Raw genomic sequence first — 72,089 nt, 5'->3', positions numbered from 1 at the left:
TCATGTGGAAGCTGTTGAGTTTCCTTTCGTGCCTTGCGTAGGTGGTCCACGTCTCGCTGCCATAGAGGAGAGTGCTGAGTACGCAGGCTTGGTAGATGCGCAGTCTGGTTTTCTCAGTGAGACTGGAATTGTTCCACGCTCGCCGGTTCAGTCTGGCCATAACTGTGGCTGCCCTGGCGATTCTCCGGTTGACCTCCAAGTTGACTGACAGAGAGCTCGAGATGGTGGACCCGAGGTAAGTGAAGTCGTTGACAACCTCCAGGGTGTACCCGTCGATGGTGATGCATGGGGGAGTCCCCGTGCCTTGAGCCATAACATTCGTCTTCGTCAGGCTGATGGCTAGTCCGAACTCCTTGCATGCGTGGGAAAGGCAAGTGACTAGCTGCTGGAGTCCCTCTTCGGAGTGTGATGTCAAAGCTGCGTCGTCGGCGAAGAGCATCTCACGGATGAGCACCTCTTTGACTTTGTTCTTGGCTCGTAGACGGGCCAGGTTGTAGAGCTTGCCATCGGATCTGGTGTGAATGAAGACACCCTCGCTGCAGTCCTTAAAGGCGTATTGGAGGAGCATGGAGAAGATTCCGAACAGCGTAGGCGCGAGGACGCAGCCCTGCTTTACTCCGCTGCTGACTGGGAAGGCCTCAGAGGTTGCGCCGTTGTAGGACACCGTGCTGTGCATGTTGTCGTGAAAGGACATGACCACAGCAAGCAGATGTGGTGGACAGCCAATCTTCCGTAGCAAGCTGAAGAGACCGCTTCGACTGACCAGATCAAACGCCTTCGTGAGGTCGATAAAGGCGAGGTAGAGTGGTTTATGCTGCTCGTGACACTTCTCCTGCAGCTGGCGTAGGGAGAAGATCATGTCCACTGTTGAATGGCCAGCTCTGAAGCCACACTGGGACTCTGGGTAGACGCGGGAAGCAAGGGTCTGCAGGCGGGCAAGAGCGACCCGGGCGAATACTTTGCCGAGGACGCTGAGGAGAGAGATGCCCCGATAGTTGTTGCAGTCGCTGCGGTCTCCTTTGTTCTTGTACATGGTGATAATGTTGGCATCTCTCATATCCTGGGGGATGTAATCCTCCTTCCAGCAGCGACAGAGTAGATGGTGGAGCGGCTGTAGCAGGACTGGTTTCCCGCTCTTTAGGATTTCTGGAGGGATTCCGTCGCTTCCTGGTGCTTTCCCGCAAGCGAGGCGGTCGATGGCTTTGCTGAGCTCTGCTGCAGTAGGTGGGGTGTCTAGCTCCTCCATGACTGGTAGGTCTGGGATGGCATTAAGAGCAGTGTCTGTTACGGTGTTCTTCGTTGCGTACAGCTCGAGGTAGTGCTCGGTCCACCGCCGCATTTGCTGTTCCTGGTCAGTGATGACCTCACCTGTCTTGGACTTAAGGGGGGCGATCTTGGAGGGGATTGGGCCTGTTGCCTTCTTGATACCCTCATACATTCCTCGTGCGTTGCCTATATCGGCGGCTTCCTGAATGCTTCTGCACAGGTTTAGCCAATAGGTGTTGGCACAGTGATGGGCGGTCTTCTGGACTTTGTTCCTGGCAGCCCGTAGAGCTTGAAGTGTACTGGGAGTGGGCGTGACCTTGTAAGCCAGTAGGGCCTTCCTCTTAGCCTCGATCACGGGTTCCATTTCTTCCCAGTGAGCCTCGTACCAGTCAGCGTTCTTCCGCTCTTTCTTCCCATAAGCAATAATGGCGGAGTTGTATATGGCGTCGCGGAGACGTGGCCAATTGGATTCGATAATGTCATCTGCCGCCACTCCCTCGCCAAGTGCATCTTCCATCTTGTTGATGAATTGCTGGGTCTGTAGCTTCAGTTAAAACCAGTAATAGCATAAGTTTCATTACAATAATATACAGGATGGAGCAAAAGTAGGTTTACAGTTTTGAGTACCTGAAACGCAGATTTTACTCTTGTATTACTTATTTATTAATTATTGTATTACTTTCTGTACAGAAAACTGTAAAGCTACTTTTGCCCCACCTGTATTTAAATTTAAAAGAAATAATTAACACACTATACAAATTCAATACATTAAAAACATATGTATTCACAATTATGTTATATTGTATATGTCAGATCTGATGTGATTTCATGAAGATGGACTAATGACTAACTAGAATAAATTTTTGGTGGAAGTTGTGTATCATCATGAGGCATCTGACTCTATTTTAGTGGGTAGTCACAGAAGCCCTGTTGCATACAACTTTAGTCTTGTTCTCACATTCCTGGTGATAGAGTACTAGCACTTACAATACTATATTCTGTTCCTTGACATTCTATGACATTCCCTTTTGTCATACTAAGATAACCTGGATGATTTGAGAACTATTTCCAGGTTTTAACTCTTCATCTGGAAAGCCTAAATAATTGGTATAAATTACAGGTATGTCTCACTTTACACAGTTCCATGATAACTGAGATCAATGTGAACACATGATTCCTATACACATGGGCTTAGTGGGTTGAATTATGGCTCCAAAAAAATATGTCCATGTCCTAATCCCTGGAACCTGTGATTGTAAATTAAAGATCTTGAGGTGAGATCACCCTGAATTATCCAAGCGGGCTCCCAAGTCCTGTGATAAAGGTCTTTATAATAGAAAGAGTTATATTTGAGACAGAACAGAAAACAGAGAGAAGAGGAGGGGGCACTGTGATCATGGAGTTAGAGATTGGGATGATGTGCTCATAAGACTATTAATGTCAGTAACTACCAGAAACTGGAATAGGCCAAGAACAGATTCTCCCTAGAGCCAGAGGGAGCACAGCCCTGCAGGCAGCTTGATTTTAGACTTTTGGCCTCTAGAACTATGAAAGAATACATTTCTATTATTTAAGCCCCCAGTGTGTGATAATTTCTTTTGGCAGACATGAGAAATTAATGCAATGTGTCATTTACAAGGTACCATGCAAAACTGGAGGACTGCCTATTTTGGTTATTATGTAGTTTAGTCTCCTACTCTTTAAATCCAGACCTCTATATTACATTCATATACTCCACATAATATTGAATTTATAATATTTGTCTAAATCATCTCAGTCTATGTAAGAAATTCCACAATTCACTGAATAGGTATGTTGGTATTGGGAAAGCCTTACAAATATTTTTTTGAGGCAGTTTACATTTTGCTTGCTTGTTTGTTTGTTTAGATGGAAGACATAAAGGAAACAAGTCACAACATCTGAGTCTTAAATCATCCCTCACTGTGAGCTTATCACCTCTAGGCTAAATGCTCCCAATTACTTTAAGTCTTTCTAATTGGAATTTTTTCCCCAAATATTTAATCATTATTCTGTTTTTCTTTGGCCAATTGATTGGCTCTTTTGAGAGAGCACTTTAAATCCATGTTCAGAGAAGACAAGCATTTCACGACCTATTCTAATTGCTATCTTTGGTATGACTTCAGCTAATCTTAGTTTTTGCATACTGTATAAATATACAATATATCATCTAAAATATATTGTATCGATCACATGTTTCTCTTTTAGTTATCCTAATGCTCACTAAAATATAATTATGGAAAAGAAAATCCACACAGATAAAAATTATAGAGACTTGTAGATAAGACACTTGATAAACTTTTGTGCAAATAAATGCATGTAGAGAGAGAAGGAAGGTATAGAATATTCTCACACTGATGTATATGAGAAGAAAGTGAATTAGGCTCACTGAGTCACAGAGATGTTTCCTGTCTCAAAAATGCTGCTTAAAACAGATATCAGGGACAAGTTAAGTGACTTCATATGCAGATTGCTTGGAAGTCAATATTTGAAGGAGTCAAAGTTTTCTCTTTTTTAATTGCACTCATAGAGTGTGACATGACTCAAATGCCTACAGCCCCATTCTGATAAAAATAAAGAAGGAGGTTCTTAAATCTGAGATGCCAAATAGAGACTGAGGGTGGAATTTGACATATGGAGGTGAAAATAAAGAATGTAGTGAAAGTGTCTACATCATATAGTTAATTTCTAAGATCCATATTCTCAACCCTCAAACAAAGTACCAGTAGCCTGATACCTACTCTTTCCAATTTCTGCAAAAACTGACACCTGGAATTTCCCCAATAAAAAACAAAACTCTTTTCCGAAACACACTTAATATAGACCTTCTTTCTTTCCCAGAACTTTTAATCAGTTTTTAACTTTCTCATTATTAAATATAATGAATAAATCAATGAATACCAGACATTTGAATAACAAACAAAGAGAAAAATGCAAGCCTGGAATAAATATTGTTCTGTTACAGAACAAAAGAAAACTTCCATCCTCTTTACCCTACAAAAGGTTAAAAAGATCCAATTGTCACACAACTTTGAGGAATACGAAATAATTGCATACATAGAAAATAATACAATATTATTTAAATTACAAGAAAGAGCACTTGGCAGTTTCAAATATGATGGCTTAAATGAAAACAAAACCTAACAGAAAGATTAGATTAAAATAAAAGAAATCTCTTAGAAAATAGAACAGAAAGCAACTATGAGAGAAAATGAAATAAAAAGGGAGACTGAGATTTTATGAGATTCAATATCAGAAGGACAGAAGAGAAAAAAATGAAACAAATATGATTAAGAAATATAATAAAAAATTACTCAAAACTGAATCCTGTTAATCATTTGAATGAATGGACCCATTGAGAATTTAGTGAAATTAGAGACATAAACTCACCAATAAGCACATCTTGTAAAATTTTAAGGCAAAAATTCTAGGTGAGGAGCTGCACAAAAGAAGAAGTATGGGTATATATCATTATTTTGTTCATGAGAGTTCACAGGCTAATTAATAATTTCAATAAAATGAATAATTTAACAATATTGGACAGATAGGAGAAATCTGGAGTTGAATATGAGCCAAATAATTATCTTTAAAAATGAAGTGTTAATATATAATGTCTAAACTTTATAAACCAACAAATATTATAAGTATATTTTGCAGAAAGTATTAGGAAAATAAGCAAAAAAGTAGAAAGGTATTTCTTCTGAGTAGCTAAATTATTACTTTGTACAATTAGTACAAATTATTTTTTACATTATAGACAATTATTGTCATTGCATTTTTAAGTTTTTCTGTGCTATTTGATTTATCTAAAATGCTTGCCATTTTAATTAAATTTTTAATTTAAGTAATATGGTTGTACAGAGGCATAAGGAACAAAAAGATGATAAAATGAGTTATATATAAAGAAAACATAATCATTTAAGATTATAACTACTTTTTGAATGGAAATATATTTTTAGATTTTTTTATTCCAACAGTGCTTACCCTGATTTCTCATTTATTCAAACATAAAACTTGAGTATAAATTAGACAGCAATGTTATTCAGTAGCAAAAATCAGAAAATTAGTAAAATAATTACATTTTTCTAATATAACAATAATTCTAGAAGGAGGAAATACAGATATGGTACAGAAACTCAGTGATTCTATTAGGAAATCAACCTTTTTAATATGTCTCTATTCCACCCTTTTCAGTATGTTAGCTTATTGCTCAGTGATTGAAAGATAGCTATTTATTACCACATACCAAGCACATCCATGTTTCAGTTCAGATTGGAAGAAGAACGAAAGAAAAAAGATATAGATAGACTTCTACATTTATTTCATTAGCCATAACTGTGTTACATGATTTTTCTTTACTGCATGAGGAGTTAGAAAAATTGAATTTTTAGCCTTTTTGGCTTCTAACAAAAAATTATACACAAGGGAAGGGGTTTAGAAATGAAAGTAGGCTCAATTAACTATTTTTTATTATAAATATATTTTATTGATTATATTGTTACAATAATTCCCATTTTTCCCCTTTGCTCCCCTCTGCCCAGCACCCCCCTCCCCCAATAATCCCCCCTCCCCAAGTCCATGCCCATGGGTCGTACATACAAGCTCTCCTGCCTCACCCTTTCATATATTCTTCTTCTTCTTCTTTTTAAAAATAATTAATTAATTAATTTAACAATAAAAAATAACAATCCCTCCCTCTCAGACTTAAGACCCTTTATAATCTTATAAAGGACAATGGGCAAAGGTCTCGAGCTCCTCTAGCTGCTTCAAGCTGGACATGGTCGGCGTCCTACCTACCCTTGGCTCCAGAAATCCCTAATAAGAATGGGGGTGTGGAGGTGGGGGTGGTCTTCCCACATGGGGAAGGATCATGCAGACTCCAGGTCAGTTGACTGTCCCCGGGCAATGGCATGCTTGATTTAACAGGTTGGCATCCTTGTTGTATTCTGGAGGCAACAGATTTGGCAACAGGGTTAAAAGACATCATTCAATCCAAAACCACTAGATGACAAAAGGCAGGTATTAATTTTTCAATGTCCCACATTAGGGAAAAGAAAGGCTTCTTTGGAGGAAGGTGTGCCAGGTATATCTCACCTGTCCAAAACCCTTTTGCCCATTATACTTAGTTTCGGTTGAGGAAAATAGTTTAGGTTTCTCCCCTCTCAGACCTCTGGGCTCTCTCTGTCCAAGCTATTAGGACAGAAAAGAGAAACCAGTTTTAAAGTGAAGCCCACAGACTACACCATTCTTCACCAACCCAGCCATTTAGTTTAGCCAAACCATTGAGTCTCAGGAGGCAGCTATGCAGACAGGATTAAGTGAGGCCTATACATACAGACAATCACTCAGGAAATGAGATCGTAGGCTTATGCCCTTTGAAAACAGAAAACACATCTCAATTTATGTAACATAACCCACATACAAGTCTCTAAATCTGTAGGACTGTCTTATCGGAAAGACATCCAGTTGCAAGGCATTTGACATTCTTCTTGCCTATAAATTAAACATCTTTGATAATACCACAGACATAGTTTAATTTTCAAATCAAAACAAACTTAAATGAAGATAAACTTTAAAGACAGTTAGCTGCACTACTTTATAGTCTACCACTGAGCATTGTGATTTTCCTTGAATCACAATTTTTCTCCCTAAGATTACCTTCCTTGTCATTAAAGGGACTGCATTAAGTCCATTTTTAATTTATCCTGTTTATTTGCATAAACACAACAAGAGCAGCAAACGATCACTTATGATTTTTAGTTCTGCTTTGCTGGAACTTATGCAAGGAACATTTAGGGTGACCTTTAGTCTGCCCTTCAGGGCACAGAAGCAGAACCACATACCTGGCATTCAGCCTTGCCTGTAAACACCTGTCTTTTCTAAGTCCTTCTGGTTTTCCATTGTGCCTTAAGGTCCCTTCTAGCCATCTTTCAGGAAAACAACTTTCATTCCTTCCCTGAAAAGATTGCCATGCATCGCACATCCAACCAAGGTACCAGGCCTTTTATCTCGTGGGCTTTTATTACCTTTGAAAGTCAATCCCAGTACCTCAGTGCTTTTTGGTAACAACCAGAGCCCAAGCATGTCTCCTTTAGGCATGACATTCCAGTCAAAGTCTTAGTCAAAAAAATCGTTATTAACAACTGGTCTTATTAGTTTTATGCAAAGAAACTTATGTCATTACTTACTTGTTTAGAATGCCAAACTCTGGAGGAATCGGATAGGGAGAAAAATATACAGTGTGAAGGAAAATCCTTGTCCTTCTAATATTCACTGAACTTGCATTTCCATTCTTTATATTTTTATTTTTTCCCCCACTAAAACTTTTTTTCTATTACAGTTGCCCCACTTTTTTCCCCCTCTTGCTTCCCTGCACTCTGCCCCCCCTTCTGCCACATTCAGTCCCCACTCAGTTGTCCATGTCCATGGTCATTTATACATGTTCTTTGACTAGACCCTTTCTCTTCTTACCCCCTTCTCTCCCTCCCATCTCCCCCTTTGTTACTGTTACTTTATTCCTGTTTACATACCTCTGGTTCAATTTTGCTCATTTGTTTGTGTTGTTCATTAGTTTCCCTTAATAGGTGACAGCATAAGGTACTTTTCTTTCATTACCTGGCTTATTTCGCTAAGGACAATTCTCTCTAGTTCCATCCATGTTGTTGCAAATGGTAGAAGTTCCTTCTTTCTTTCAGTACTTATTCATTGTCATTTTCCCCCTTTGTACTCGTGTTCCTCTCTGTCTCTTCCTGTTTCTTCATCTTCTTAAAGCAGACCCTTTAGCATCTCTTGCAATGCTAATTTGGTGGAGATGTATTCTTTTAGCCTTCTTTTGTCTTGGAAACTCCTTATTTCACCTTCCATTTTGAATGAGAGTCTTGCTGGGTAGAGTATTGTTGGTTGTAGGCCTTTGTTTTTCATTGCTTGGAATATTTTTTGCCATTCCCTTCTGGCTTGTAGTGTTTCTGCTGAGAAATCTGATGATAGCCTTATTGGAGCTCCCTTGTATGTTATTAGTTGTTTCTCTCTTGCTGCTTTTAGGATTCTCTCTTTGTCTTTGAATGTTGGCATTTTAATTATGATGTGTCTTGAAGTGGGCCTGTTTGGGTTCATCTTCATTGGGACCCTCTGTGCTTCCTGGACTTGCGTGACTCTTTCTCTCCTTGCTCTTCTTCTTCTCCTTCTCGAATTCCTATGATACGGATATTATTACGTTTCATGTTGTCCTGCAGCTGTCTTAGAGCCTCTTCAGTCTTGTTCAGTCTTTTTTCATTTTGTTGCACTGTCTGTGAGTTTTTGTCTACATTGTCCTCCAGCTCGCTGATCTGATCTTCTGCTTCCTCTAGCCTGCTTTTAATTCCTTCTACTGTGTTCTTCAATTCAGAGGTCGTATTTTTCATTTCCCCCTGGCTCTTATTAATAGCTTCTATGTCCTTTTTCACGCTGGTATAATTCTCAGTAAGTTCCTTGTAGTTTTTCTGGAGTTCCTTGTAGTTTCCCTGGAGTTCTTTGTAGTTTCCGCTGAGCTCATTGAGCTTCTCCATAATCCATGATTTCAATTCCATATCTGATAGTTGGTTCCCCTCTATTTCATTTAGCACTCTTTCTGGGGATTCTACCTTTCCTTTCGATGGGGGGTTGTTTCTCTATCTCCCCATTTTTGTAACTCCTATTGTTTGTTGGTGCTTCTTAGAATGATCTGCACTTCCTGGATCTGTCTCTGGTGGTGTCAGATTCTGTACCAGTCTGGGCCTAGGCTGCCTGTTGGAGACTTCCAGGGATCTACTGCCTTTGTCTGACTTCTTTAGTTGTTAATCTATTCAATCTGTGATTAGCCATCAGGCTTAAGGACCATGGATGTGGCAGCTTAATTCCTGTAGTCTGGGCTTTTGCTTCCCCTCAGGCTGACGCCACTTGAAGGGAGGTGGGGGGATGGTCTGCCTGCAGTACTGGAGATGAGTCAGCACTGGGACCCTGTCGGCTGCTCCCCTAGTTCTCCCCTCAAAGCCACCACACCAAACTCTCCCCAAGGGTCTCTAGTCCTCTCTGCCTTCCCTCCGCTTGAGCCCAGGGTAAGTGGGGGCCAAAATATTTTCATATGTGATCTGCTTAAGAGCTCTTTTTCTCCAGCTGTTTCTCTATGGCTAGCAAGAAACCCTGTGGCTTTTCGCTTTTCACAGCTGGATACTATTTTACTTTCCACTCTGTTGCTGTAGGCTGGGAAGCTCAGCTGGAGGGTTAGACCCTGCCCTTCTCAGGGGGGACCCCCGGTTGCTGAGCTGTTTCTCAGTCCCTTCAGCTGCCACCCGTGTCAGCTGAGCCAGCCCTTCCACGTCTCCGCACTCCCTATTGGTCATGTTGTGATGTAGCGGCCTTTTCTGTCTCTCCGTGGTTATAAGACTTCTCTCCAGCTAGTGTTCAGTTGGTTATTCCAGATGATTTCTCCAAAATTAAGTTGTAAATCCAGACTAGTTCTGGGAGGAGGTCAGTGTAGCTTCCACTTACTCTTCTGCCATCTTGTTTCTCCTTCAACTAACTATTTGTTATAGATTTCATGGTTTTGTGATTTAAGGTGGATGATGAAGATGATAAAGAATAACTTTAAAAAATTATTATAGTATTGAGGTTAGTTAATTCTTTTGATGGTTTCCCATTGGAACTTAAAAATAGACCTGTTAAAAAATAGGAGAAAAGACAAAGTAAAATTTGTATTAGTAGCATATTAGACAATTTGGTAACAAATTATATATATAACACCTCATTTAATCTTCACAATTATCTTACAACATATTCTTTCTTAATTTTAGAGATGAAAAATGAGTGTCAAATATATTAAACAATGTATTTTAAGTCACATTGTGACTTCTGCTCAAGATGGAGGTATAGGAAGACACACTTGTCCTCCTCACACAACCATAGAAAGAATTACAATCAGGTCTCAAATTCAAATAGCAACCAGAGTCATCAGAATATTGAGCTATATGGAAGTCCAAACAACCAAGGATTTAAAGAAGTCACATTCATTTAAACAGGTAGGAGGGGCGTAGTCACCGAGATGGGGCAGAGAGGCAATGTGGCTTGGACAAGCAGCGATGGTAGTGACAGTGGAACAGACAGCCCCACATTCACATATAATGGATAAAAGTCAGAAGGGATACCCCGAGAGGAAGCAATCCCAGCCCTAGGTCAGACTGCACAGCCCAGGGTTCCAACACCAGGAAGATAAACCCCATTACCTTTGGCTGTAAAAACCAGTGGTGGTTGGGGCGGCAGAAGAAAAGGCCTGATTTTTGCTCCTTAAAGAGCCTGCATTGGGTGGCAGATGAAATAGCTAGATTTTTATCACGTAAACAGATTACATGATCTTAGAACATACACAAACACCAGGGCAGCAACTGGAAGGGCGCCAGTCGTATACAGGAAGTGGGTGAAGTGACTGGATGGGGTGAGTGCCAGGCAAATGGCCAGATGTCAGGCAGCAGCATTGTTTTCTCTCCAAGCCCCCCACTACAAATAAGCTACAAAGTGGTGAAGTAGGTGGCTCCATCCTGGTATTTACTTAAGGCTCTGCCCCACACAATTTACAGGTGCCTTTGCTATTTAGACCATGCTGCTAATACAGGGAGTCAAATCAGCTCTACTTAATACACACACACACACACACACAAACACGGAGGCTGCCAAATTGAGGAGGAAAAGAAATATGGCCCAAATGGAAGAACAGAACAAATCCCCCCACAAAAGAACTAAACAAAACAGATATAGCCAACCTATCAGATATACAATTCAAAACACTAGTAATAAGGATGCTCAGAGAACTCATAGAGTATGGCAAAAAGGAGTTAAAAAAAAAAGAAATGAAGGTTACACAAAGTGAAAAAAAGAAAAATATACAGGGAACCAACAGATAAAGGAAGGAAGCCAGGATTCAAATCAATGATTTGGAACAAAAGGAACAAAATAAATGTTCAACCAGATCAGAAAGAAGAAACAAGAATGCAAAACAACAACAACAACAAAACAAGAATTAAAAAAATGAGAGGCTTAGGAACCTCTAGAACAACTTTAAATATACCAACATCTGAATCATAGCTATGCCAGAAGGAGAAGAGGAAGAGCAAGAAATGGGAAACTTATTTGAAAAAATAACAAAAGAAAACTTCCTTAATTTGGCAAAGGAAATAGACATACAAGTCCAGGAAGCACAGAGAGTCCCAAACAAGTTGGACCCAAAGAGGACCATACCCAAGGCACATCATAATTAAAATGCCAAACTTTGAATGTAAAGAGAGAATCTTAAAAGCAGCAAGAGAAAGGCAGAGAGTTATCTACAAAGGAGTTACCATAAGACTATCAGTTGATTTCTCAAAAGAAACTTGGCAGGCAAGAAGGGACTGGCAAGAAGTATTCAAAGTGATAAAAAGTGGGGACTTACAACCTGGATTACTGTGTCCAGCAAAACTATCATTTAAAATCAAAGGGTGGATGTGCTCTCAGGCAAGGCAAAGCTAAAGGAATTCATCAGCACCAAGCTATTATTACATGAAATGTTAAAGGGACTTGTTTAAGTGAAATAAGATAAAAACTATGAACATTAAAATGACAACACATTTACAACCATCAACAACTGAATCTAAAATACAAAACCAAAAACAAACTAAGCAAAAAACCAGAACAGGAACAGAATCATAGATATGGAGATGATCTGGAAGGTTATCAGCTGGGAGAGGGAAGGGGGAGAATGTGGGAAATGGTGTAGAAATTAAGAAGAATAATTGGAGGAACAAAATAGGAGGATGTTAAGGAAAGTATAGGAAAGAGAGGATCCAAAGAACTTACATACATGACCCATGGACATGAATTAAGGGGGAGGAGCTCGCTAGAGGAGAGGGAGGTATCAGGCCAAGGAGAGCAAAAGGGGAAAATTGGGACAACTGTAAGAGCATAATCAATAAAATACACTTTAAAAAAAGAAAGTCACACTGGAAGTCCTATAGTCAATAAGGGAAAACAAGGCTGTCTTTCTTCAATATCCAAGCTTTTACAACTATAGTAACAAATAGCTTATATTCCAAGAGTTACAGGGAACATTTTCCTTGTGGGTGTGTAGACTTCAATTTTTTATTCTATAAAGCAGAAATGTAACACTTGCTGACTAAGTGGTGAAGTATATCTCACATGGCAATTCATCATTGCCTGTTCTTTCAGGTCACATTTATAAAGTATTTGGAAAGTGTCACTTGAAACATCAAAAACTCCAACTCCCACCAATCTTCTGACATATGGTGGATGAAAACTGGTAATCAAAGAAAATGTGAATATAATTCCAGTAGATTTAAAAGCTAGAGTATAAATTGAAGAATTTAAGTTAAAGGTGTTATTCTTATCTTTTTCTAGCTGAAGCTCATAATTTTCATTAAAGGATGGTTCATAAGATAAGGAATGTTATAAATATATAATAATAAAAATAGTTAATATTTAGTGGATAGTTAACTATGACTTAAGACTTTTCTATTTATTTTTCTGAATTATTGCTATTATTTTGTGGTGGTACAGTTATCTACATTTTATATGATAGAGTGCAAGTTCTTAAAGGATAAGTGATTTGTTTGCTAAAGTGGTGATATTTGACCATAGACTCAATGTCAAAGCCAATGCCTTTAACATTGTGTGATTTTAATGTTGAAAGCTTTCACTTTACTAGACCACAGTGGAAAGTTTGGTAATTTATTGTTGGGATATGAAGAGACGTTCAATAATAATATGATAGAGAATGAAGAATAAAGAACAAAATTAGCAGTTTCTGCATGCTTTTTTTCCTTTGGAATTGTGTACCATTTCTTATCACCCAGAAGAATACAGTCTGAAAACTTTAGTAAACTTTTTTCTTTTTTTTTTAATTTTATTTTTTCATTTTTCAATTACAGTTGTCCCATTTTTCCCCATTGCTCCCCCCAACCCAGCCCACCCCTTCTCCCACAATCATATCCCTCCCCATTGTCCATGTCCATGAGTCATTTATACATGTTTCTTGACTAAACCCTTCCCTTATTTATCCCCCTTCTCTTCCTCTCCCCTATCCCCTATTGACTGTTATTCTGCTCCTTGTTCTATTTAGTTCATTTGTTTATGTTGTTCTTTAGTTTCCTGTATCAGGTGATATCATATGGTATTTTAATTTCTTTGCCTGGCTTATTTCACTAAGCATAATTCTCTCTAGTTCCATCCATGTTGTCACAAATGGCAAGAGTTCCTTCTTTCTTTCTGCTGCATAGTATTCCATTGTGTAAATGTGCCACAGTTTTTTGATCCACTCATCTACAGATGGGCACTTAGGCTGTTTCCAGCACTTAGCTATTATAAACAGTGCTGTTATGAACACAGGGGTGCATAAGTTCTTTTGAATTAGAGTTTTAAGATTTTGGGGGTATAATCCTAGCAGTGGAACCGCTGGTTCAAAAGGCAGTTCCATTTTTAGTTGTTTGAGGTAATTCCATACTGTTTTCCATAGTGGCTGCACCAGTCTGCATTCCCACCAACAGTGCAGTAGGGTTCCCGTTTCTCCACATCCTCGCCTGCACTTGTTGTTTGTTGGTTTGTTGATGATGGCCATTCTGACTGGTATAAAGTGGTATCTCACTGTGGTTTTTATTTTCATCTTTCTGATGGCTAGTGATGTTGAGCATTTTTTCATGTGTCTATGGACTTTCTGTATGTCCTCTTTGGAGAAATGTTTGTTCAGGTCCTTTGCCCATTTTTTTAATTGGGTTATTTGTTTTCTTGATGTTGAGTCATATAAGCTCTTTATATATTTTGGAGGTCAGTCCCCTGTCTGAGATATCATTAGCAAATATGTTTTCTCATATGGTTGGTTTCCTTTTCATCTTGATGATGTTTTCTTTTGCTGAGCAGAAACTCTTTACTTTGATAGTAAACTTTTTAATTAAAGATAAGCATCTCTGTCCGACTTATGGGACCAAAACTTAATGTGATGAAGAGAGGCCTAAAGCTGAAGAATGCTCTTGCTCCTCCTGCTGATGGAAAATGCTAGTAGAAATGTTCACAGAAAGTAGAGGAGCAGAAGCAAGCCCCATGGGTAGAAAGCAAAGGCTGATTGAGATTTCATTGTTTGTGAAAGATAAAAAAATCACCTTGTAAATATTATTGGGTTACAGCTTATTTTAATCCCCGTCCTTAAGGGATAGGAGGAAGCTCAATGGTCAGGATCTGGGCCAAACATCCATGACTGGAGGTGTTAGGTAAATTTAAAGTTACTAGACAACAAAGGATAAACACTGGGAAAAAAAAGCAACAAACTCTCATGTCAACCTACAAAGTCACATTTTGATATATATGAAGAAAATATTCATAACAATAGACACCAACATTAAAAGTCAGGAGAAGATTTAATGAAATAAAAAAACAGTCTGAAAATGACAAAAATAAATTTGCCAAGAACAGTCTAAGAAGAAATAATATGAAATCAAACAAAAATGATAAGAAATAGAATAAAAAGAGAAGCTGAAGGAAAATCAATTACGATTACTGGAAATAAATTTAAAAGTCCTTTAAATCAAAGGTCCCCAACCTTTTTGACACCAGGGATGGGTTTCTGGGAGATGGGGGTGTGGGACAAAACGGTGGTCAGAGCTTGGAACTCAGGTGAGCTTGCTCTGCCTCACCCACTTTGGAAGGGGCTGGGAGGAGACAAGAGGTGGAGCTCTAGGAGCTTCGCTAGCCTCTTGGTTCCTAAGAAGAGTGCTGCTACCCATTTGCGGCCCGGAGGTTGGGGATCCCTGCTTTAAATGAAGGGATACAATTTGAGGACATAGAAAACATAATTCAAATCTATCATCACTATAGTGAAAAAAAATCAAGACTCACATTTTTGTATGTTTTGATTATTTAGCATATAAACATAAGGAAGAAGCATTTTGTTACAAAATCAAAATAAACAGCAACAATCAATGCCTTTGTTCATGCAGAATAAAGTTAACTAAAATTTTAACTGCCAAATTTTTGCCTTATTTCGATTCTTTATTAAACAAGAAGAAGGTTGATGAAATGACTTAGTGGTACTTGAAACTTTGTATGGGTAATTGATAGTCAAGATTTCTTTATAAACCATTTGAAAACACCACTTTTTATGAGACACTATAGTAAAAAATGTTTTTGCTACAATTAAAAACAAAATAGCCTATTCCCCATGTCTAGATGGTTTTGTTCTCTCTATTCCAACATATTTTCTGGCTTTTACGAAGATAGGATCTTAGTCAGAAATTCAAACAATGACAATGGAAAAGAAGGAAGTCTTTTGATAATGGTTATATTGTAGCTATTTTCTTCACCTTTTTTTTCTTGCCTTGTGAGTGTCTAAGTAGTAAACCCCAGGGAATCTGTCAATATATTTCTTGGAATACTTGAAACTGTTGTTATTCTCTATCCCTGAATTAAATATATTTTGTTTGCAATATAAAACATTTTAATTACAATACAAATTATATGGTACAACCATGTGTCAGTAAACAAAGAACTAATTTGTGTTCTTTCTGTACTTATCATTTGTTGACTAATTAATCTCTCTGTGAGACAGCAAGTGACTCTTATAAATATAAACCTCCTGAGACTATAAAGGTTAATTTTGAAGTGATTACAAATATCCTAGTAACATAATAATTAATAATTACATTTGTGGTGCAGAAGTCTTTTAAAACACCAATATGTTACCTTTGTAAATTAGTACAGATGGTTGGCATCATTTAGGAAGACTCTGTATTATTCCTTTCAGTCAATTGAGTTTTGGTGTGAAGCAGGATCAAATATTAAAACCATAATTATTCTAAAACCGTGGCCCTAGATACAGCTCTGTGTGTGTGCATGCATGTGTGAGACACCCACATACATACACACACACATACTGTTTCTGTGCATGTTATAAATTCATACTGTCAGCCTGAACCTGAGACATGTGTTGGAATAATTCACTAAGTCATGGCAAAGAAGTTTATTTATATGAGGGGCACAGATGACTTTTGGGAGAGAATTTAACCTATGGAATAGGAGAATCACACAGACTTTTTCACAAATATTAATGGGAGAACGATTCTGAAAACAGGTATCTACCATTTGGCTATAAATCTGATCCCAGTTTACATGCATTTATAAACAGGTCTTAGGAAGGTTAAAATCGGAGTGTCTTTTTTTTTTTTTTTCCTTTTATAAGACCTCAGAATTTTAAAGTATCACTGATTGGATTTCACTTTATATTTTCAGTTATTAACTTGTGGCAACTGTTAAAGGTGTCACATGAAATATTTTTCTAATACTAGGTAAACTACCGAATTTGGTACTGATTCAAGTCTTGACTACGTATTTCAAACTATTTTCAAACTTTATATATCAGTAGACTGCTGAGTGGGAAAGGAGTAGGTCAACAAAGGTCATCAGAAATTTGGCATGATTTTTACCCCATTTTAACACTACCATAGCCTATATAGATATAGCATTAATAGAAGCAATGGTTATGTAATATTGTTGGGTTTCCCAGGAGGGATTCTAGTGTTATTTCTCTTCCTTTATAAGGTTTATCAGTGTGTATATCATAAATAAGAGGAAGAAAAGGTTGATTATAAATCCATGACTTAATTAAATCTCTCCAAGGCTGTCCTACTGGCACCTCAAATATAATAAATCTAAACTGAGTTTATGATACTCTTCACCAAACCTGCTTCTCCTGCAACCTTCCCCATTTCAGTTGTTGTCAACTTCATCCTTCCAGATGTTCAGGTCAAAATATTGAGACTAATCGGTTCCTCTCTGTTTCAACCCCATTTCTGATATGTCAGCTCTAACTTAAAAATATATCTAAGACTGCACCCTTTGATCAAACTTCCATCACTTTTACTAAGATTATGACAATAACCCCTAATGGTGCTCCTGATTTGCATCTTTGCCCTCCTCCAATCAACACTCAATCCAACAGCTTGACTGACCATTTAAAATTTAAATTTAATTGTATTTCTTTGCTCATAATCCTGTCTTTCAAATTCATTTAACAATAAAAGCCAAAGCCCTTTACTTTGACCTACAAAGCACTACATAATCTTGCTCCTTATCACTTCTTCCTTTTTTTAATGCATGCCAAAGATTTTATTTATTAATTAATAAGTTAACCAATAAGATGTTACAACTGTTTCAAAGGCAATGACAAAAAGTAATATGGGCATTTGGGAATACTGAAATAGATTTTTTAATTAAAGTTATTGGGATGACACTGGTTAACAAAAGTATATCAGTTTCAGGTACACAAATTCTAAAACACATTATCCGTACATTGTATTGTGTGTTCATTACCCCAAGTCAAGTCTCCTTTCATCACCATTTATCCCCCCATATCTTCCTCCACACCCTCAATGCCTCCCCCAGCAATCCCCTTATTACTTTTTTGAACTCTTTTCTCTCTCCCTCATCTGCTTCAAACACACTAATCTCTTTGCTGTTTTAAAAACCACACATCCATTTTACTGTGTGAAGTTACATTTTTTAATTGACTACCTGTTTATTTTATTTTTCAGTTACAGTTTATATTTAGTATTATTTTATATTAATTTCATGTGTACAATATAGTGGTTAGATAATCATATACTTTACAAGTGTTCTTCCTGATATTTCAAGTACCCACCTGGCACAATACATGGTTATTACAATATTATTGACTACGTTTCCTATGCTGTAATTTACATTCCCATGACTGTATTGTAACTACCAATCATGCCTCTTAATCCTGTCACCTTTTTTATCCAGTCCCCTGGTCCCCCAATTCTCTGGCAACCACAAGTCTGTTCTCTGTGTCTATAGGTTTGTGTAAATTTCGTTTGTTTATTCTGTTCTTTAGAGTCAACATATAAATGAAATTATGGTATTTGTCTTTCGCTGACTGACTTATTTCACTTAGCATAATACTCTCCATGTTCATCCATACTGTTGCAAATGGTAAGATATAATTTTTTTTTTTATAGCTGAGTAGTATTCTGTTATGTAAATGTACCACCATCTTTTTATCCACTCATCTACTGGTGGGCACTTGGGTTAATTCCATCCATAGCTTAGCTATTGTAAATAATGCTGCAGTGAACACAGGGGTGCGTATATTATTTCAAATTAGTGTTTTGAGTTTCTTCAGGTATATTCCCAGAAGTGGAATCCCTGGGTCAAAAGGCAGTTCCATTTTTAAATTTTTAAGGAAACTCCATACTGTTTTCCAAAGTGGCTGGATCAATCTGCATTCCCACCAGCAGTGCACAAGGTTTCCCTCTTTTTTATATCCTCCCCAGGACTTGTTGTTTGTTGATTTATTGGTGATAACCATTCTAATAGGTGTGGAGTGAAGTCTCATTGTTGTTTTAATTTGCATTTTACTGATGATTAGTGATGATGAATATCTTTTCATATGCTTATTTGCCATCTGTATGTCCTCTTTGGAGATGTGTCTATTCAGGTCCTCTGTCCATTTTTTAATTTTTTTTCTTTTTGATTTTTAATGTTGAGTTGTGTGAGTTCTTTATAAATTTTGGATAATAATCACTTATCAGATGTATCATTGGCAAATATCTTCTCCCACTAAATAGGTTGTCTTTTTGTTTTATTGATGGTTTCCTTTGCTATGCAAAATACTTTTTAGTTTGATGTGGTCCCATTTATTTATTTATTATTTTGTTTCCCTTGCGTAAAGAGATATACTAGAAAAAATATTGCTAAGAGAAATGTCAGAGATTTACTGCCTGTGTTTTCCTCTAGGAGTTTATGTTTTAAAGTCTTACATCTAAGTCTTTAGTTCATTTTGAATTCATTCTTGTATATGGTGTAAGAAGGAAGTGACCACCTACTTAATATTGTATTTTTCCCCCCTTTAATCCAATAATTTATATTCACATTCTCAGCTTTAATTATGTTCCCTTTATCCCAAATAGGCTATATATATAATTTTATCTTTTCTTCTGTCACCTCCCATAAACCACAGATATCTGAGGGTAAAACTTTTATTTTTCTTCTTTCAGTGTAAACAGTGCCTACCTAGCAGTAAATGTTCAATAAAAGTTTTGAATGAAAAATAGTGTCTACCTTACACTTAGGTAAGAATGATGTTAAACCGATTTCCTTAAATGAATAAACAATAGTTAAATTGGGTAAATAAAAACCATCAAATTCATGATAGAGCTTTAAAATAGCAATGATACTATCTGCTATGGCTTAAAAAATCAATGAAAACATATATTGTAATTTTGGATAATAGTGTGTTTTTAAATGTTTATTCCTTGTCCATACCTAGTCACTTTATTGGTATTATATATAGTATCTTGAAAATATTAAAACTTCTTAAAATAAAATTTATACTATATAAGTGAGATTAGCCACACACTTATTTTTATTCACAGAATACCAATTTTTAATCTATCTAAATCTTTCATTGATTTTCAAACTTATAAAGTTAATTTTATAAGTAAGGGCCCAATAGATAGATCTTTTTTATTTACTTTCTCACAGAAATTGTTTTCTTCTTTGATCAAAATATGGATATGTCCATGAGAATATGTCATGTATTTGAATATGATCTGCCATTTGTGCCTCATGAACAAATATTACACAGACTTTTCTCCCCACCCCCCCACCACAATTGGAGAATATAAAATTATTCCATTGTTATCTTTAGCAATGAAGAGAGACAGGCAGTATTCTTATCTGCAAAGTACAGCTACCTTGACCTCTCTGAGCTCTACCCTCTGTCTGCTCAACTCAGTAAGATCATTGAGTTCTGTGTGGATTTCCCCTCTATTTCCAGACAGTTAACTGTTATAATTGTTGTCTTCACTTTGGCTGTTTTCTTTCTCATATGGAACAGAGTGTAGCACTGCTATGGTTTAATGTCTAAAAACTATTCTTCCTTATGTTTCATACTGTTTACGGTGAGAGAGGTTAAATTCCTAATACTCCTTTTTGGTTGGAGGTGAAAGTCAATCATTGTTATTAAAATACAAGTGACTGTTATCTATATATAGACACAGTACACCTGTGAATCAAAAAACATGAGATTTATAAGAAGCCCAGGGTCAAGAGATACACTTTAGTGCTAGAAAATCCAGAGATCTTTTTAAAAGAGGCAAATCCAAGAATTACATATGGGTTTTCCAAGCATGAATATTTATGTACTTCCTTTTGTCTTACACATGTCTTGGTTTCCCTTTAAGTAATTACCTTTTCTTTTTTGTGTAATAGGAAATAAACACTAGGCTATGACATGAATGGAAATATAATTAAATGTCACTTTGTTATCTACATAATATGAAAATTACTTGTTTTTCTTTTGGTTTTTCCTTTCATACATGTAAAATGGAGTCCTACTTTCTTTTTCTCATTCCCTTTTATTATCAGACTGAACACAGTTGTAATGAGGCTTAAGTAACATTTATAGCATTTTGAAAATCCTAAAATCATACACAGATCATTCTGGTTTAACTGGGGCTTTATTATTTCCTCCCAGCAAGACAACTATGGAAAATGCAATTCTTGCATCAGAAAAGCAATTCTTATATATTTTAGGCAATCCAAACTCTTATTCTGAGATGCACCCTAACCCCTTCCTCCTAGAAAAGCAATTCCAGCTTGTCAGAATCCCCTATGCATCTGATGGTCTGTCAAGTGAAAGGAATACCTAGTGATGCTTAGTTTTAGAGTCCCTCACAGGAAAGCAGGCTGCAGAAGTGTCCAGTTTGCATCTCTTTTGTTAAGAGCAGTCATGTATGCTTTCTGTTGATAACTTCAATATTTAATTCTGGTAAAAATGCTCTTATATATATAGCTGGCAAAATGCTCCATTTATTGTTTGATGTCATGATTTTGCTAACAAGGCAACTCTCATTTCAGGTACGTAAGTGAATGTGGTTTTTGAAGAGTGTCCCCCAATGTAAGTGAGGAATGTGGTGAAAGAAAGAATAGAAAAGTTTTATTTTATGAGAATAGATTATACCATCTCTTTCTACTTACAGGCCAGTTGGAAGTAGTGATTGTCTCCATTATGTTATGTAACAACCGAGAAGTAAAGTTAATCCTAAATGCAAGGGGGCATGAGACAGTTTAACACACAATCCTGGTGAGATTGAAAGTAAAAATAGGTTTTTTCTCAAAGTGGCTGCCAGGGGTCATTTACTAGGCGGACGCAGTAAACAAGCATATAGTACAAGAATTTCTTGTAATAAAGGAGTGTTTTTCTTGTAGCTCTCAGGCTTTAAATCATTTCCTTTTGTTAAATACAGAGAATTTTACAACACTGCGCAGACTTCAGTATCTCAGAGAAACAGGCTTTAGCAGAGCTTGTCCACCACAGAGGGGAGCAAACCTCCAACATTTTATTATCGCTCAGTGTTGATATTTTGTTTGCTTTTGTGTGTTTGTTCATTTGTTTGTTTTGGTGACTACTAAGGGTAGATACTACTAAAGCCATAGAAATTATATGAACATAATCTATAATTTAATGCCCCCAAACTGAGCCATTATAAATAATTATCTTATATGTAAAAAAGTCAAATCTATATAAAAATTTTAATTTTGTTGGCTTTTAGCCACTACAGTTATAACTTCCAAAAGTCAAACCCATAAAAACTTTTTATGGAAAACTATTATGTTCTTTCTCTATAATATTTCACAAGTACTTAAAATTAGGTTCACTCAGGTTCTTCAACTCAGACCACTCCTGGTGAAACTCATGATGGCACTGTGGCTGCTTCCCACAAAGGGACTGCTGTCCTGACATGCCAGCAAGGTGGTCCTGCCTCAGAGTATTTCTCCCCTTGAGCCACCCTGATCCCTCAGTACACCACAGCTTAGATCCGACAGGAGATGGTCTTCTCCCAGTTCTGGGTTTTTCTTGGTCTCTTGGACCCCAAAGCAATAATGGGTGTTAAACCAGCTCCCTGAACTTCTCCTCCAGCTGGAATATGGTGGGTAGAATTATAACATGACTCCAAAGATTCCTGCTGCCTGCTGTGCACACCCTGTATGACCCCTCTCCTTGAGTGTGGGTGGGATATGGGAATCGGACAGAATCGTCACTCCCATGGCAAAGATGAAGGGATTTTTGCAGAGGTAATTAGAGTCCCAAATCAGTTAATTTTGAGTTAATCAAAAGGGAGATTATGCTGAGTGGACCTGACCTAATCAGATAAGTCATTTAAGAAATTCTAGAAGTCATAGATTCTCCTGGTGGCCTACAGAAACTGTGAAATAATTAATGGCTGTTTAAGCTTCTAAATTTGTAGTAATGTATTCTGCAGCAATGGAAACCAAATATGACTTTCTTCATTCATAGCACCTTAGAAAAACCTATCCAATGGACGATGCCTTCTTAATTTCCCAATTCTTTTCAGGTACTTTCACAGAAAAATATTTTCCTTCTTTTCTTAGCCCAAATTAAAACATTAAATCCCAGCAACCATTATTAAGTATCTATTCATGTTAAGGGATCTCAAGTACCTCCCCTTTCCCCATGTACCTCTCCCCCCAAACCATATATGCCACAACACACACACACACACACACACACACACACACACACACACACACACAAACACACACACAATCTAAAAGAAGACTTAACCTGACTTATTTTTACATATAGAAATTGAAACTAAGACTGAGTTAATAAAAGTAAGTGACAAATCTTATGTGCATTGATGTAAATTGCTATAAAATGCAGTAGTTTTCAGAGATCCAATATAACATAAGAGAATGAGGACCATCTTTAAAATTGACAGAGAGAGAGAGAGAGGGAGAGAGAGAGAGAGAGAGAGAGAGAGAGAGAGAGAGAGAGAGAGAGAGAGAGAGAGATCCCTAATTATTCTGAACAAGGATAGTTAGGGTTAGGGTTAGGGTTAGTCAGGGGTGCTAAGTGCATATTACATGTGCTGTCAATTGCCATCCTTATATTCAATCCAGACATTGGTAATTATTCCTGCATTTTCCCCCAGTAAGCCTCAATACAAAACCAGAATATTTCTCAGAATATCAGTCTAATTATCTTCTATTAATTTTTTAGAAAAGCAAGAAGGAATAATATTTATATAATATTAAAGTTAAAATTTTACATGTATACCAGTAAAGAAACAGTAGTCATTAATGCAATGCTTTTGTTTACCCCTCCACCCAAAATTTATTGGACATCTTGTATGTGATAATGACAGATTAGGCACCAAGAACACCATGATGAATAAGATATCCTGGATAATTCTGTCCTGGGGATGTATGTCATAGTATTTGGCCAATATACACATTATTTAGTAATGAAATATATTTTATTTCACAGAATGTAAAAAATTCCCAACTAATGTCTTTTTTTTTCTATTTAGAATGTGAATAGAAAGGAGTACTTGCCCTAATTCCATGGAGCGACTATGAATTATCCTTTGTAAACTACTTCAAAGGAAAATTTATGCTGTTTGAAATCAAATGAGTCCTCAGATTCAGTGCTCTGACTGGTTGTATCAGGGATCAAACTTTGAGGCCATACACCTTTGAGATAAGTCTCTGGTTTCTGGTCTCTAAAATAAATGGAAGATTTTGAAAATCATTCAAGTGACATTTGATTTTAAATTGACATATTGAATCAAAAAGAGTTAGGCAACCACGCACTTTCCATATAGCCTGATCATAGATAGAGCAGGGATATTTCCATGTTATGGGCTCTTTGGAACAGAGAAAATGACATATGACATCTCATTTGGTATAATATATTGAAATTCAGAAACGTTTTTAAAAAGGCCTCAGTAGTACTGATCAAAGCCCACGGGCACAGCGGTAAGCCTGAGGTGAAAGCAAGTGAGAGAGGAAGAGGCACTGCTAAAGGAAAGCCTTTGACACAGAAGAAAGGCATGGTGCAAGCTGATGGATAAAGGTTGATGGGAAGAAAGGGACACTGCAGAAGAGATTATGGTTCAGAATTTCTCATTCTCTGCACTGTTGACATTTTGGGCCCCATAATTCTTAGTTGTGGGGAGTTTCATGTACATTAAGGATGTTTAGTAACATCCCTGTCCTCTGCACTGGATTCCAGTATCATCCCCTGTCTCAGGTTGTGACAACTGTAAATATCTCCAGACATTGTGATATGGTCCCTGGGGAGTGGTGGGAGTTGCACATTCTGTATGTGTTGCTAACTAGAATGGAAGTCAATGTTGTGGGAGGTAACACTTGAATAAGACATTTCATAATTATTATTTTTTTGGAAATTTATTCATTCTTTATCTAACAAATAATTGTTGAATATCTACTAAGTCTAGGAACTGTTTTAGGTAATTGAGACTTATTAGTCAACAGAAATCCCTGCTCTAAATAGACGTAATGATTAAGTAAATCTTACAGTATTATTAGAAGGCAAGAGGTCATAAGTAAAAAATAAAACAGGGTCAGAAGGATTAGGAGTGTGTTGGAGTGACAGATGAGGGCATTTCCAGTTTTAAATATACGGATGATTGAACTATAAGACTGTTATATTTTTTTAAAAGAAAATAACTATATTTTTCTTGTATCCTTTCTAGAGCTGAGTAGATTATGCATAATGGGGACACAATATATTTACTTCTTCATTAAGCAATTATATTATATATTGAATTGCAGTTGATTTTCCAGTCACTCCACTGAAAGATGAAGAAAAGATGATGAGCAAAAGAGACATGGTTACTTCCTCCATTGCACTTACATTTATGCCAGAGATACCTTAGTAAACACAAAACATATATATAAATAGCTTGAATAGTTCTATAAAACAAAAGAATCTGGAGTTAAGAGATATATATCGGATGTATCTTAAATACTGGGTAAAGGAGGGTGTGTGTAATTAAAGACTTCCATGAAAAAGTGGTATTTTGGTTCAGCTGGCAATAGGGAAAGAGGTACGTACAACAGTTGTAAATAGGAAGAAAAACATACAAAAATTAGTGATTACTAGAGCTCAAAGTATAAGAGGGTATCATGAAATAATACGAGGAATGAGACGTAAATTTCAGCTACATCATGTAAGGTACGTTGTAAATTGACCCTTTTATAGTAGCAGCAATAAAAAGCCAATGGCATGATTTAAATGGAGATGGGAAGGTGACATGATTAGAGTTGTATATTGAAAAAATATATAGCTGTAGTTAATATAACTAGTTTGATGGGGACAAAATAGGATAGAGTGTGAATAAAAGAGGCATTTAGGCAGCATGAAGGATGAGAGTTGTTTAGATCAGCAAGCTGGCAATCCTACTTGGGAGAAATGGATTCTACAGATGTTGAGAAGGCAGACTTGGTGATCATCTGGATGTGATGCTAATGGAAAAAGAATGACTGTTAGTCATGAACTACTAGTATTCTGATGATTTCAATGCGAAGTACCAGATTGGAGAAGTTCATGAGTTGAGCTTCAGACCTATTGCTCTTAAAATGTCTTTAAGACACCTAAAAGAAATGTTTAGAAAATGTTATGTGTTATATATGAAACTGAACCCCAAAGAATTTGTATGACTTGGGGATATATACTTTTGAATTGAATTAAAAAAATTACTGATGAAATAGGTAATGACAAAAATATTAATATTTCCAAAATTATTATTTTGACCCCCCAAATAGAATTTATTGAAAATTGTGTATTTATTCCTGCATGTTTAAACATCAGTCACCTTCAAGGTACTCTCCATTTGATGCAATACACCTATCAAGACATTTTCCACTGTTCAAAACCGTTTTTTGAAAAACGTATTTTATTTATTATGCTGTTACAGTTGTCCCAATTTCTTTTCCCTCTGCTCCCCTCCACTCTGTGACACCCCCTCCCTCCACTTGTCCCCCCCTTAGTTCATGCCCATTGGTTGTGCATATAGTTCTTCTCAACATCTTCCTGTTTACTTTATTCCCTCCTGCTATGCTTCTTAATTCCTGCATCATCTCCCTCCCTCCCTTCCCCCTCCCCGCTGACCTCCCCCCAATATGTTCCCCATACCTATAATTCTTTTCACACTCTCGTTGCCTACTTAGTTTGCCTTTGTTTCGATTCCCTAGTTTCTGTTGTTGGTTGTTGTGATACAGTTTTCATTTTAATGTTCATAGTTTTGATCCTCTTTCTCCTAAACAAGTCCCTTTAACATCTCATATAACAGTGGTTTGGATCTAATGAACTCCTTCAGTTTTATTTTGTCTTGGAAGCACTTTCTCTACCCTTCTATTCTGAATGACAGCTTCACTGGACAGAGTAATCATGGTTGTAGGTTTTTGCTTTTCATTACTTTGAATATTTCTTGCCAGTCCCTTCTTGCCTGTAGTCTTCTTTGAGAAATCAGCTGATAGTCTAATTGGGACTCCTTTGAACATAATTCTTTTCTTCTCTCTTGCTGCTTTGAAGATTCTCTCTTTATCTTTAATTTTTGACATTTTGATGATAATGTGTCTTGGTGTGGTTCTCCCTGGGTCCAGTTTATTTGGAACTCTCTGTGCTTCCTGGACCTGTAAGTCTATTTCCTTCCCCAAGTTATAAAAGTTCTGCTTCATTATTTTTTCACATAATTTTTCAATTTCTAGTTCTTCTTCTTCACCCTCTGGCAATCCTATAATTCAAATGTTCATTTGCTTATAGCTGTCCCAGAGGTTTCTGAGCCTCTCCTTATGTTCCTCACTTTTTGTTTCCTCTTTCCGCACTGGTTGACTATTTGTTCCTTCCCTATGTTCTGATTTGTTGATTTGATTTCCGGTTTCCTTTCCTCACCACTTGTCTTGTATGTATTTTTGTTCATTTCAGCAGGACTATCCTTCATTCCTTCCCTGTCTTGATTAAGTCTCACTGTTAGTTCTGTAAGCTGCCTTATGACTATAGCTCTGAACTGAGCCTCAGAAATATTTTCTATTTGTTATTCAGTTAATTCCTGCATTTCCTTTTTGATTAGCTGTGTGATTGGTACTTTAATCATTATTTCTGCCACTCTGACCATTTTCATTTATCTTTCCTTCTTGGGTGGGGTGCTGTCATACCTCTTATGCTATATTGGGTGGAACCCCATGTACTCGTCACGGCTGGGCTACCCTTCTCACCACTCTGTGGTGCTTTGTGTGGGGGTGGGAGTCCAGGATGGATTCCTGTCGTTACTCTCTGCTGAGAGACTGGGAGCCTCCCCCTCCTTCCCCACTCCCTCTGGGCCTCACAGTTGGATACAATGGGTGTCTGCCTTCCCTGGCATTGGAATCGCGAGCTGATGGGTTTGGTCTGCAGCCAGAGTTGGTTCCTGGGTGCTTCTTGCCTCCCCTTAAATACGGTGTCTGTGCTTACTGGATCCCACTGGTGGTTGCTGCAGCTGCTGCTGCCAGCACAGCTTGATCTTCCTGCCATAGCTTTGCCCCTCCTACCCGTCCGGATGAGCACCACTTGTTTATAACTTCATACATTGGACTTCTATGTAGCTTTATTTTCTAGAACTTATGGTTATTTCTGGTTTTGCAGTAGTTGTAGTCCTTCTTAGTTGTGGAGGGAGATGTAGTGAGTAGGTCTAGGCCTCCATCTTGGCCAGAAGTCCTCCAAAATTTTTATTTAGGAGGTGATAAAATGGGACTTTTAGGAACATGGCCAAAGGATTTTTCTCACTTCACCCGGGGAGTGTTTGAGACAACAGCTACACTCACCTGGCCTGTGTCAGTGTCAATGCCAACAGCATTATACTCTGCTTATATGTGGTCTACAGTACCCTTTTATAAGGCTAATGGTAGAAGAGAACCCAGAGCTCTAGTCTGAACCTACAATCAACCTTTGTTGTTAGCGCTCCTCAGACCATGAAGGCAGAACCAGTCTTTTTAACTCTGGACAAATTACATGAATTTACTGACCTTTATCATATTTTCCAAACTAATTGAAAATGAAATATGTTTAGTTTTGAGCATTTTACTAAAGTTTTGTACAATACATATTCCAAGACTGTCACTATTATTTATTTCACAGGAGGTAGCCCACACATACTACACTCTTTTAGTGTTTTTATTTTCTATTCTATTGTTAAATACCTATTTAGTTCTACCCTTTCTCCAGAATATGAAAGATTGTTGGAATTTCTAAAACTAAGGGAAATCATACCAGAGTTGCTGGAAGAATTTTTCACATGTGGGGAAGCTAAGGATGGAAACCATTTTAAAATAGTTCCCAGGATATGATGAGAGAGAAAAATTTTATGCAGCTATATGCGATCACCTCACCAAAAAAAAAAAAAAAAAAAAATAAGACCAGTAATAACAATACAGTCACTGTGTTGTTATGACTTTCAAACAATACTTATAAGACATTACAACTTCAGGATGGTTTGAATGGGAAAAATCCAAGTTTGAAATAATATAGCAGAACCTAATATGCCAGTGAATGCTGAAACATCCACACTTCCTTATAGTGAAGTATATAAATTAAAGAAAGCAGTGAGTCAATGTGAATAGTTAAATCACTGGTTACTCTGACTTCTCCCACACTTGTCTACGTATGCAATAATTACATTTGTTATGTTTTTCTAATGCACTCATCCTTTTGAAATCAACTCTATATACTTTTACTAAATATAATCTTGCAATCCAACCTAGCTACTTTGTAATTACAAAAGATACTCAAAAGTGCAACAGAAGGAATATTGTCCCATGACAAGCATACTTGAATATTTTGTGTAACTTTTTCCTTCTCAGTTTCAAATAGTTTGTAATAATAATTTATATGGTGCTTTACAACTTAAAATAAGTACTTATTGTCTATTGTCTATTATGTGTATTTCTTGAAGACTATTTCATTACAAAATATATTTTCTCTAATAATTTTATAAAATCAAACCAATCTTATATCAATTTTTAATTGATAATAAATGGATCTTACAAATTTGATTCAGAAGTTACTCTAGACACAAAGATGTTGAAAAGGAAAAAGTGAGAATAGCTTTGCTCTGCCACAAAATCAACTGTTATTTAAAGTTAGTTTCTCAGTTACATCTTTCTTTAATTCTAACTTACTCAGTCTTTTCACACATAATTTTATAAATATTTGACAAGTTTTATTAAAACATAAAAATGAAGTATGTCCATGGTATGGAAGAAAGCATCAAGAAATACTAGTTATAAAAGGGGAGTTAGAATATAAAAATATTGACATTTAAGAATCTTCAGGGAAATAATAGACTATTTTATAGATGTTGAGATAATTGGCTACCTATTTGAACAAAATGCAATTCTGCCTTAAACCAAATGGAATAAATTAGAATTTGACTAGCAATCTAAATGTAATACCATAAAAGGAAAAAAATGATCTCTGCTAGTATATTGCACAGAACTGATAAATGTGTTTTCCTCTAGGGAAGGGAACTACAGGGTTGTGGGTTGGGGTGTTGGTGAACTTAATTGTTACTACTGCTTTTTGCATGGTTTAAATCATTTACCATTATTTGTAGTGTTCAAACAATAAAATAAACACATACTCTAGCAATGCTGCTTTGGTGAATTAATCCTATAAAAATAAGACAAACATTTAATATGAACTTATATATGTACTAGAAGAAATTTTATAATTGTGGAAATGACTAGGACTTCCTAATGTTGTTAATCTCAGTAGTGATAAAATAACAGGCAGATTTGACTCAAAAAATTAGAATATTTTTCACTTGAAAAACATCATAAGCAAAGGTAAAAGTAAAGCAGCTACTTGGGATAAGTCCTTTGAAACTTAAGTAGAGCTCCTTTGCCTTATTACTTATTAGGGTACATTGAAGAATCTAGGGGACTTCATGACACCCATGCTTTGAAAAGGCCAGTTATTTAGGACATCTTCTCACACCCAGCATCAGGAGTTTGTGGCAGTTTTCCTAAGGTGTTGATAACAATGGGACTTTTCCATAACCACTTCTAGGCTCCATGTTTCTTGACTTAAACTAAGTTCCTGTGAGGGAGAATGTGACTGACTCAGCTTAAAGCTGGGCCTCCTTCTATCAGTGCTGCCCATGAGAACTTTTTGTGATGCTCCAATGTGGTAGTCACCAGCCACATGTGGCTTCTGAGCCCATGAAATATGACAAGTATAACTGAGGACCAGAATTTTTAGCTTTATGTAACTTCATCATTTTAAATTTAAATAGACATATGTGACTAGCTGTCAGTGCAATTCTATAGTGATCAGTGCAACTCTATAGGCAGAGAGCAGTAGTGTAGAGTATTGTAGGATAGATAAGGCCACTCAGGAAATTCTCCAACAAGGATCTTACTGTGATTTTGGTATGCTACATATAAATTTATTTGTACTGATATGGGGAGATAAAAATAATCATAATAATCACTTACTGACTGATACCCTCCACCAAGTACTCAGATGTTTTATGTGGATAAACACATAATCTCAATTATAAAACTGAGCCTTTGAGAACTTCGTGACTTACTCAGGGTTAACACAGCTACTAAGAGATGAAGTCTTCATTTCAATCCCTGCAGCTAACTGTAGAATATAGCCCTCTACCTCCCTGCTGTAAATTGCAGGTGTTGGTCAGCAGACTTGCTGCACAGCCTTCCTTTTGAGTCACCATTTTTGTGTTCTTGCATATTTTTCAGATCATTTTAGCTCCCTACTCATATTTACAAGTTAGATATATAAAAGCTGATTAGAACATTAAACCCCTTTTAAAAAAATTATCTGGTCCTGGGTTGTTGTTTTTATTTTTATTACTTTACTATTTCTTTTAAGGAGTGTATCTTTAAAAACATTCTGAGAAATTTTGAAAATATCACATTAATGAAAAATGGACACCTCAAGTGTGGGTGTAGAATATTAAATTTATATTACCATAGCAGTAATGTGTCTTTAAGGAGACACTGGCATTACAATGCTCTAGAACATTCCCGGTGCTAAGGAAAGTATATAAAAATAAATAAATCGTTTATTTTAAAGTGTCAAAATGCTGCATCTGGTTAACCACAGAAAGGGAGTATTTTCCTTGTTAGCACCTTACTCTGTTAAATATGTAACCGTGAAAAAGATTTAAATCATAATATATACATTTAAAAGAAAGAAAACAAACAAAAAAATTAAAAATTAACAAGCTAAACCCCGGTCAGGTAGCTCAGTTTTTTAGAGTGTCGTCCTGATATGCCAAGGTTGTGGGTTTGATCCCAGGTCAGAGCACATACAAGAAGCAACCAATGAATGCATAAATAAGGAAAACAATAAATCCATGTCTCTCTCTCTCTCTCTCCCTGCTCACCCTGCTCCCCACCCTGCCTTCATCTCTTTCTCTAAAACCAATTAAAAAAAAAAAAAAAAAGAAGCTAAACCTATCTTAACTCAAGGACTTTGAAGGGAAAGCAAAAAACAAACAAACAAACAAACAAAAAAAGAAAACAGTAAAGAAATCCTAAGAAAGAAGAAGTGTGGAGATAAAAAATAAAACACAACAAGAAATGATGATAAAACTTAATGACAGAAAAAATAGAGTAGATCACGTTACTAATAAAATAAAAAAATTAGAAGTTAATGATATAGACAAAATTCTGGGAACATTAATAAGAGAAAAAAGGAAAGAAACAATTTAACATAATCATACTGAAAAAGTAAAATTTCAGATAGAATAAATTTAAAAACATGTAAGAGGTGCTATGAATATTTTCAGGCCAATACATTTGAAATTTGAGACATGGATTTTGAATAGCAGACAGATATGATGGCTGACTCCTTCACTATAGCAATTTCTGAATAAGTCATCTTTTCTTGTTCTTATATGGGTGTTCTTCATTCATTTTCACAGATATCAAACTTTAATTGTTAGTAGTTCTATTTAATTATGTATTTATTTTTAAACCCAGACTTTATTTTATAGTATGGTACTTGATTTTCCCAAATAGTGATTTTTTTTGTTATTCATTAAAAATGAATCTACAATTTAATTTTATAGTATTGAAATTTTGCTTTTTTGTGGGCTTCTGTTTTGCGGCTTGGAAAAAAAATGCTCTTTTTGTTTGTAATTGTTGTTTGTGTGCTTGAAAAGAATGTACCTTCTCTGATTGTTGGGTGTAGAGTTCTATAAACATATAACAGCCTGAACTTTATATTTATATAACTGATATCAAAGATTAGCAAATCTTTTCAGTAACAATTCAGACAGTTAATATTTCTGGCTTTGTGGAAAAAGGTTGTCACACCTAATCATCTTTCATTGTCCACAGACAACACATAGACACATGAGTGGCTATGTCCCAGTAAACTTTATGACAAGTTATGACCTAGATTTATTAAAACCCCTCCACCACACTATCTTTTGCTTGATGTATTTTGAGGCTGAACTTTTTAGGCACTTATATAAGTATGGTGATTATATCTTTGTTTTATTTTCCTTTGTAAAGTATACAATATCTGTCTGTCTTTCTTATGAGGCTTTTTGCCTGTTTTCTTCTGGTGTCATTTTAGTTCATTTTTGCCTGTTCATTTGTTTATCCCTTTATTTTCAATTCTTCTACTGTTGTTTTATATATATGTCTCTTGAATGTAACATATGGTTCAATATTATTTTATTTTTAATTTTATCTGGGACCCAGTAGATTTCAATGGACAAGTTTAATAGATAGGTGGGTAGATAGATACTAATCACTTTTATCTTAGGAATTATTTATGTCATATTTTTGCAAATTTCCAACTTACTGCACTTTTCTGTGATATGAGACTGATGTTCTGAAACTATGAATGCATGAGAATAATTTTATTATGCCCTGACTTTCAAATAATAATTTGGCTGAACAAAAAGTTGTAGGTTCAGAGTTCTTTAAAAATTATAATTCATAATTATCTTACATCCAAAGTTGCTGTTGATAAACAGAATGTCAAACATTATTACTTATCCTTTCCAATATATATTTTTAATTGTATTGGAATAACTGACTCACTTTTACATATTTTGTTCTCTATTTATCTGATGACATTTTTCCCACCTCTCTTCTCCAGAGATGTAAAACTCCTCTCCATATAGACAAAGTATATCAGAAAACTCAACATGTCCATTTTTTGTCTCTCAGAAACATCTTTCCTGGTGTTTTGTATTCTTTTCCTATCTGGACTAGTTCATCACTAAGCCTCATACACAATTCTCATCCTTGTGTTTCTCCTTACCCTTTTCCTGGTAATTTTCTGGGCCTCACAGCTGTGTTGAATATCTATTTTCTGGATGTCATATCTTTTTTCTCTTTCTTTCTTTACTCATTTTGAGGAGCACATTTTCCCCATAACAGATCTTTTCAGAAAGAGAACAACATTAGTATGTCTGTCCATCTTCTGTCTGTCTGTCTCTCTATTTCTCTCTCCCCTACCCTATATGTGTGTTTGTAGAGCCATTATTTCATACTGATACTTTCAGTGCATATCTAATGCTACAGGACACGCTCTAGCTTTCCCTGTTTCTTATTTATAACTCTTTTCTACAACAGTGAGAAACCTAGCTCACATTATCCACTCCATTTTTCTTATTTGCTCAAACCTAGAATATGCACAAAATAACTTCAAAACTTCTAACCCAAATCTCTGTAACAAACATCTACCAACTAGAGTAAAATATCTGTATATAGTTTTTTATGTTTAGCTTTAGAAAGTATTCAAAATATTGTTTTCCAAGGTTATTTATATTGATTCTCTCCTGCACCATCAATGAATTATATTATTCATCTACAGTACAGCCAAGCTCATTTGTTTCTGCATTTATTCCCTTTCTGTTTCTATCCTATCTCTATTTATTTTATCTGTTTATTTGAATGCCTAACCATTAATATGCTTATAAGAATCCTAAGTGTATAATAAGATTTACTCAGATAGTGTTACTACCCTTCTGATGATTTCATTGACCCAATTCTCTCATTCTTTAAACCCCTGCACACACCTTTAGACCCTGATGAACACCCTACCATATGAATTTTAGTTCATTAATTTCTTATTTATCCTTCCTATGTTTCTCTTTAAATAAATGAGCAAATGCATTTATTGTTTCCCCTTCTTTCTTGCACTGAAGTCTTTTGCTTTTAGCTTTCTTCATGTAAATAATACAACCTGAAATCTTCCTTTATCAGTTCATAGTGAGTCTTTACATATGCATGGTTCTCCATAATTTATAGTTACTATATTTTATTCAATCACCTTCCTATGTGTGGGCATCGCTGTAGTTATTATGTTCAGGTATAGTTAAATACATGGATGCAATGAATGAACATCATATATATGGAATGGAAATAGAGAGCTCAGAAATAAATCCTCACTGATATGGTCAATTAAGCTATGACAAAAAAGGAAAGAATATATATAACACAGTAAAGAAAGTCTCTTTAAATGTGGTACTATAAAAATTAGATACATGCAAAAATGAACTCAAAGTGGATTAAATATTTAAATATAAGACTTGAAATATATGTTTTCTGGAAGAAAATATAAGCACTAAACTCTTTGACATCAGTCTTAGAAATATATTTTTCAGTATATCTCCTCAGGCAAGGCCACCAAAAGAAAAAAGAAAAAAAAAAACCCAACAAATTTAAAAGTCTTCAGAGTGAAGAAAACCTTCAACAAAACAAAAAGACAACCATCTGAATGGGAGAAGAAATGAGAAAATGATAAGAGGTTAATATTTAAATTTATAAGAAACTTATATAGCTTAACACTAAAAAAAAGAAAAAAATTCTAATTTTAAAAATGGGCAGAGGACCTGAACAGACACTTATCCAAAGAGGACATACAGATGACCAACAAACTTATGAAAAGATGCTCAATATCTCTAATTAGCAGAGAAATGCAAATCAAAACCATAATAACATGTCACCTCATACCTGTCAGGATGGCTATCATTTAAAAAACCAACAAATAACAAGTGCTGGCAAGGATGTGGGGAAATAGGAACCCTTGTACACTCTTGGTTGGGTTTTAATTGGTGCAGCCACTATGGAAAACAGCAAGTAGATTGCTCAAAGATTAAAACTAGAGCTGCCATACAACCCAGTAACCCACCTTCTTGGTATTTATTGGAATGAAACAAAAACACTAATTTGTAAAGATATATGTACCCCTTTGTTCATGAGAGCATTATTTACAATAGTCAGGATATAGAAGTAACCTAGGTGACCCTCAATAGATGAATGAATAAAGATGTGGTACATATATTCAATGGAATATTACTCAGCAATAAAAACAATGAAATCTTTCCATTTGTCACAGCGTGAATCTACCTAGAGGTTATCATACTAATTGAAATAAATCCAATAAAGCCAAATAGTGTATGATTTCACTTACATGTTGAATCTAAATTTTAAAACATGAACAAGCAAAACAAAACAGCCCCAGAGGAACAAAGAACAAGCTGATAACTGCTAAATGGAAGAGGATGGGAGACAGGTGAAAATTGAGAATATTTAATTAATTTTAAAAGTAAATAATTATCTCCCTTTGTTTTATGATACTTTTGCATTTTTTACTTATTTTTAAAATATTCTTACCCACGGGCATGTTTATTGATTGTAGAGAGGGAGGAAAGATGAGCAAGAAACATCAGCATGGGAAAGAAAGTGATTGGTTGCCTCCCCTGAGTGCCCGCACAGGGGTCAAACTTGCAACCCAGGCATGGGCCCTGACTGGGAAGCCAGCCTGCAACCTCCTGGTGTATGGCACAAAGCTCCAACAAACTGAGCCTTGGGGCCAGGACCATTCTTTAGTTGTTTTAAGGGGAAATATTTTCTTGGTTATTCCATTTGTTACTTCATATTCCCCTTGGAAAAAACAACTGATTTAGTTTGCTGTTATACATAGTGTGGGTATTCCTTTATCCCTCTGAGTTTTCAGGGTCATGCTTTGCTTCCCTGTGCTTCAGGGTATCTTTGTAAATTATTCTTGTTACTTTTCCCCCTAGTTATATATTTATAAATAAGAGATATTATCTACATGTGGTAAATTTGTAGGTGAATACAATATGTAAAATACTACTTATTGCCCCCCCACCACAACTGTCCATTTGACTGAATGCAGATTCAGTCATTCAGATTTGGAGGACAGTAGCTCATTCCATTTCTAGTGTTTTTTAGATATTTATCATGTACAGATTATAACTCTTTATACCTTTTAGAATTTCTCATTATAATAGAGTTAAATACATCCTTTAAGATGATTCAGTCAGTTGGCAGCCGTCCGTCTCGAGAGACAATGGTGTAGCTTCTTAAGAGTCTATCTGCACCGCCGAGAATGGCTGTGCAGTTCGACTCGGGAGTGACACGGTATCTGTGTCCTCTCGTGTTGAATCGACATCTTGCGATGACGCTGGAGTGTCCTCTCCAGTGAAGCTACAGAGCCTGGGCAGGGTGATATGGAGGGTCTGCTGTTGCCCATGCAGCAGACCCCCGCTCTCTTCGCAGCTGAAGGGTCCAAGGGAAAGACGGAGTCAATACAGCTTGGTTTCAGGTGCGCCGCAGGAGTTGCCGGTGTTGACTACAACGTCAAACCGCCTTAGGGACTCCGGCTCCGGATTTGCTGTCGGGGTTTACTCCCTTAGCCTTTCCCCTGAAGAGGTATGCCGCAAATACATCCTATAGTTCTTTGAAATACTATGACACCTAAAATCTATGACACCTAAAATCTATGACATGCATGCCCATGCCTGAATGATATTCCTGATTATTTACTGAGTTGTTGAAATACATTCGGCAGCTGTCTGTCTCGAGAGACGATGGCGTAGCTTCTTAAGAGTCTATCTGCACCGCCGAGAATGGCTGTGCAGTCCGACTCGGGAGTGACATGGTATCTGTCTCCTCCCGTGTTGAATCGACATCTTGTGATGACGCTGAAGCTACAGAGCCTGGGCAGGGTAATATGGAGGGTCTGCTGTTGCCCATGCAGCAGACCCCCCCTCTCTTCGCAGCTGAAGGGTCCAAGGGAAAGACGGAGTCAATACAGCTTGGCTTCAGGTGCGCCGCAGGAGTTGCCGGTGTTGACTACAATGTCAAACCGCCTTAGGGACTCCGGCTCCGGATTTTCTGTCGGGGTTTACTCCCTTAGCCTTTCCCCTGAAGAGGTATGCCACAAGGCAGTGGAGGTTTTTTGGAGTCAGAGTTTTCCTTCTCTGATGTACCCTGACTGGAAGATCGAACCAGCGACACTTAGCTCGCAGGCCGACGCTCAATCCACTGAGCTAAACCAGCCAGGGCTATGTTGAAATACATTAATCTACTAAAAATTATAGGAAGGCTTATTTCACCAATGGCCTTCCCTTTCAATACCATATTGTATTTTTGGAATTGAAATTTTCAAATTAATATAACATAAAATTAACAGAGGTGAGAGTTTGTAAGACATATTCTCAGTCAAAAAAATTATTTGCAATGCAGTAAACTAGGTCTCAGGGTTTCTTTTCCCCGACATTTATAAATTTTTATATATCTGAAAACTATTTCTCTCATTTGTTTTGTTTCATATTCCACATGATTATAGAGAACATGAAATCATTTTTATAAAATATTTTTCTGAGTTATGGTAAATACTAAAGTTAAATTTATAAATATGATTCGGTATATTACCTTGAAAACTATTTGCTTAAAATCTACTTTACAGGAAATCTATGGAATAGTTGCTAATTTGGAATAAAAGATCCCAACATTTATTTATAGTATATAATATTTTGAATTCTTTATGTGCTTTACCACATTTTAAAGGAAATTAATTTTAATTACTGTGTTATATTAGATAGAATAAATGTTTTAATTATAAAATTTATACCAGATTCAATTTAAATCCATGCTAATAATAGAGATATAGTTATCTAATTGCCCTTCATAGATTGGAAGCAAATAGAGCCAGGGCAGGCAGAAAGAGAGTTGAAGATGTATTTGGATGAACTAAAGGGATATCGTTGGCAGCCGTCCGTCTCGAGAGATGATGGTGTAGCTTCTTAAGAGTCTATCTGCACCGCCGAGAATGGTTGTGCAGTCCGACTCGGGAGTGACACGGTATCTGTCTCCTCCCGTGTTGAATCGACATCTTGCGATGACGCTGGAGTGTCCTCTCCAGTGAAGCTGAAGCTACAGAGCCTGGGCAGGGTGATATGGAGGGTCTGCTGTTGCCCATGCAGCAGACCCCCCCTCTCTTCGCAGCTGAAGGGTTCAAGGGAAAGACGGAGTCAATACAGCTTGGCTTCAGGTGCACCGCAGGAGTTGCCGGTGTTGACTACAACGTCAAACCGCCTTAGGGACTCCGGCTCCGGATTTTCTGTCGGGGTTTATTCCCTTAGCCTTTCCCCTGAAGAGGTATGCCGCAAGGCAGCGGAGGTTTTTTGGAGTCAGAGTTTTCCTTCGCTGATGTGCCCTGACTGGAAGATCGAACCAGCGACACTTAGCTCGCAGGCCGACGCTCAATCCACTGAGCCAAACCAGCCAGGGTATAAAGGGATATACATATTAATTAACAAGATGGCATGCCAGAGCCACTGAAGGTAATGACTACATCCAAAGTGACCATATAAACAAATATCTGTTTGGTTTCCGCGAGATATGATCATGAAACAATAGTAAGAAAGAATGATGTAACCTAGGAAAGAAAGAGAGTAAAAGCATTTTGTGTTGTCAGTATAGGGGATAGGGCTGGATCCATATTAAACCTTGGCTTAAGGAAGAAGATAATGGACTTGCTATAGCTTTAATAAACATAAATGGAAAGGAATTAGCTGATCATCATATAATAAGAGGCAGCTAGATATTGTTTTAAGAATTAGGCATGACTTCTCATCAGTGAGTTTCAAGGGTGTTTAAAGAACTACAGCTCAATCTGGTTAGGACACATAGAAAATATGATTTTAGTCAAAGCTTGTGCAGTTGACAAGGTTCAGTGAGGGTGAATTTTGATACAGAAGGCAAATTTGGCCATGGGGGAAACTCTCATATGATTAAGGAGAGAACCAAGTCCCATGGCTTATTTGGCTCAGGTACTTCCTGCATTTTATATCTTAAATAGTCAAATCTCTGAACACCTGCCATATATTTAATGGGACCCATTAGACTAGAGGATGTCCTTAAAGTTAGGTTTAAAAAATGAATATGCTGTAAAGAAGATGATTTTTTCCTTCAAATATTATTAGATATAAATTTTTTTTAAGACTTCTAATTATCCTCTTGAAGTTTTGTGCTTTGAATTTTTGGAAATGTATTGATTATATGCTTTTTAATTTTTATATACTATACTTAACCATAAGTAGCTCTACTGTAGTAAATAATATAATTTAGAATATTAGTATAATTTATAAAATATAATAAGTAGCTTTTGATATGTTGCAGTGACTTCAGGCACATAACACAAATTTATATATGTAAAAATTATGCAATTCGCTTTTATTTTAAACATACCAATGAAATGTTGGGACTTAGATGATTTCCTTGGGCATTTATAAAATTATTTTAATAATAGCGGATAAGTATAAAGGAAAAGACAATATGAAACATGTTTTTGAAAATTAAGGAAATAAATACATTTATTGCTTTCTATTGTATGCCCTTCATTGTACCAAGGGTTAGATGTTGCATAGGTCTCCTCTAGAACATTAATTATGAGGAGGAATTTTGGTGGATGACTATTTTCAATTAATAAAAGAAGAAATTCTTATTTACATTTTGAGGAGTTTCCAACAAACATATTCCTCCTGACAACTAGGTTTATAGGAACAAAAAAGAAATAAGTCAAAATCCAGTTTTATCAGAAGTTTCAACTTCTGACTCCTACCAGAGTTATTAATTAGACAAATTGACTAACTGTATTTTTCGACTTTTGTCATTTTCTCTTTCACAGTAACAGGAAAAAGGGGTCTGTAATAGATAAAAAAAGATGTGTTGGACTTGCAGCCAAGATGGAGGTGTAGACGGACACGCTACGTCTCCCTCCACAATTAAGAAGGAATACAACTACCTCAAAACTAGAAACAACTAGAAGTTCCAGAAAATCAAAGTGCATGAAAGTTCAGCAAACAAAAATATAAAGAAGAAATACTCATCCAGACAGGCAGGAGCAGGGGAGCCAGGGCAGAGAGGACATGGTGTGGTGGTGGCAGCAGTGGCAGGCCAGTGGAAAGCGCAGTTACACATTTTAAAAAGTCAAGAGGGACACCTGGGGAGCGTTCCCAGCACCTCACCAGACCACGCAGCTCACTGTCTCAGCACCAGGGAAAATCAGGCCTCATTGCTTCTGACTGTGCAAACCAGTGGGGGTTGGGACAGTGGCAGAAACTGCCGGTCTCTCAGCAGAGTCCACTTGTTTAAGGGCTCCCCTGGACCTAGAACACCCACAGACTCACCCACTCTGGGAACGACGGCCAATGCAGCAGCTAGAGGGGCGCCAGTCCAGTCCAGAAATGGGAGAAATGCCTGGAAAAGGGGTGAGTGTTGGGCAAGCGGCATTGTTCCTTCTCAGTGCCCTCCCCCGCATACAGCACCACAACGTGGTGAAACATGTCGCCCATTACTGACGAATACCTAATGCTCCGCCCCTTACAATGTAGTAGGAGTGACAGTTCTCCCTGGGACATGGAAGCAAACACAGGAGATTTCCGGCCAAGATGGAGGCCTAGACTGACACCCTCCATCTCTCTCCACAACTAAGAAGGAATACAACTTCCACAAAATCGGAAATAACCAGAAGTTCCAGAAAATAAGTGGAAGTCCAATGTACAAAGTTATAAAGAAGTGGTGCTTGTCCAGACAGGTTGGAGGGGCAAAGCTGGGGAGGAGAGTTCAAGCTGTGCTGTCCACAGCAGCAGCAGCAGCAACGAAGGCAGGACAGCAGTAAGCACAGACACCCATATTTAGGGGGAGGTAAGAAATGCCTGGTGAGCACCCCCAGCTGCAGATGAGACCCATCACCTTGTGATTCCAAAGTCAGGGAAGGCAGACCTCCATTGTCTTGGACTGTGAGGCCCAGAGGGGGTGGGGAAGGAGGAGGAGTCTCCCGGTCTCTCAGCGGGGAGTGAACGGTAGGAATCCATCTTGGACCCTCACCCCCACAGAAAACACCACAGCGTGGTGAGACGGGATGCCCGGTTGTGACAAGTGCCCGGGGCTCTGCCCCCTACAGCATAGGAGGTGTGACAGCCCTGCCCAGAAAGAAAAGATAAGCACAAAATGGTCAGGATGGCAAGAATCATGATAGAGATCCCGGTGATGCAGCTGACCAGACAGCATATATATAATCTAAGGGCTCAGCAGATAGGGAATCTTTCTGAGGCTCAGTTCAGAGCTTTGGTTATAAAAATGCTTACAGACCTAACAGCAGATCTTAAACAAGACAGGGAAGGAATGAAGACTAGTCCTGCTGAAATGAACAAAAACACATATGAAATTAGTGGTGAGGGCAAGAATACCAGGGATCAAATCAAATCAGAACATAGGGAAGGAACAAACAGTCAACCAGTGCAGAAAGAGGAAATGAAAAGTTAGAAAAATGAGGAGAGGCTCAAAAACTTATCAGACAGCTATAAGAGGGCCAACATCCGAATCATAGGGCTGCCAAAAGGTGAAGAAGAACTAGAAATTGAAAAATTATGTGAAAAAATAATGAAGCAGAACTTCCCAAACTTGGGGAAGGAAATAGACTTACAGGTCCAGGAAGCACAGAGAGTTCCAAAAAAACTGGACCCAGGGAGAACCACACCATGACACATTATAATCAAAATGTCAAAAATTAAGGATAAAGAGAGAATCTTCAAAGCAGCAAGAGAGAAGAAGAGAATTACATATAAAGAGGTCTCAATAAGACTATCAGCTGATTTCTCAAAAGAAACTGCAGGCAAGAAGGGACTGGCAAGAAATATTCAAAGTAATGAAAAGCAAAAACCTACAACCACGATTACTTTATCCAGCAAAGCTATTATTCAGAATAGAAGGGCAGAGAAAGTGCTTCCAGGACAAAGTAAAACTGAAGGAGATCATTAGATCCAAACCACTGTCATATGAAATGTTAAAGGGACTTGTTTAGAAGGAGGATCAAAACTATGAACTTTAAAATGAAAACTGTATCACAACAACCAACAACAAAAGCTAGGGAATTGAAACAAAGGCAGACTTAGTAGGCAGCGATAATGGGAAAAGAATTATAGGTATGGGAAATATTTTGGGGGTAGGTCAGTGGGGAGGGGGGAGAGGGAAAGGGAGGGAGCTGATACAAGAATTAAGAAGCATAGTAGGAGGGAGTGGATAAGACAGGAAGATGTTGAGAACTATACGCACAACCAATGGTCATGGACTAAGGGTGGGACAATTGGAGGGAGGGAGGTTACTGGGTGGAGGGGAACAAAGGGAAAAGAAATTGGGACAACTGTAATAGCATAAAAAATAAAGCATATTAAAAAAAAGATGTTTTATTGGACATATGACTAAAACTGATAATAGTGAGTCCATGACTCCTAATATCACATGATGTACTCAAATTGAACAATTAATGCGTTATATGTAATCAGGCTTTTAATATATGGAGTTATGTTTAGGGAAAGCTATTTAGATAATAGTGTATCTGACACTATTAATAAAAATCACTATTATAATGCAAATGAAATCATGTAACCACTAAATAATATGTCTGAAAACTTAAGTATTATAATTTGATTTTGAATTTACTTTGGTTAAATAGAAGTACAATTAAGATGATATATATATTTGGGAGTTATTAAAACATTTCAAATATTATTTAAACCAAAATAATGAATGAAATTATAGAAATTGACTTCTATGAAAACATTTTACATATCTGTTAACTTTTTCTTTATTAATAACACTCCTTTAAGATGTGATCCTTTTTTATTTGGACCTCCCATTTTTTCTTCTTAAAGAGCAGTCAGCACTTATGATCCTTTATTTCATATCTGGATCTTATCTAGTCTCTGGTTAAAGTTCTCTTAACAGCTTCTGAGGGCCACCAGGAGTGCTTTTTCTCATTCAGCCACAGGGGTAACTGCTTGCCTGCAATCCACATTTTACTATCTATAGTCATATGATTTTAATCCTTGTTTCAAAGGTGGAAATCCATAACAGTACTATGAAATTTTATTTTCAAAGTTTGCTTTATTATGAATATATTTTGGTTACATAAAATAAAACTGTAATGACATAGTTGCAAAACAATTAAATTAAAATTCATTCCAATTTATGTCCAAGGGTTCTGATTCAATAAGAATTCATTTACTAAAAGCAGGCAAACTTTATAAGAGCTCAGTCATAAACCTATATCTTCTAAAGTAATTGGAAATCTAGAACAGAATCAATAGCTGATCTTTAAATTCATTATGAATCATCAGTAAAAGGTAAATTATACTTGATATGAGGTCTTTCCAGAAAAATCCAACTATTGTTAATACAATAAGAATGGTTTGCATGGCATCCATGTAACCTGGCAGCCAAGGAGAGTGGACTGGAATGCTTATGTGTGAACAATGATGACTTCATTGTACTAGTTGGTGGTGGCAGTAGATGCTGTTGAGTGAGCATGTGTACTGTGTGAGCATTGCATTCAAAATGACTAAGCAAGTAGAGCAATATATCTGCAATAAATTTTGCATTAAGCTTGAACATCCCTCCATGGAAAGTATATGGATGATTCAGAAGGCTGCAGCTATGGGCAACTGGTGGCAGGCAGCTTCATAACAATAATGCATCTACTCATACATAACATCTTATGCAGAGTGTTTTGGCAAAACATCAGATCACCTAGGTAACTCAGTGCCCCTACAGCCCATATTCGGCACCCTGAAACTTCTGGCTTTTCCCAAAACTAAAATCACCTTTGAAAGGGAAGAGATTACAGACTGTCATCATTGAGATTCAGGAAAATATGATAGGGCAGCTGATGGCAATTGGGAGAATTGTGTGAGGTCCCAAGGTGCCTACTTTGAAGGGGACTGAGGCATCATTGTCCTATGTACAATGCTTTTTGTATCTTGTATTTTCTTCAATAAATGTCTCGATTTTTTTATATTGCATGAGTGGATACTTTCCGGACAGACCAAATATTTGTAAAAGGAAATTTTGGCAGCAGGAAAAATTCTTTCTTCAAAACAATGCATTTGATCATGCCAGACAATGTCTGTTTTGATCAAAGTTTTCCTTGCATATATTTTAATAAGGCCCTTCAGCCAGTCAAAGACAAACCTGTTGATACATCTGAAATGCCATTGAGATTGAAATGTAATGGTCTATTTAATACTTTCTTTCTCTAGATTTTAGCAATGATGTGCTCACAGGTGATCAAGAATAAAAAGTGTGTTTTAGTTAATACAGTTAATATATTTACTACTTTGTTTAGAAAAGAGATCCTTGGTCCAACCACTCTAGCTCTAAAGATCAGACTTTGTTAAAAAAAATTCAACACTAAAGCTTACTGGGGCATGTGGTTAAATATCAAGGAATTTATAATTGTAACAGTTTCTTTTTATTTAATTTCATTTTTGTAGCAGCAATTCAGTGTAATTTAAAAATGAAAAAAGGTTAAAATAGCCTTTCACTTACGTGCTTGGATTCTGCTGCAGCACCAGCAGGTCTATGGTTAGGACGCACGAGGCTCACCGTTAGCTTTCATTTGTGCCCTCCTTAAATAAATTACATGTAGAAGCATTGTTATTTTTATTACTGCTAATGATAGTTTTAGAAACATGCCAAATGAAACAAGTCATTTGAGACTACAATAGACAGTTTTAGATCACAGTCTTACGTAACTGAAATAAAAATTGTTTATGCAAAAGAATCAGTGACATCATTCGGTTGTCCATTAAAAGAAATATAATTACATAAGCTTTCTCCTTAGGACACCTTTAATATACATCTCAATGACTTATTAATGTATAAAATACTCTTTTTGATTTGGTCTAGACTGTAACTTTCACAAGCTGAAATACTCGTCTTTTTTTTCAACATGTTTTAGGAGTAAAGAATTTTTACTTACAAGTTAAATTGTCTGTGGATATTCAACAAAATACCTAGTGCTCTCTCTCTCTGCCCCATCAATGAATTCAAAATCTCTGATAGCATGATCAAGGCCTAGGTACTTTCCTCCTTTGCAGCAGGAGATAAAAGTACAGATACTGAAAACCTCACCAACAATGCATGTTATTATATAGATTATTGTTTCCTTGTAATCACCGCACAAGTAGAAAATAGAGCTTTGTCAGTCTCACCCCAGAAATCTTCCATATATTCTATCACAATCACAGAAATTTCTGTCCACCAAATGCAGCCACTATGTGACTTGTGTATTAATCTCTTCTTTGCATTTCTTTGTGTTTTCATCCAAAGATTACATTCTGGACACTACAATTTAGTCTTGCTAATTTTAAACGCATTGTTATTTCTTTAATTTCTTCATTCTTTTCTTTACAGTTTAATCTGTTAAATAATTTGAGCTACTAGAGACTGACAAATGGAGTTATTCAAATTCAATAAGTTTGCTTTATCTACTATTTGGTTGTGCAGTAATGAAGCTCATATAGAATGGGCAAAAAAAAAAACTGCTTGATTTTCCCCCTTTATCAGTTTTCAAGATAAGGAATTATTTCCCTCATTTCTCTTCTACCTTCTATTTTAATTAATTTTGTGTGTTCATCAATTCCACTATATTTTGTGTTTCAATCAACTGCATTTCTTCTAAAAAAGGAAGTTAACGTTTTCCCATCTTTGAGAAGGAGTTTCTTCAGATTGCCTCCCAAATCCTTTTAACTTGGCCAGAATTTGATAGCCTCTTCCATTTATATAAAATGTTTCAGATTCATCTTGTGTATTTCTTCACCTAGCCCTAGAAGGAGATATTTTTTCTGAGAAGGCCCAGTTTTGCTTATTGTTTAATAGTATTTCAATACCACAATCTGTGTACTAGAAATGCTCCATGCTTCATGATTGGTAAATGCTTCTAGATCTCTTTGGTGGATAGATCTAGAACACAGATATAAACACAGATATATTATTGATGTAATAGAGGATAAAATACCTCATAATCTCATACTGATTCTTCCAATTCAAATTTTCATTAGATCATTTTTTACTTATATACAAATCTTTTATATTATTATATACATAGTTTTTTTCTTCCAGACTAAGAGCCATCATTCCTAGAATAGCAGTATTAATAGTACCATCACTAGTATAATTCCTTCTGTGTGTGTATTACCCTCTACACACTATGCTTCTTCCTTTACAACCTCTTTTAATTGTAGTTCTACAAGTAATTATACAGGGTGGGGCAAAAGTAGGTTTACAGCTGTAAGCATGTAAAACACAGAGTTTATTCTTGCATTACTATTTATTAAATATTGCATTATTTTCCATACAAACAACTGTAAACCTTTTTGCCCCACCCTGTATGTTTAATGCTCCCCACAATCTGGGCTGATGTCTGGCTAGTTTTACTGGCTGCCTAAAGCTTTCTCTGTAGTAGATTCCTCAGGAGTTATATTCTCTGAGTTCCCACATATTGATAACATTTTTTCTATAACTTTTCTACTTCAAAACCATTTCCCATGAACTTAAAATTCTTGGTTCACTTTTCTTTTCTTTTAGTGTCTTAAATGTTCCATTTTCTTCTGGCAAATGTACTATAGTTGAAAAGTCTGATAATAATCTAACTAACTGAAGTTAAGAATTTTAATTGCAGAGAGGATAGCAAACCAGAACTCCATTCCTTGTACAGAGCTATTAATAAAGGGACAAGCCCTACTATTTTAAATGCCTGCAGTGAACAATGTGTTTTATGTGTGAAATCCGCCCTTTTAAGGTGTCCATACTAAGGCAACTTCACAAAACTGGACTATAGGCTCAAATAAACATTTCACCTTAAAACTGGGGAACTGGAATTCAAATGCAGGTTTACTTAACATTAAAACCAAGATCAGTCTATCAGGCTATTGCTGTCCTTTTGACAGGGTGACTTCATATTGTTTTGCCTGGGAGAATCCAAGTTTATAATTACTAACAATCCATAATAATTACCAATATGCTCCTCCTTTAAATGTTCTGCTTTTGGAAGGTAAGTAAATATGTAGACATTATTTCTTGTCCATGTAATGAATTCAATTTTAAGCTCTTCACTAAACTAATGGGATCACACATATTGAGACCATGAACTTCTGTATGTTCAGTGCCTGTGCCTCATCTCAAGTGTTGTTGGCGTTCTTTTAGTATTTGCTGTATACATTGCTACTGAAACTTCCTACGAATCTATATTTTCCAGAAAATGAAAGCAAAGAAAAACAAAATATTTTTTTGCTTACTTTATATGTATAAGCTTACTTTATGTGTATAAGCTTTTCTTTTTTATGTAGTCCTTGTAATAGCCTTCGGACTTGCCTTCGTTGGAGGAAACGACTTCTTTTAGTATAAAAATCATGAGGTTTGGCTTGCTAAAATGGTGACAGGTGGGGGACCATTTTTGCTGGGATAGTAAATATTCTATCATTTGTGACCTCCTTGTGGGCTGTAAATTCTACTGATATTAGAGGTTGAAACATGGTTATGGGTTGAGAGTCTGCTGACATGCGGTCAATCAATTTACGTTCCTAAGAAAGAGACGCTGGGTCTGTAAAGGTCCTCCAGGGAAGCCGGATACTGCATTAATGCACAGAACCAGGAGCCGAGGAAAGAAATTGACACCTGAGTTCCCACCCTCTGGAAGCTAACAGCAATTTCAGAAACTTTTATTATGCTGTGGTTTTGTGAAATTGCTACACCAAGTAAGGAGAAGAAAAGCCCTGAGGAGTTGTTTGCAAGACTGATAGCATCAGAATTTGTTTGCCAGGAGAAATTCTGTCACAAATCTAAGTGGGGCCAAAGTAGGAACTGGATACCAGCCTCTTTTTCTGAATGTGAGTGCTTTGCTGGGGATCTGCGGCTTGGATTTCACTTGCACTTGGGGATGCCCTTTGTGTTTATTTGGGGCAGTGTGTGTATTACTTCCGTATTAAATTTATAGAAGAAGATAAGAGGTTTATACTGTTTCACAGAATTATTTTTAATGTTAAACTGGTACACACTCATTAAAATAAATTCAGAATAGTAAAGAACATTTTAAAAATGAAGCTGACCCTAATCCATCTCTGCTTAGCAAGCCAACCAGCTATATAGACATAACCACTCTTAATATATTAGTGTATCCTTCCAGAGATTTTCTAAGCATATTTAATATGTTAACATTTACCATTAACATAAACTTTAAAATATACTTTTTAGTAATTTTCTGGGTTTTTTTTCCAGTTAAGATTATATCAAGGACAATGTTTCATGTAAATAAAGACACACCCACTTTGGTATTTTTTAACAGCTGCATATTATCCCATTGTTCAGACACATTAGGATGTATGTAAACAAAATGCTTTCCTTCAGGATTTAGGTAATTTCTAGTTAATTTTGTTTTATAAATAGTTCTGCCTTGACTCTCTTTGTGTTATGTCTCTACACACATGAGAGTGCTTTGGATAGATATAGCCACATTGCCGTTCAATTTACATCCCTGTCACGTGTACAGATGACCTATTTATTAACTTTTTTAACTCTGTTAATTTGAGTTGAAATGTGGTACCCATTTTTGTTTAGTTTGTATTTTACATTATGAATAAAGTGAACCAAATTTCTTATATTTATTGTTCTTAGAGCAATGTAGAATAATGGTCAAATGTTCAGGCCTTGGAGCTGGAATATCTGAATCTCAAATCCACCATGGAATAGCAGTGTGAAAAGGTGCTAGTAACTTCTCCACGCTTCACTTTTCTCCTATGTAAAATGGAATGATAGTGCTATTGTTAACGTCTTGCTGTTGTAAGGATTAAGTAGGTCAACATATGTAAATTATTTATAATAGTTTTTAAGACATAATAAACACATTATAAACATTGGCCACTATTAAGCATATTTAAGGGAATTACATAATCACATTCTTTGCTCATTTTTTCTATTATTTGTCTTTTTTTAAATAAGAGCTTATTTAAAAATGGGGCTCTGTCTCTCTTGCTTCTTTAAAATTTTAATTTCCTCAAGCAAGAATCATATCTCTTTGGATATTAAATAACAAACACATCTAAGTATTTTAGAATATTTTCCATTTATTTACTAATTCAAAATTTATGGAACCCATGGACATGGATAAAGGGGTGGGGATTGACTGTCAGAGAAGCGGTGGGCAGAGTTGGGGGGAACAATGGGGAAAAAGTGGGAAAAAAATTATGAAGGCAAAATGTATGTATGTTACAAAAACTGGATAGCATTGAGAACAGAGAAGATAAAAAAACATAATTCTTGCCTCCTCATGGTGTCATGGAGAGATAGATTCAGGTTGTTGCTATTTTGATACAGTACAGTGAATGCTATAATAGGACTAAGAAGTAACACAATGTTTGGGTAGGCCATAAAGAGTCCCTTATGAAATCAATGATATGAAGGCATGGATGGCACTCCCATCTAGCCACAAAGCAGAGTTAGAGGCACAGAATTATTATGTGATGATGATACTAGAAAGACTATTATATTGGCCCTCTGGAATACCATGATGGTGGGACTCATTTCAGGGTTATTTTTATGTCCAAGTTCCCATGGGCTTAAGTTTTCTGAAGCACAAAACACTGACATCATTACTTGATGGGACATTATCAGAGAAAATAAAAATTCCTTAAGAAAAATGAGGAGGATATAATAACTCCATGAGAACTTGAAATCACTAAGATCTACACAACCTCTACTTATTTTTTCAGGTGTGGAGCTGATAGTGTGTCTGAATAAACAGGTGGATTTTCTTATTTCTGGCATTATTTTATTGATGATTTTCATGGCCTATTATCCTATATCACTATTTTACCATTTTTTCCAACAGTTTAGTTTTCTAAGAAAAAAAGTAGCATATCCATATTTTGAATAAAGTTTATTTAAATGAACAAACACTTAAAATTTGGGGCTATATCAGCTAAGTCAGTTAAAGTTCAAACTCTCTTTTCTCAATCTTGAAAAGTTTATTTTAGGCTTATAGTCTCTCTAAGCATAAAATACTTTACATGAAATCAGAAACATATGTTTTATTTTCTACCATTGTCTGAGAACTATCTAACAGTTCTGAGTTTATGGCTATGGGTACTAAATAACCTTCAACTTATGTAGCAAGGTTATATTTTAATTCTGAAGAATCATTTTTATGTTAACAAGACCATGTCACTTGGTTACAACCACCTTTGTTCCTGGAGGCTATGAATATCAAGGCCCTGTCTTATTTTGCATCCAGATATCCACTGTCCTGTTTCAGCCTGAGATTCTGCTTCTGTCTCTAAATTCTCTTAATAGACTGTTAATTCTGGAGTTGTCAGCCACTTTTTTCAAACTCTTGGCCCTGTCCTCCTTTGGAGGTTGGTTCTAGTACACCTGGGGGAATTTTCCCAACAAAAACATTTAGCAAATACTATATAAATGCAGAAGTTAAAAATAAATTTATAATTAGAATTGCTTTGGCTATTCAGGGCCCCTTGTGGTTTCATGAAATTTTTAAAGATTTGTTTTATTTATGTGAAAAATGTCATTAGGATTTTGCTAGGGATTGCATTGAATTTGTAGATTGTCTAAGGTAATATGGCCATTTTAACAATGTTAATTCTTCTAATCCATGGACACAAAATCTCTTTCCATTTCCTTGTGTCTTCAATTTCTTTCAACAATGTCTTATAGTTTTCAGGGTACAGGTTATTTACCCCTTTGTTAAGTTTATTTCCAAGTATCTTACTTTTTCTGTTATGATTGTAAATGGTTTTGTTTTCTTTATTTGTCTTTCTGATAGTCCATTGTTAGCAATGAAGTTTTGCATATTGATTTTGTATCCTGAAACTTTACTGTATTCATTTATTATTTCTAATATCTTTTTCTGGAGTCTTTAGGGTTTTATATATATAAAATCATGTCATCCACATAGTGACAGTTTTATTTTTTTCCTTTCCAATGAGCATGGTTTTTATTATTTTTGTTTTCTGGCCTAACTGTCCAGTTAGAATTTTCAGTACTTTTTTGAATAATAATGGTAAGAGGGGCATCCTTTTCTTGCTCCTGATCATAGAGGAAAAGCTTTCAGCATTTTCACCATTCACTAGGATGTTAGATGAGGGGTTGACATATCTGGCCTTTTCTATGCTGAGATATTTTCCTTTTGTACCAATTTTATTGACAGATTTTATCATAATTGGATGTTTATTCTTTTCAAATGTTTTTTCTACATCTACTGAAATTATCATATAATTTTTACCTTTTATGTTTTTAAATGTGGTGTAACGAATATATAGATACAACCTCAGCACCCATTAATAAATGAATGGACAAAAGTGGATACACACACACACACACACACACACACACACATATGCACAAGTGGAATACTACTTAGCCATAAAATAATGAAATACTGCCATTTGCAAAAACATATATAGATTTTAAGGGAACTATGCTAAAATAAATGTCACACAAAACAGGATAAAACCACATGATTTCATTCATATGTGAAATAAAGAACAAAAAAGTAACAGAAAGCCTAACAAAACAAAACAAACTCATATACAGACTACAGAATGGTGGTTACCAGATGGGATGGGGGAGGATGAATTGGGTAAAGGGGGGGGGGGGATATGTGGTAAGGGAAGCACACAATAGAGAATACCAATATTGAATCACAATGTTGTGTGTCTTAAATTGGTATAATATTACTAACCAATCTTACCTCAATAAATAAAAAATGCAAATGAATTTATATACACATGCCCATGCACACATACCAATTTCTACACTGTTTTGTTTGGACTATTCTTTTGCTATTGTTGAGAACGTTGTCTTCTCTTAGTCACTGAATAAAAAATTTACTTGCAGATTGCAGAACTGCAAAGGAACCTTGTAAAATTATTTTACTTTATAACATTTCACAAAGTATAATTTATTTGTATGTCATCAAAACAATATCCCTATTAATGTTTCCTGTGAGTTAAAACATTCTTTCTCACTGCCATATCCTGTCAAAATTAGTTGTTTTAGAATGTCCTTTATATCTTAGCTACGAAGGGGAACAAAAATAATAAATTATCTATAAACTTTTCACAGAAACCAGTAAGCTTATGGCAATATTCCAATGTATAGTTTTAGCATGCCTTATTCTGCTAGCTTTTGGTACTTCATTTTTGTATACAGTATGACTATTGGATCTTTTAAAAAGAATTTTATACATTTTATTGTATTTTTTCCGTTACCATTTAGTTTCCTTATACCCCCACCCCCTGCAACCACCACACTGGTGTCCATGTCCATGAGTCCTTTTTCCTGTTTGCTCAATCCCTCCACCCCATAACCTCCCCACCCTTAGCTGTCATCCTGCTCTCTATCTATAGTCTGTCTCTGTTTTGCTTGTTAGTTCAGTTTGTCATTAGATTTCACATAGGAGTGAAATCACATTGTAGTTGTCATTCTCTAACTGGCTTATTTCACTTAGAATAATGTTCTCCAGGTTCATCCATGCTGTTGCAAAGGGTAAAATTTTCTTCTTTTTTATGGCCAGGTAGTATTCCACTGTGTAAATATCCCATAGTTGTTTTATCCACTCATCTGCTGATGGACACTTGGGCTGCTTCCATATCTTGGTGATTGTCAATAATGCTGCAATGAACACAGGGGTGCTTATGTTCTTTTGAATTAGTGCTTTGGGTTCCTTTGGATATATTCCCAGAAGTGGGATTGCTGGGCCAAAAGAAAGATCCATTTTTAATTTTTTGAGGTATCTCCATATTGCTTTCCACAGTGGCCACACCAATCTGCATTCCTACCAACAGTGTAAAAGGTTCACCTTTCTCCAGATCCTTGTCAGCACACTTGTTGTTTGTTGATTTATTGATGATAGCCATTCTGAAAGGTGTGAGGTGATATCTCATTGTGGTTTTAATTTGCATCTTTCTGATGCTTAGTGATGTTGAACATCTTTTCACATGTCTATTAGCCATCTGCATGTCCTCTCTGGAGAAGTGTCTACTCAAGTCCTTTGCCCATTTTTTAAATTGGATTATTTGTTTTTTGTTGTTGAGTTTCATAACTCCTTTATAAATTTTGGATATTAATCCCTTATTAGATATATTGGTGAGTATCTCCAGAAGAAGAACTAGATGAAATGGAGGCAAGTAGTATTGGCATTTCAATACCTTTTTCATTCCTTTTCCAGGTCCTTACTTCCCCCATATCAGGATTCCCAATCCTCAAGGATACTGCTCCTTGTTTTGAGTTTTCTTTTTTTTTTTTTTTTTTAATTTTTTGGTCTGAGCAGTACTATTATGTACCAGTTACTTTTGGCAGGTTTATGTTTTCTATTTGACCACTCAAGGTAGAAGGACCAGAGACACAAAGCTTCCTAATGTTGACTATTCTGTCCTCTGATGAAGTGATATAAACAAGTTAAGGCAAGTTAACAAACAACCAAAGTGCAGAAGTATTGACACATATGTTATGGGTTGTGAAACTGTCTCCCAGATTTCTAAGAATTTTATAAGAAGACTATGGTGGAATTGTGCTTATACAATTAAAGCCTTGGCCTTCCAATATATAAAATATTAAATTCCATATTAAAGTCTAAAACCATATATATTTTAGATAAAAATCAAGAAGATATTTTATATATTTATAGATAGGCAAAGATGGATAAAGGAATTGTAGTGCATTTATATAAAGAAATACTTAGCAGCAGTGCAAAAGAATGGATTACTGCTATATGGAGCAACATGGTTAAGTCTTAGAGACATACTGTTGAGCAAAACAAACCAGATATAAGTATATTTTGTTATTCCATTTATGCAGTTCAAAAATATAAAAAATGTATCTATGGTGATGTAAGTCAAAATAGTAGTTACCTTTAGGTGCTAGAGACTTGGCAGGACATGAAAGTGAATTTTGAGATGTTGGTAATACTTTATTTCTTTATCAGGAAGATGCTACATGGACTCATCCACTTCATAAACTTTTCCCAGGCAGTGTAGAATCATGTCTTGTGAACTTTTCTTTATGTGGGTTAACAAAAACATAAATCACTTGTAGATCCTTCTTTGATTTTTAGCTTTTTCGCTTCATTGTGGAGTTATATTTGACTGAAACAGAAAAATAAAAAAAAGCCTGCAAAGAAAATGTATTTTATCTTCAGACATCCATGAACAAATGTGCCTGTTGTGTGACCTTAAGCTGTAAGCATCCCATTCAGAGTTGAGAACTATACATTCTTGTGACATACAACAGCACAATGTCAAGTCCTTAAGACAAAATTACAATACTTCCCCTAAACTTCAGAGTTTTAAAGGGATGTTAAGCCCTTCCACTTCTAATTCTGAAAGCCTCGCTTAACTCTCTTTTGGGTGACATGGTACTGTCTTGCCTGACAAACAAGATTTGCTTTCTTTTTCTTATTCTCCAAAATGTAAAGGTCATTGCTTGGATAAATTCACACATTTAGATTATAACGACATCTTCCTGTTACTGTGGAAGAGGTATTTTTTTCCACACATTTTAGTCACTAGCAGAACACACCCATATTTTTTTTTTTTTGCTTTTCCTTTGATTTCATAAGCTTAAAATTGACATATTCATTGAATGAGCTTGTTTTTGTTCAGTCACAGTTTAGATTAAATAAACATCTTATCAAAGGTTTTAGTATTGGAAAATATTCAATAGTACCTGTTCACAAACTTAAAATGGCTTTAATATTGTTGTGCATGCTACTAAGAGTGGATATAACGTGACTACTATGTGCTAGTTTCACCAGCACAAGTCTTCCCTCTTATATCACTACAAAATTTTTCTACAAAATTTAACATCTGCTTTAATATTGACACCATTTGCTTTATCACTTTAGGGCCACTAATAAATATATACACACAAATATACTATAAGAATAATAGCATTACTGATTGGGACTGCTTTCCTACTCAAAAATGATACTACATACCAAAAAATTTAAGAATACTATTAATAAAAATTCATAAGGAACAAAATATTTGCTTCATTTTAAAGGTTTGTTCTTAAAATTTAGATTTAACTGGCACATAGGGTTGCTGCTTTTGAGGTGAGTGCCAGGACCCTGTACTAAGATATTAACTGACCCCAGGCAAAAATAGCAAAAAGTAAAGAGGGAAAAAAGTAAATAGAGAGTTGTTTAATCATAAGGGAATCTATAAGTTAATTTGCATTTTTATAGAACCAATTGGTTATTTAAAACATAAATTGATTGATTATATTGATAATACTTCACAGTCAGAGGCTACTGGCTTTAGTTCCTGGAGTTTAAGAAGAGCCGAAACTTAAATCAAAATGGTTGTTTAATAGCAGTTAAGAGATATAAATTATTTTAAAAACATTATAACTGTGAGATCATATAACTAAAACAATCCACTATTCTATTGAGTGCCACTTAGTTTTACTTATGCAAAACAATTGCACATGTAGTAAGAATTTTTCTAGGTTAAAGAATTGCATATTAATTAATTTAATATCATGCTACTTCACAAACATCCAAATCTAAATAAATAAATTTTACTGGATATAGACACATTTAGTTTAGAGAATACTTTTTTTTTTAAGTGGAGATTACACATTGAAAATATTTCTTTCATAAAAAGAAATATTTTGGCCAAAATAATTATACAAAATTGAAGACTCCTTCAGTAATTTTACAAAAAATTTTAAATACACCCTCATGGAGATGCTTAAATGACTTTTTAAAATCTTTGAACTTTTTTACACCAAGTGAAGCCAACTAGTTATGAACCACTGAGCTTCACATGAGCATTTACTGGGAAAGGCATGCTTTTTGCTTTACTTGTAATTAACATTCCAAATCACTCAGTCATCCCATAAATAAATGTTTTATATATTGTATAAAGGATATTTATGTGAAGTCTGGACACATTTCAAGAAAAAAATGATAAACATATTTAACGTGATCCATCTCTATGAAACAGATTAGTCATATTATCTTTATTAATAGAAGTGGAAACTCCCATGCAATGGAGTTATATAAATCTTTGAATGTTGACTGACAATTGGTTATTCATACAACTAGGCCTAGCACACAAGCTGAGTAACTTACAAGCAATTATACTTAGAAACATTTTTATACAGTTTCTTCCCAATGCCAAAATTGGAGGTACTCCTGTGCTAAGAACTGTGGAAAAAGCTTCATAGTCTTAAGACACTGTGTGTATGGTCAGAAGCACAGAAGCTGGAGACAAAGATTTGGAAGAATCTAGGAAAAGTAACTCAAAATTCTATTCATAGGAAGTAGCATACATTTTTGGTTATAACTCATAATCCCAAATATATTTTTCTCTTACATTACCATAAAAATTAAAACGTCATCTTGAAATTATTTTGGGAAAACCCAATCAATTACTAACTTATTCATGTTAAAAGTAATCTCCCTGTAAGGATAGTAATAAATAAGTTTTTTATGAGTAATTATTAATCATGTACACCTTAGTGTGAATTTAATCAGATTATTTTACTTCTAAAATTGACATCAAGTCCACTATATGTTCTTAATGTATACACTGGGTCTTTATTCTTTGTACTTTCAGGGCTACACAATTCTCTGCCTCTAACACTAAAATCTAGGTTTAAATTAATTATTACAATAGTTAAACTATATTTTTTGTGTTAAAAGAGCCAATTGGACCTTTTAAGAACTACTCTAGAATCTATAACTTAGCTTTTATGAAAGAACATTTTATAAGATTACCTACAGCTTGTTGGAACCTAATGTATTCTTAAGGAGATGGTGCCTAGTGTCACCAAAATAAGTATTTTATTCAAACTTTTTTGGGGAGAAGTCACATACACATAATAAAAACACATTTTCAAACATAAGATTATTATTTTTGTTGAGTGATACAAAATATGTATACCTAATGGTTTTCCCCCTACCTATTTTAAATTAAATTTAAAGGTACATAAAGAGAAAACTTAGATGCTTATGTTTAATTATGAATTTGCTTAAAATTCTTTGAGTTGCTGGTAAGCATAAATAATACTTTGTCATTCTCAAGTTTGCTTACCCTGTTCTTATTTTCAGTTCATGTGGAAGAGTTGCATTACAAAAGAGCAAAAAGAGCATCCAATATTTCTAGATTAGTACAATTTCTTAAATAACAAAATATTACATTTATATCTATAAGGAACAATTCTTTTCATACATCTAATGTCCAACAATAAAATTTATTTGAAATATAATATTATAATATATAGTTATATTTTAAAAATTATGAATATTTTATACCCACCAATTTTCCCCACACCATCTATTTAATTAAAATGTCAACAAAATTTATTGGGAACACAATGGAAAAATTGCTAGTATTGAAACTTTCTCCGTCATTTAAATGAGAGAGAAAATCATAGGTTATTCACAAACTAACTAGCTGACCATGAATTTATAGCTTTTCTAAAATGGAGATAATACTTCCCTCACATTATTGTTTGGAAGATAAAATAGGATAATGTGTATATACTTTCTTGTAAATTGTGAAGCATTATTATACAAATGTAAAGTCTTGTTTTAATTGTTATTGTATAGTAGATTCAAGTAGGAATCAAAGAGAATTAATGTGTTAAAAATATAAAACCATTGTTAATAGAGTTGATTAGTTTTACTGTAGATATTTTGTAACACTCTGAATTCTACCTCTTGAAATAATTTATGCATAAATTTAGAAAATATACATAAGATAATGACATGAAAATATAAAGACATGTATCATCATTTTCAGCTTTAATCAGATTTTTTCCCTTATATGCAGTTGTTCTGGTTATACTAGCAGAATTCTTGTGCTTGGATGGTTATTGAAAACAGCACTTATTTTCTTATTGAGATCACTCTCCAAAAAATGTCAGCTTTTCTAGAAATAAGATTTTTTCTTGCTTGTAGTTGTATAGCTGAATAAATTATTCATGTTAGATTACAGGTAGATGAATGATGTCTTTAGTAGTAAGCATATAATCCTAAAATATTCACACCATAAATAGAAGAACTTGGGGCATATCAGAGCACACAATTTTATTCTGTAGTCTAAAACCATGCCTTTTTTTGTCCTCGAAGTATTTATGGTTTCTTACATTCTCTTTTTCTCACTAACTCTCTTCCCTTTTAGTCGATGGATTAGAATAGTGCGGCGACCTTTTCCCTAATAAGAAGAGCTACCTGTATGTGGGGTCATGCACAACAGCACTGCCTACGTATTAAGTGCCACAAGAGCTGGACTCCTGCTACTCAAAAGTCTTATCATTCTAACTGTCGTTTAGGAGATAAAAAGTCTCACCAGATGCTTGATTTATTTGAAAATCTTACAGTCCCTACAAATCCTTATGCAGTGAAAAAAAAAAATTTAAGTTACCAGAAGCTTCTGTTATAATAGAAATAATTGTTTTATGACCACTTAAATTGTATGAGCAAAACTTGGGAAAAATTGAATTATATCATGAATAACTTATAGAATATAATGTTTATTTTATAATATTTTCTCTCTTAAGTTTTTAATGCATTACCAAATATTTTCTGACAAAATTTTAAAATAATAAAGAATTGAGGTTTTTATGTTACTTCTATAAATATGTGAATATGATTTTTAGTATCTTAATGTAGTTCAGGCTAAATGTATATATTCATTTACTCAATAAACAAAAACAACTTTTGGTGCTTTTTGTGGATAGCATGAGATGATAAACTCAAGTAAATACTGACAATATTATCTTATTTCATCAATACCTTGTAAGAAGAGACTAATGCATACATTTTGGGCAATAGTTACCTTTAATGTCAAGACTGTATATTTACGTCATCCAACTTGCTGAGTGTGACAATCAGTCTGTAGTGTTGGAACTGGCTCTTCACCATTATCATGTAATTATTTTCAAAATCAAAGAAATTATATAATCTGTTAGGTTAAGAAAGTTCTTTGAAATGACCCATGGACATGGACAACTAAATGGGGATTGACTGTGGGCAGGGCAGGGAAGTGCAATGGGAAAAAATGGGACAATTGTAATAGAAAAACAATAAAAAGAAAAAAATTAAACCAGTTTTTAGATAGATTGTATCTTATTAATTAAGACAGTTTTCTATCCTTCTTATTATCATTATCATTATGAATATTATAAACTAACTCTGATTCATGTGGTCTATAATATTTCCCTGAGACTTATTTTATAACAAGTTCCCCACACAACTTGATTATCAGCAGTTTTGGTAACCTCAAGCTTAAAAGTTAATGAGTTTATCCTGAAGTTTCACAATGTGTTACTGTTGGCTAGAAGATTTACTTTTGGATGACATACATATTTCTATTTATATGATAATACCTGACAGTCATTTATGTTTCAATCTTCTAAAAATGTGATATACTAGTATTATAAATATTATAAATAACTTAGACTTGAAGACAGAGCTGGAACACACACAAAAAATCAAAGTACTCATGTTTTTCATTAGGATGAAAGTCTCAGTTCTTCCCAATCTGCATTCTGTTCAGGAGTTTTGTGATATGCATGCTTGTCTGACAATCTCGAAATTGCTGGACTTATGACATGCCTTCTGAGCACTGTTTTGTGCTCATCATCAGACCTTTATAATAACATCCCAGGTGATTTGGAATTTAAGATATCTCACTTGACAGTTGCTCTGATTGATAATAAATGGCTATAATTACTCAAAGATTTGCTGTTTAGCCAAAGCAAATATGAGGTTTGATGTGTAAAGATGCTAAGATGAAGAGAATGAAACCCCCAAAGAAATGAAACTTCTGCAAGTCATAAAACTGAAAGCAACAAATGAACAAAACATATACACACACAAAATACTAGCAAAAATCATAGACACAGATAACAGTAGAGTAGTTGCCAAAGGGAAAGTGGGGTGAAAGGGAAGTAGTAAAGGGTAAAAGGGATCAAGTATATGGTAACAAAGGAGAATTGACTTTGGGTGGTAAACACACAGTGCAACATATATATGATGTATTATAGAATTTTACACTTAAAACCTATATAATTTTATTAACCAATGTCATCCCAATAAATTTAATTTAAAATGTTTTTAAAAGATGTCAAATCAACAATCTAAATTTATATATTAAGCAGCTAAAGAAGGAATAACAAACTGAACCTAAACCTAACAAGGGAGAAAATAATGACTACAGCAGAGATAAATAAGAAAGATAATAGAAAAAAGCAAACAAAAAAACAAAAATTTGTTCTTGATAAAAACAGATGAATTAACAAGTCATTAAATTATCTAGAAAAAAAAGAATGACTCTAATTATTAAATCAGATATATAAATTGTGATATTCGACAGACTTTACAGAAATACAAGGATTATAAAAGAATACTATGGATAATTATACACCTGAAAATTGGATAACCTAGATGAAATAAACAAATTTCAGAGAAACATACAACCTACCAAGACTAAATCATGGTAAACAGAAAATCTGGATAGACCTCTGACTAGTAAGTAGATAAATCAGCAATTAAACACTTCCCAAGAAAGAAAGCCCTAGAGCGGCTGCTTCCCTACTAAAGTTACCAGATATTTAAAAAGAGCTAACATCAATGTTTCTCAAACCCTTAAGAAAACTGAAGACAAAGGATATTCCTTTACTCATTCATTTAGGACAACATTACCCAGATAACAAAGTTAGACAAAGATGCTAAAAGAAAAAAAAAGATTCTAACCTCCTAAGTTCCTGTCTGCACATGTGAACTGTCAAAAACTCTCATCCACCAACTAGAGTAAGCACCCAGGTCACTCTCCTTTCCTTGCCCTCAAAATATTCTGCAACTGTTTGAGAGGTCTGCCCTCCTCTCCTTAGATACCTCAATTATGTAAACAATAAAACTTTTCGTGGTTCCTTGGTAAAAAAATATGTTGGGTTAAGAAAATAGGGCTTCCACAATAGTTTCCACATTAACAAATTTAAATCTGACTACTTAAACTTAAATTTATTAACACGTAAGAACATTTAAAGTTTGATTTCTTGGTCATACTAGTCACATTTGAAGTGGTCAATAGCTTCTTAGTCAACAGGTTAATGGCTACCACACTGAACAGCAGTTATAGACCATGTCCATCAATATGAAATGTACCAATCATGTAGAATAGGACACAGCCAGGATGATAGTCTGTACTAGATGAGGTGCCTTTGTCAATGATCTATAGTCAATTAGAAAATTTAATTAAATTTCTTTGAATGTTAATAACTGTTTGAAGTCTAATAGTGATGTTTTAAAATGATGATGATGATATGATAATAACTGTAATGCTAATAATATAATCACTTTTTATGTTTATAAATTTATTATAGATTTTTATTATATGACTGATTTGTTTTATCCACACATCTAACATATTTTGTAATCATCTTTTTCATTGTGCTATAGTATTTATTCCAGTGTTAATGGGCAGTTGGAATGGAAAAGTACTCTAAATATAATGACAAGCTAGGTTGAAAGTAAATGCATGTGAAAATATATACTGAAATAGTAATCATAAGAATGCTAGAGTAACTATATTAACATCAGATAAAATAGACATCATGAGAAAAACAATTCCCAGAGATAATGACTGAAATTATATAACAATAAATGAAACAATTTAGAAGATAATATCACTCAAAATTGGTGTGCAGCTAGTTACAGAGCCTCAAACACAGGAAGCAAATATTATAGAATTAAAAAAGAAATAGATATCACAATCATAGTCTTAGATGTTAATACTCAAGTTCAGCACAATTTCTATAACAACTAATCAAAGATTCAGGAAATAAATGAAAGATTTGAAGAACACTATTAACCACTCTGACATGATTGATATTTAGAGAACAATGTACCTACCACGTGCAGACTATACATAATTTTTATGTGCACTGGGATTCTTTCACATATAGAACATATGCTGGCTAAAATGCAAGTCTCAATAAGTTTTAAAAGTTTAAATTTTTTCAATTATAGAGTATATTCTATAATAATAACATAAATAAACTGGAAATTGATAACAATAAGATTTTTAGAAAAATTCACCCTAAAATGAATAATTAAAAAATACTTTTAAATAATCCATGGCTCAAAGATAAAATCTAAAGGGGAATTCAAAAAAATTAAAAATAAATAATAATTTAAAAACAACATATCAAACTTTGAGATACGTTAAATCAGTGCTTAAAAAGAAGGGGGATAAGTAAGGGAAGGGTTTAGTCAAGGAACGTGTATAAATGACTCATGGACATGGACAACGGGGGGGATATGATTGTGGGAGAAGGGGTGGGCTGGGTTGGGGGAGCAATGGGGGAAAAATGGGACAACTGTAATTGAAAAACAAAATTAAAATTCTATATAGAAAAGTAAATAAATAAATGGACATCAGCAAAAAAAAAAAAAAAACTTATAGCTTTAGATGTTTAAATTAGAAAAGAAGAAATGTCTAAAGTCAATGCCCTAAGGTGATATCTTAAGTAGTTAGTAAAATAAAAGCAAATTTAAATAAATGTAAGTAGAAAGAACATTAAAATAAGGGTTAGTCTAGAAAGTAATGAAAAAAAAAAACATATTAACTTTAGAAAAAACTTAACAAAACCAAATTTGATTCTTTGAAAATATATTTATAAAAGTGATAAAACCTGAACTAGACTCATTAAGATAAATAAGAGAAGGTACAAATCACCAGTATCAAGAATGAAAGAGGGATTATCATTAAAAATGTTCAAAAGATAATAAGATAATATTAATAACTTTACTTCATTAAACTTGACTACATAAATGAAATGAAAAGATTCTTTGAACTATATACCATTTACCAAATTGACGCTTGGTGAAAAAAAAATCCAGTTGTTTTTATATTTTAAAAAAAGTTGAATTTGTTATTAAATATCCTACCACAAAAGAAAGTTTAGGTTCAAAGTGTTATATTTATAAACTCTACCAACAGGAAAAGAAAGAAATAACTACATTCTTAAGCTATTTCAGAAAATAGATAAGAGAAAACTTCTCAGCTCATTTTATTAAACAAGCATACCTGAATACCAACTTGATAGAAGTTATAGAAAACAAAAATTATAGACCAATGTCACTTCTGAACATATACAAAAAAGGCCTTAACAAAATATTAGCAAACATAAATTAGCAATCCATAGAACAAAGAATAAATCAGGTAGAGGTAGGTTTTATCATAGGATGGTAAGGTTAGTGTAACATTAAAAAATCAATAAAGGTAACTCATAATATCAAAAGAATGTAGGACATAAACCCATATCATCATTGCAAAGCAACAGAAAAATGATTAGGAAAAATTTGTCACTTCTTTGAGATAAAAGTTTACAAGAAAATACAAATAAGAGAACTTCTTCAATTTGATAAATGACATCAACAAAAACATAATGCTAACATAACATATGGGTGTATATTAAAAACTATTTCCCTGATAATCAGAAAAATGGCAAGGATTCACAGTCTTACCTCATTTATTTAACGTTGAATTGGAGTTATTGCCAGTGGGAAAAGGCAGGTTAAAAATAAACAAAGATCTTGAAGAAGGAAATAAAACTGTTTACAAATAGCATGATTGTTTCAATAGAAAATTATTGAGGGCTGAACAAAGCAAACACAAGAACTAATAGTAGACTTGAATAGATATGTGATAAATATATGCAGAATGTTAACTGTAGAATCTAAGTGGAAAGTATATGAATGTTCAAACTGAAAAGTCCTTTAAATTTTTCCGTATGTTTGAATTTTTTATAATAATATTTAAAAAAATGGTACACTGAAGATTGATTTGTTTTAGTAGATATAAATTTGACTTTCAAAGGGGGAAAATATTATAACCTCATAGGAAACTCTAGATAAAGACATGCATGTTGAGGATTTAAGGAGAAGTGTTCTGATTTTTACCACTTACTCTGTAATTTAAATACAATGTGAAATATTAAAAAAATGGTTTGATGGATCAACTAAAGGATGGATAGCTGGATAGGTATGGGCTAAGCATGTGTTGTAAAATTTTAATTGTAGACTCTAAGTTGAGGGTATATGAATATTCACTGTAAATTTATTTTTATTTTTTATATTTGAAGTAATTCATGGTGACAATGTTGGAAGGAAATAAAAGGACTGGTCTAGTTAAATAATTTACAAACTTGTTTTTGAAATTTTTTGAAATGAAATGTTTTGCAGAATCATGATATACAAACATTTAAAAGCATAGCTGCTTTTTTTTCTCTTTTTTTGGTCAGAAGTAGATGATTATTAATAATTCCTGTTCCTCTACTACGTTTTCTACATGATGACATGTAGGCAAGACTAAAATTCCTAAGACTCTGGAAAATACCATTTGAAAACAATTTTCATAGTTATTGTCACTAAGGTGGCTCATTTATTCCAATATATGTTCTTATATTTTCCTCTTTCAGAGTCTTTTGAAAACTTTGGCTTTATATATTTCTTCATTACGTAACTCTGAACACGTGAATTTATTCATGTTCAGTAAATATAGCACTGGTTAGTGTATATATACATTTGCACATTTTTCTTGAATATGGGGAGTAAGTTGAAATCTGAAATAGTGACATATATTACCCACAAGGATTTTCTTAGACACAGATAGCATTCCTCTCATCTGGATAACATTCCCAGGATTGCAGTCCTGGGAACTTGAAAATAGGTTCAGAGAGCCTTTGTATTACATATTTTCTAAAAAATAAAATAAAATTTTTGGCATCATAAGTATGGCCTGCTTTAAGGTTTTATGGTAGATCTCCATCAGGGACTAATTTACAGAACTGAATGCTTATGAGAAGGTCAATGAATTTTATACTTCAATATCATGACTAGTCTACTTTCCATTGAGAAAACAGTTTAATTTTCTTCCTGTTGCAATTGTCATATTCATTTCTCTATCATGCTCTTTACAGAGGGAAATCAGGAATCAATAACTTTCAGTTAACTATATTTTATATGTAAAATCATAAAAACTGGAAAGCGTATTTCCTTCTTGGACATTTGTTTTCCCTTGAGTCTCTCATAGTATACAACAAACAAAAAGAACTCTAAGAAAATAATCTTATGACTAATAGTAATAAGAATCACTTCCAAATTTAAAATATAGAAGTATATTATATATGGTATTTTACACAATAATTTATCTCTGCACTTAATCTGCTATTGTTGAAAATTTCACTTTTAAAAATTATATTTGTCATCTAAGTCTTCCTTTATTCATGGTATTTGGTTTATGCAAATGAGTTGACCTCACATTTTTTTCAAAATATATGCTAAGATTACAACCTATATCAATTTGCCTATCTTTCTTAAGCTTCCTGTTTTTTGCCTGATGTTTTTGTTCCCTGATCACCAATACTGATATTTTTTTGTATTTCTTCTCTGTCATTCCCCCTTTATATATTTGAAGCCTTTATATTTTCAGCTCTATGCATTTCCTTTCTCCAAACTAAAAAAAATTGAAATTTCACTCTACCAACAGAAGCACTGAGGTGACTCTCTTCTTTCTGGGTTTTGAAACAATAAAGAAACCTGCTTGGTTTGTTTCTGATCCTTTCCCTTTAACTCACACAGTTTCCCCTCAAATCACAAATTTATATAAATGAATTCATACAACTTAACAACAAAATACCACAAACCTGATTAAAAACGGCAGAGGAACTGAATAGACATTTCTCCAAAGATGACATACAGATGCAAAACAGACATGAAAAGATGATCAATGTCACTAATCATCAGAAAAATGAAAATTAAAACCACAATGAGATATCAGCTCAGAATGAATGTTATCAAGAAATCAATGAAAAAAAGTGTTGGTGAGGATGTGGAGAAAATATATAGTAAAGGAAGAAGATTTGAATTTGGGTGGTGGGCACACAATGCAATATACAGATGATATATCATAAAATTATACACTTGAAACCTGTATAGTCTTATTAACCAATGCCACCCCAATAAATTTAATTAAAAAAAGAAAAGGGGACCCTTGTACAGCGTTGGTGGGATTGAAGATTGGTGCAGCCACTAGGAAAATATTATGAAGATTCTTCAAAAAATTAAAAATAGAACTACCATATGACCCAGCAATTCCAATACTGGGTATTTATCCAAAGAAATTCAAAACACTTATTCAAAAAGCCATGCATTCCTATGTTCACTGCAGCATTATTTATAGTATCTAAGATATAAGAGCAACCTAAGTATCTATCAAAAGATAAATGGATTTAAAAAGGGTGGTACCTGTGAGTATATACAATAGAATATGACTCATCCATAAAGGAGAGTGAAAACTTGTCATTTGCAACAACATGGATGGACCTAGAGCGTGTTATACAAAGTGTAGTTAGTCAGACAGAGAAAAACATAGCATGTGATTTCACTTACATGAGGAATCTAAAAAACAAAATAAGAAAACAAACAATTCATAACCACAGAGAGCAAATTGATGATTGCCAGGTGAAGGGTGAGGGGTTAAGGAAATGGGTGAAAAAGGAGATGAGATTAAGAAGGAGAAATTATCAGTTATAAAAACAGTCATGAGATGCAAAGTATGGCATAGGGAATACAGTCGGTAGTATTGTGATAACTAGGTGTGGTGTCAGATGGTGCTAGACTTATCTGTGTGATCACTTCCTAAGGTATATAAATGTCTAATCACTGTGCTGTGCACCTGAAATATATTGTATGTCAACTAAAATTCAAAACTTTTGAAAAGACATTTAAAACGAATTTATATATGTGTATACATATGTGGTCATATTTCTTTTTTCTTTGTAATAGTTATCCTTTCATGTCTGTTAATTTTCCTCAGAACCCACTTTGCAAATGCTCTTAGATTACAATATAAAAAATAAAATGCCATTCTACTTTGATCTCATTTGCTAATGTTTTCCTTTTGCTAAAGTAGACAGAATCTAGTAATGTTGAGTTGGAAAGCCATTTAAATATTGTTATTCTGCCTGCTTATCTTCTAAAACAAGAAATGAGGCACAGTGCAGTTAGGCAAGTTGCTCAACACTCTGGAATCAAGTTTCCTAACCTGCAGATCTAAAATCCTTCTAATTTTCCGAAGCAGTAGGACCCAATGTAGCTCATCTAAATTATAATAACTAGCATCTGAAGGCGAGACAGGCACGTGGTATGCCTGAAAGACCTCTTGGCTCTACCACTGATACAGTGCATGACTGCGGAGAACACAGCTTTCTTCCCTAAGTTTCAGTTTCTTTATCTCTAAAATAGGGATAATACCTATCTCATCAAAGGTAATGAACATTATATAGCATAGTGAACGCAAAAATTTCTTAAATGTATGCTTTTCATTATTCAGCCATCAATGGCACTGACAACAAATAATTTCTGATTAATTACAATTAAAATTTGTCACCTTCTTATTTAAACCTTAACTAATATTTAAATTAATTTGAGTGTACTTGAAAAAAGCGAGGTTATTAGTTTTCTGCTATCAGTCTGGAAGCACATATAATCCAGAGCTAGAAATTAACTGAGTTTTGGGAAAAACATATTTATGTGTCTTTGTGGTATTGTTTGTTTAATGACTGAATTATGATAACAGTATGTGAAATACACACCCATTTTAAGTGGCATGTAATCACAAGTTTAAGAAGGAACATGCAGCACATCTCTATACCAGGGTTATGCTAGACCAGAATTACAAAGTCAAGTTATCTGGAGGAAATAGCTCTTACCCAGTGGAGCTTTGCAGAGACAAAGTTGGGAAATGGCTGTGGATTTTGAAAATGCCCCTGCACAATTATAAGAGTGAATTTGAAAGGGTAGATACAGTGTGATAAGCTGAAGGAAGAGATATAGAGCAAATGTTGATCTCAAACTTTTTCTCAAATAACATTTCTCTGAGAATGAAGGGTAAGTGAAACACAGGTCAGATCGGACAGGATAGAACAGACTGATTGACACATTGGCAGAGACCTGACTCCAAAGCTAGGTTATAGAGAACACAGCTTACTGTGAATAGGATTAAGGTAACTGCTGGGAGAAGCGAAAGTTTCCTTCTTTCTGTTTTGCTTGTGGTGAAATAAAAATTTTCACAATAAAAACTTCTGCAAACTATGTAGATATTCTGGTAAGCTAGGGAAAACTATGAAAGCAGAAAAGGGCCAAAATGGCTTTTCCAGTCTCAGAGTCCAGGTACTAGCGACATAAGCAGAAGTGTGGGGAAGAGAAGTACAGAGCGGAACATTTCGGCCAGGGTGGCAGGGCATACGGGCTTTTGTTTGGGCGAAGACATTTGCTCACATGCCATCACTCAAATTCCACAAAGCTCCTCCCACAGGCTGGAAGCTTGACCCTTAGAGCAACATGTTCCCTGTGTTTGGGGTATGGGAGTAAGGGGAATCCTCCTGGCAATTAGCCACACAATACTGTACTGCTTTGCATGAGTTTCCATCCTGCAAATAGAGCAGAATAACTGGGCCTAGCTTCCTAAAGTTAGAAATTCCCACATATAAATATATACCCTTGGCATAGGCCAAAATATTTACCTTCATTAGAATGGTAGTAGAATATTTTGAAATTGTAATAACAGATTTTTATTTTCAGTCTTTTTTTTTTTTTTTTCAGTGTGTAACAGTCCACTGAGTAATGGTCATTTTGGAGGGATAATGTTTAATTGCCACATGGTAGGTAAGAAACTATTGAAATGAAGAAAACAAAAATATTTAAATTATAGCAGGTGAAGTAATCCAGAAAACCTAGTAAAAATTTTATACAATGAATAATTAATCTGAGGGAATGGCAAAATGTGTAAATGATAGTTTTCTTGTCCTAAGAAATATAAAGTCAACCAGCTAAAAGGAGGAAAATAAACAGGAAAAGAAGAGCAATAGAGTATCCTTATAATATGCTCCATTTTGCCAGATTCACTCCAGTGAGGCTGTGATAGGGACTCCTATCTTTTGGGTGATCTTAGTATAAAAGAGGAGGCTATATCTAGCTTCCTGGAGTGTACTTCAAAGAAATTATAATACCATAGAGAAGTCTTATATTCAGTGAAGCCTCTGAATAGTAGAGTAGCAATGCTCAAAGTTTAAGAGAATGACCCTAAAGGATACCCCATTGCTCAGGTAAAAGGGACAGATGCTGAATTATCTATGAACCCTTGATTTCAGTATGAAAGTCTCCATGATAGGGCTGCTACACCTCAAGGAGCCTGCAGTCAAGACAAGATAAAAGTCAGGAGGATGTAAGACCTATCACCTAGATATGTCAAGACTTAGGCTATTTCAGCATATGCTAGCAGAGACCAATGCCAGTGATTACATCATAGAGGTCCAACACAAACCACGAGGAGGAAAATTATATATCACCAGATAGCAGAATAAAGGAGACACCCCCTCCCAGTTTGTACTCTGTGCCCAGCAGATGCCCAGATGCATGTAAGACCCTTTAACTCAAATATATTCTGAGGGAAGAAGCAGGTCATTGCATTTGTTAAATTTAATTTGGAATTGATTTATTTTAAATGTGATTAAAATGTTGAATAACTACTAATTTTACTGAGTTACCCAAAATAAATATATTAATTCAAGATTAAATTTGGAATTGATTTATTTTAAATGTGATTAAAATGTTGAATAACTGCTAATTTTACTGAGTTAACCCAAAATAAATATATTAATTTTTCTAACCATAACTGAGTTATAGACAAAGAAACACATTTATTGTGTGTGTGTATATATATTTTAAAATTTATTATTTATTTATTTATTTTACTGTAGTGTCTGGGAATAGTATGGGAGCAACTGAAGCAATGATTGCTTGGAATATAAGATGATACAATAATTTTGTAAAAAGTTTGGCACTTTCTTAAAATGATAAACATATAGCTACCATATGACACAGGCATTCCACACCTACATATTTACTCAATGTAAATGAAAATATGAATCTACACAAAGACTTTTAAACAAATATTTATAGAAGCTTTTTAATCATAATAGCTAAACTGGAATCATCTAGATATACCAGTGAATAAATATACATATTACATTACTTTCATCCAACAGACTAGTATACAGCAAAAATAGACAAATTATTGATAGCTTCAACCTCATAGCTGAATCTCAAAATAATTAGGCTAAGTGAAAGAAGCATGAAAAAAAGACGTATTACCATATAGTTCCATTTATTAAAATTCTAAAAACTGAAAACTAATCTCTAGTGACAGAAAACAGATCAGTAGTTGCCTAAGGATGGGGCTATTTCATAAGGACAGTTAAAATAAAGTGAACGGATTTGAGATATTGCTTCCTAATTTTATCTTATCTTACATAATTGTATGTTATCTTTATTTTTTAGAATATATCTTCTAAAATAATTTGGTGCTTACTTCCTAAGATGCAGATATTTGTAAGATTATGTGTTAAATGGCAATTAAATGTAACTTATGGTTGGGAACTGGAATAAAAATTATTTTGGAATCCTATGAATTATTTATTTTCCTATCTTTTACATGCCTTTTTATTATTAATGTCTCGATCTCAGTGTCAAAACTGATTTTGCCTTATTTTAGAATACTACTATGTTTATGATTGTTTTTTTTAGTTATGCTATTTTTATAATAATGTACACTGACATTCATTTAACAAATCTTACCCAAAGAAGTAATGAATCATGAAATTCCACTGTTCAGGAGTTTTTACTATATTAGACAATACATTTATTCATATGTATATATACACATACATGTACATAAAATTTCCATAATACAAAAGTTATCAGCACTGTTTTTCTCTTGCTGCTTTTAAGATTCTCTCTTTAACTTTTAACAATTTAATAACAATGTGTCTTGGTGTGGGCCTCTTTGGGCTCATCTTGTTTGGGACTTTCTGTGCTTCCTGGACCTGAATGTCTCCTTCCTTCATCAGGTTAGGAACATTTTCAGCCATTATTTCTTCAGATAGGTTTTGCATAACTTTTTCTCGCTTTCTTATCCTTCTGGGAGCATTATGATGTAAATGTTGACACACTTGATGTTGTCCCAGAGGTCCCTTATGCTATCCTCATTCTTTTAAATTCTTTTTTCTTTTGGATCTTCCAATTGGGTGATTTTCACTGTTCTGTCTTCCTGATTGGGGATTGATTCCTCTGCTGCTCATTCATTCCAGTGAACTTTTTATTTCAGTTGTTATATTCTTTAGTTCCAATGGGTCCCTTCTTATAATTGCTATCTCTTTGTTGATGTTCTCACTGAGTTTATTCAGTTGTCTGCAGGGTTTGATGAGGATCTTCATGACTATTACCTTGAACTTTTTATCTAGTAGGCAGCTTACCTCCATTTTATTTAGTTCTTTTTGGTTTTTTGTTTGTTTATTTGGAACATATTATTTTCTCTCCTCGTTTTGCCTGTTTGTTTTTATTAGATATGTCAGCTACATCTCCAGGTCTTGAAAAAGTGGACTTATTTAGAAGGTGTCCAGAGGGGCCCTTTGGTGGAATCCCACTTGTCAGCAGAGCCAGAGTACTCCAGAGGTGTCCTCTGGGTGGACTAGTGTTTTTCCTCCTCTTGTAATTGGGCCACAACCTCTAAGCAAACACTGGTAGATGAGGTTGTTCCCTGACCTGGTGGCTGTGAGGCTCAGCCACAACTATTGCAGATACCCTGCTGTGTGCTGGTGTCAACTGAGTCTGTCCACTGGGTATAGCAGGGCAGGGGCTATTTTGT

The sequence above is a fragment of the Furipterus horrens genome, unplaced genomic scaffold, assembly GCF_987537825.1.
Source record: "Furipterus horrens unplaced genomic scaffold, mFurHor1.1.pri manual_scaffold_4, whole genome shotgun sequence".
NCBI lineage: Eukaryota > Metazoa > Chordata > Mammalia > Chiroptera > Furipteridae > Furipterus > Furipterus horrens.
Note: the sequence above shows the minus strand (reverse complement) of the source record.